Source organism: Bufo bufo, chromosome 1 (genome assembly GCF_905171765.1).
Source record: "Bufo bufo chromosome 1, aBufBuf1.1, whole genome shotgun sequence".
Lineage (NCBI taxonomy): Eukaryota > Metazoa > Chordata > Amphibia > Anura > Bufonidae > Bufo > Bufo bufo.
Window position 1 is genome coordinate 679,586,972 of NC_053389.1, and position 62,882 is coordinate 679,649,853.

The following is a 62,882-nucleotide window of genomic DNA, read 5'->3' on the forward strand; positions in this document are numbered from 1 at the left end:
GGAAAGTCACCTACCCAGAGTGCAGGCTGTAGTGGACTCCCTTCGGAAAGCTGGCCTAACCGCTAACCCAAAAAAATGTGCAATAGGATTAGAAGAGACTAAGTACCTGGGGTATGTCATTGGGCGCGGAGTCATCAAAACCCAAGTGAACAAAATAGAGGCGATATGGAATTGGCCCCGATCTGTCACCACTAGGCAAATAAAGTAATTCCTGGGAATGGTGGGCTATTACATGAGGTTTGTTCCCCACTTTGCTACTCTTGCCGCGCCCTTGACACGGCTCGTGAAGGGACAAAAATCAATAATCGTTCACTGATGATCGGGTGGAAGAGGCTTTTGCCGCTTTGAAGTCGGCCCTGTGTAGGTCACCCGTTTTGGTGATGCCCGAATTCAAGAGGGAGTTCGTGGTACAAACGGATGCCTCCGAAGTAGGCCTTGGTGCTGTACTGTCTCAGGCAGTCAAAGAGGAGACGCATCCCGTTGTCTTCCTAAGCCGCAAGCTCACCCCAGCCGAAACCAGGGACAGTATAGTGGAGAGAGAGTGCCTGGCTATCAAGTGGGCACTCGAGTCTCTCCATTACTATTTGTTGGGGAGAAAGTTCCACCTGGTGACCGACTACTCCCCTCTCAAGTGGATGAGCCAGGCCAAAGACAGGAATGCCGGGTCACCAGATGGTTTTTGTCTCTGCAGAACTTTAAGTTAAGTACATAACACGTGTTGAAAAGATATCACAAAATAGCAGTATGCATAAGATGGTGGTTCAACTGTTTAATCTTGCCATTCAACATAAAATGGTGGATATATTTCTCTCTTGAGTATCTGTAATCTCACATTAAGTTATTTAAGCACTTTATGATCACTCTGAGAGGTATATTTGAGGTCTAACTAATAGTTCACTTCCTGAATTTGGTCGCAATTTGCAATATGAAGTTAGCAGTAACTATTTGCAGATTGGTTGAATATGATCTGGTATGGTTGTATGCAATTTAGATTGCAATATGGAATTTCAATTTGAATTGTGAACTTTGTAGTTTGCAATTGAATTTGGTGGAACTGTAAGTAAACACACATATATCTGGTTCAGTATACAGTTCTAATCACTATATTAACAGTAGTAACATTATATAACTGTTTGTTTTAAATACCTATTTTGGCCTCTCTGCTTCCATAAAACACAGCCCTTAGTGAAGTTCAGCTTCTCTCTCAGGTGAATAATAATTTCTAGCAGCTACTGCTTTAGAATTTCCCACACAGGCTGTGTGTGAGGCTGGCTGTGATTGGCCAAGACTCCTGCTGTCTGTGAGGCTGGCTGCTATTGGTCTAGGCTCCTGCCCAGCAACAACAGTTTAACTCTATGCTTTCTGTTGTTTCTGCTGTGTCATTGAGCTTACCTCACATCCATATAATGAATCTTAAAAGGCATATTATCTTTTCTGCTTCTGTGAACACAATATATATAACAGTTATATGACATCCAAACATGAAGTCACTGTAAATAACTCTGCTTTCGTCTTTAACACACAAACATAGGAACTGTATTAAGGTTATTGGCAGGTCTAACTGTATAAGCTATGTTAGCAATCTGGGACAGGTTTTAGCTGGCCAGCTACACCACCCTCTCAGAGTTAAACAAAGGGGGGGGGGGGGGGGGTTCAGCCAGGTGAGGTCAAATACCGGATTGGAGTTTAAGTGCCGGTCCAGGTTTTGGCAGCACCTGGCTGTCCTTAAATAGGCAGCTGGGCTCAGCAGAGAGGTCTCTGTTTGGGGGATCTGAGGCTTTGTGCCTTGCTGGAGGGCTGAGAGACACACGCTGGGGAAACAGGCCCCCTAAAGCCTGCTGTGGACTACTGGAGGCAGAACTGACAGCAAGGTGACTTGTGTTATATGAACTTTCCATTGTGTGTGAATTAATACCAAGACTGCAAAGTTACATGCTGTTTTGTGCAATTGCCTCAAGTTTAGTTAAGAACTTGTATTTTGCCTCTGTACTGCACCCGCTTACCATATCTACCAGAGCGAAACCCCACACCACCTTGCTGTCATGGCACTGGCAAGTGAACAACAGGCACAATTTTCACCTCATAATAATTGTACGGAAAAACTAATCCCACACGTCCTGAGGCGATTACAGTGATAGTTTCGGTTTTGTTTTTCTTCAGCTCACACACCTTGGCTGCTCCCAGTGGGATCAACCCTGATTAAGACATGGGCTTTATGTTGCTGCTTTATTTTTACTGACCCCCTCTCCTCTTGTCAGTATAAACCGACCCCTTGCTTTATACAACCTACCTGAGTCCGTCTCCCGAAACAGGCAGCATCAGGACCAGCTCCACTTTGGAATCCCTTCAGTTGCTATGGAGAACAAGTATTCTTCTACTGATGGAAGGCTGTATTGCACTTACAGTACCTCCATCTCTCCCAGAGGAGTAATTATCAAGGGCTGGCAGGCTGCGAGTGGAAACAAACCATCAATTACATCACGAAGCCAGATCCATTTTAAAAAGCAGTTATTGAATTAAAAGGCGCACACATACAAACACACACAAAACTTCTTTCTTGCCTCTCTTTCCGCCGCTCCACAGAAAGTACCTATATCCATAGAAACTGGATGAGCTTAAAAATGAAAATAGAAGGCCCCGGGCTGAATTAAGGTCCCACAGTGACTCAATTTGTGCAAAACACTTTGCTGTTAAGCTCAGTACCCTAGGGAAACCAGAAAAGCAGCTGTACTCAGCTCATATGCAGATGCAAGGGAGGATTTCCTCCATAGTAATGGCTTTTTTTTCTAGACTTTGAGATAGATATATCGAAAACTGTGTCGTGTAATTTAGGTCAGGGCTTTGTTTTTTTTACTCCAAACTTGACGTGATTGAAGTAAAATCCCAGCTTCCGGGGGACAAGTTTTTGAACAGAAGTTCTTCACCAGGGAGGTAACCAGGAGCTTCATCAAGATGCGAAGAGACCATGCTGCTTCAGGGACGGTCCAATTCGTGAGGACGGGACACAGAAGGTATGTGCAAAAATGGTGTGTCTCCATGTTTCATAGATGCCCGACATAGTGCTAATGCATGCAGATGATTGTACTCTTGTTATAATTGTGTATTATATTATAATTATTGTTAAAGCACCATTCATTCCATGACATGTACATATGAATAGGGTATACATACATAATACTGGTACAGAAGGAGAGAGGACCCTGCCAGCGAGGGCTTACGATCTACAATTATAAATATTGCATACTATTATTATTATTATTTTCTTTTCTTTCCACATAGAAGTTTGGGGTTTATTATTAAAATTGAAAGGATTTGTCTAAAAAACATTGCCCCCAATTTTCATATTTCATGATGTTAAATATCACTGATAGTTGGTGTTGACTCTTTAACACTTTGAGGTATGAATCACCGGTGCCTCCTGTTATATTCTACTGATGGGAGACAAACATTGTCTGCCTCTTCTGTAAACGAGCCTTCTGCTGAAGGTATAATGCACAGAGATAAAGTGATCATCCAAAGGTCACCGAGACAGGTACTGTACTACGCCTCCACCCACACACCTGGACAGCCACTTACATACAGTAGGTCTCCGGGGAGGATCTGCACCAAAATTACCACAACCTGCCCGTCTGGAGATGAGAGAAAAGGCATGATTTCCATATCAATATTTTTTTGAAATATCTACTCTGCTTTTTCTTTTTCTTTTAAACTCTGTAAACTGTTGCCTGTGCCCAGAAGAGCTTACAATCTAATCAGAGTTCTCCCTGAGATCCCAGGGGGGCTGAGACTTTCAGCTAGCCGTGCCATTCTCTATGACCTGCTTCTTCAGTCCCTGCTAAACTAAAGCTTTTAGTTCTAGACCTTACATGAATACATTTTAATAAATTACCTTTCCGGGGGGGCTGAGAGACACAGACTTTTGATTTTGTGTGGGAGAAGAAAGGGGTAAAGGTCAGGACCAGACTGAACAGAACACCTCTCCTTATATTACACATTATACATTACACAAGTACCGGAGATCTATTCAAGGCTGTCTCTAGCAAGTTGCAGTCCAAACAGAAGAATGGATCTACAGCCATCCATCAGCGCTGCACGTAAGTCTCAAGCCTGATACGCCTTGTGCCTGTACAGTAATTACTGTTACTGCTACCTACTATTTGTAGAGAACTGTAAATACTGATTGCGGGGGGGGGGGGGGGGGGGGGGGGGGGGGGGGGGGGAGAAGGGGTTAATCACAATCTGCCCCTTGCTTTTTGTCTTTTCTATAGCTGTCGTATATCGTTCTGCCACTGAAAATTGGTGACTACTGCTAAGAATGTTAAAATTGATTAATAATGGTAATATTGATGAATACTACTAATGATAATGTAAATATTGATGAATACTTGTTTATATTGATTATAATAATAATCATGTTGATTAATAACAATAATAACGTTGGCCGATAATAATGTAAATGTTGATAAATATTAATAATGAGCTCACGTCACCTGCTTCCCCTCCTATACAGATTTCCAGCACCTAAAGATTAGATTCCGGAGATATTTTCATGATACATTCTGTAGTGTTCATGGACAGACAATCATATTACCGTATTTTTCGCCCTATAAGACACAACGGCCCATAAGACGCACCTAGGTTTTTGAGGAGGAAAATAGGAAAAAAATATTTTTAACCAAAAGGTGTGCTTTTGGTGGGTTTTGAACTAATGGTGGTCTGTGCATGACACTACTATGGGGGGATCTGTGAATTGCACTGTTATGGGGGGGATTTGTGGGTGGCACTGTTATGGGGGGATCTGTGCATGGCACTGTTATGGGGGGATCTGTGGATGGCACTGTTATGGGGGGATCTGTGGATGGCACTGTTATGGGGGATCTGAGGGGGGCACTGTTATGGGGGATCTGAGGGGGGCACTGTTATGGGGGGTGATCTGTGGATGGCACTGTTATGGGGGTGATCTGTGGATGGCACTGTTATGTGGGGGTGATCTGTGGATGGCACTGTTATGGGGGGGCAGATCTGTGGATGGCACTGTTATGGGGGGTGATCTGTGGATGGCACTGTTATGGGGGGTGATCTGTGGATGGCACTGTTATGGGGGGGGGGTGATCTGTGGATGGCACTGTTATGGAGGGGGATCTGTGGATGGCACTGTTATGGGGGGTGGATCTGTGGATGGCGCTGCTATATATGTGTCACCCACAGATCCCCCGCCCCATAATAGTGCCATCCACATATCCTCCACCCCATAATAGTGGCATCCATAGATTCCCTAATATACCAAAGCTAAACCAAATGCGGCGGGGCGGTGCGGTCACTGTACTCCGGCCCCGCCGCTCACTCACTGCTTTATTGCCTAAACCTTTTATAATAATAACTTTAATTGAAGTTCCGATCCCCAGCCCCATCTGTACTACTTACTAAATGTCCTGTAGCAGGCAGAGCAGGGCGGGCATAACTCACTGATGTCACGTGCCTGCGCTGCCTACTTTATGAATGAAGTGACGTCAGTGAGTTCCGTCCGGCCACCCGCCCTGCTCTGCCTGCTACAGGACATTTAGTATGTTATTATTATAAAAGGTTGTTTGTTTTTGCTTCTGGACAAAAATGATGGTACTCCTAAAAAAGATTGAAAATAATTTGACCATAGGAACATGTTAAAGAGGACCTTTCATCGGTCCAAACATTGTAAGAAAATTATCAGGCTACATAGATGGCGCCCAGGGATCTCACTGCACTTACTATTATCCCTGGGCGCCGCTCCGTTCGCCCACTGTGTCCTCCGGTATCTTCACTGAATTGGTTTTACTAGGCGGAGTCTGCCCTGTTTCACCCTGGGCGTGCCTTCTCCCTGGCTGTGAGATCTGTGCTGCGATTAGACAGCGCTACAGCGCTACAGGAACGCCCAGTTTGAAACAGGGCAGACTCGGCCTAGTAGAACCAATTCAGTGAAGATACCGGAGGACACAGCAGGCGAACGGAGCGGCGCCCAGGGATAATAGTAAGTGCAGTGAGATCCCTGGGCGCCGCTCTATGTAGCCTGATAATTATCTTACAATGTTTGGACCGATGAAAGGTCCTCTTTAAACTAAGGCTAATTTCACATTAGCGTTTTTTTGCGGATCCGTCATGGATCTGCAAAAATGCTTCCATTACCATAATACAACCGTATGCATCAGTCATGAACTGATCCAGTTGTATTATGTCTTCTGTAGCCATGACGGATCCGTCATGAACACCACTGAAAGTCAATGGGGGACGGATCCGTTTTCTATTGTGTCTTGCTCCGCACCACATTGTGGACAGAAAAACGCTGCTTGACAATGAATAGGGACAAAACTGAAGCGTTTTCTTCCGCTATCGAGATCCTATGATGGATCTCAATAGTGGAATTGAAAACACTTATTTGAAAGGGTGTGTCCTGTGATTAGCATCACAGGTGTCTTCCAACTTATAATGAGACAGTCTGCCTGTTTAACCACTTCGAGACCGGGCCATTTACTCCCTTCCTGACCAGGCCTAATTTTGCAAATCTGACATGTGTCACTTTATGTGGTAATAACTTTGAAACGCTTTTACTTATCCAAGCCATTCAGAGATTGTTTTCTCGTGACACATTGTACGTCATGTTAATGGTAAATTTGAGATAATATGTTTTACCTTTATTTATAAAAAAAAATCCAAAAGTGAATCTCTTTGCTTTTAAGACCTATAGTGATGCCTCATAAAATATTCAGTAATTAACATTCCCCATATGTCTACTTTATGTTGGCATAATTTTGGTAATGTAATTTTATTCTTTTAGGACGTTAGAAGGTTTAGAATTTTTGAAGCAATTTTTTAAATTTTTAGGAAAATTTCCAAAGTCAACTTTAAGGACCAGTTTAGTTCTGAAGTCACTTTGTGGAGCTTACATAATAGAACCAACCCATAAATGACCCCATTTTAGAAAATGACACCTCTCAAACTATTCAAAACTGGTTTTAGAAATGTTAATTATTAGGTATTCCATAGGAATTAAAGCAAAATAGAGATAAAATATCACTTTTTTTGCATATTTTCCATGTTAATCGATTTTTTCCTGGAATACAGCAAGTGTTAACAACAACAACAAAAAATAAAAATTATTACCCTGATTCTGCAGTTTGCAGAAACACCCCCTATGTGGTCGTATACAGCTGTTTGGGCACAGGACAGGGCACAGAAGGCAAGGAGCGCCATATGGTTTTTGGAGGGCAGATTTTGCTGGGATGGGCACCATGTTGCATTTGAAGAGACCCTGAGGTTCCCCCACAGTCAAAACCCCCAAAAAGTGACCACATTTTGTAAAGTAGACCACCTAAGGAATTTTTAAGGGTTGTAGCAAGCACTTCACTCAACAGGTGTTTCATAGAATTTTTAACACTTGGGTGTGAAAATTAATTTAAATTTTTTATTTTACAAGAAAATGGTGCTTTAGGCCCAAACATTCTTTTTCACAAAAGATGATAGGAGAATATCCCCCCACAATTTGGTACTAACTTTCTCCTGAATACAGTAACACCCCAACTGTGGTCATAAACTGTTATTTAGGGATACGCCAGGGCTCAGAAGGGAGGGAGCGGCGTCTGGATTTGGAACATGGAATTTTCTGCTTATAAGAGTGATAACTTTAAATTTTTTTGTTGAATGAGCTGCGTGAGGGCTTATATTGTGTGGGACAAGCTGTAGTTTTTATTGGCACCATTTTGGGGTACATTTGACTTTCTGGTTGCTTTTTTTCTCATTTTTTGGGAGGTGAAGTCACAAAAAAAACTGTTTGGTGTCATTTTTCAATATTTTTTTTATACTGTTTACTTTATGGGGTATATCATGTGATATTTTTATAGATATGGTCATTACGGGCGCAACGATACCAAATATGTCTAGGTTTTACACAATAAAAACATTTTTAGAAAAAAAATCACGTTTTTGTGTTGGCATTTTGTTAGAGCCATATTTTTTTCATTTTTCTGGCTATAGTCTCATGTGAGTGCTGTTTTTTTGCAGGACGAGGTGACGTTATTATTGCTACCATTTTGGGGTACATACGACTTTTTGATTGATTGATATTATGTTTTTTTGTGAGGTGATTAAAAAAAAGCTGTTTTGACATAATTTTTATTTGGGTTTTTTACACCGTTCACTTGATGGGGTAGATCATGTTATATTTTTGTAGAGCCAATTGTTACGGACGTGGCGATAGCAAATATGTCTATTTTTTATTTAAAAAAATGGGCGTAATGTTTTTATTTTTTTTACGGCGTTCATGTGATGGGTTAGATCATATGATATTATTATAGAGCTGGTTGTTGCGGATGCGGTGATACCAAATAAGTCTATTTTTTTTTCTAAACACTTAATTATTATTTTTTTTTATTATTTTACACTTTGTGTCCCCCAAAAAGTCAAACAAGACCTTTGGGGGATATTTAACTTCATTTATTTTTTTCTTTTACTATTAATTTCTCCTGTAACTGGGGCTGACATAGTAGCCCCAGTTACAATGGAAATGCACCCCCCCAGAGAGGCTGTACAGCATAATACAGCACTGTACACCCTCAATGCAGGGCTGATCGCGGTCTATGGAAGACCCGACAGCTCCTGCACTCCCCCGGCAGTCACATGACCAGCGGGCCGGTACAGGAAGCGGCATGGCGCTTACTGATCTGTATACACAGCGCTCGTTGAGCGCTGTGTATACAGCGATCTAGAAGGCAGGGACACCCAGGAACGGTCCCTGCTTTCTCTCTGTGGCACCCTGCTGTCACTGACAGCGGGCTCCCTGCTCGGCAGCTGCATGATTAGCGTGCAGCTGCCATCTCTGAAATGACATTCAGAAACGTCCGATCAGAGATAAACCCGACCGCCCAGGACGTTTATTTAATGGGCAGTCGGGAAGTGGTTAATGGGTGAAAATTAGTCACTGTACTGTTTGGTATCATGGTGGGTACCACACTGAACATGGACCAAAGAAAGCTAAGGAGATTAAAAAGAAAATTACAGAAAACATGTTTAAGGTAAAGGCTATAAGGCCATCTACAAACAGTTTGATGTTCCTATTACTACAGTTTCACATGTTATTCAGAAGTTTAAGGTGTATGAGACTGTAGACAACATCCCTGGTTGTGGTCACAAGAGGAAAATTGATGACTAGGGTTGAGCGAACCCGAACTGTAAAGTTCGGGTTCATACCGAACTTTAGGGTTTTTTGTACCCGGACTTGAACCCGAACATTTTTTTGATGTTCGGCGATTCAATGGCGCTTTTTGAAAGGCTGCAGGGCAGCCAGTCAAGAAGCGTTTAACTAGTGTGCCTTTAGAAGCCATCACAGCCATACCTACTAATGGCATTGCTGTGATTGGCTAAGTGCAGCATGTGATCCAGCCTCTATATAAGCTGGAGTCACGTAGCGCTGCACGTCACTTTGCTCTTACTAGTTGTAGGGATAGGATGCTGCTGCTGTGAGGGAGAGAATAGGAAAGACTCTGATATCTGCACTTGGTGTGAAGTCAGCAATCTACAGCGTTTTTTGTTTTGGGGGGGGCAATGCAACATTTTTGTACCCTGCCCTGAGCCCAGTGAGACTGAAAAGAAAAATTTCATCCGTCTGTTAGTTAGGTGGGCGTCTACCCAAAGTTAAACAAAAAATAATAATAAAATAAAATAAAAAACTAAAACCAGTGTTGGCTACCTCCTCCACCGCCGCTTCCACCTACACTGCCACATCCACCGTCTCCTCTACCTCCTACTTCATATGGACCTCCTCCTCCTAGTTCAAGATTACAATTTTTTATTTTTACGTATTATATGTTATTTTAAGTCACTTCCCTATCCACATTTGTTTGCAGAGCACTTGCCATGCTCTTAACCACATTTTGCAGCCCTCTAGCCCTTTCCATGACTTTTTTAGAGCCATTTTAGTGCTCCAAAGTTCGGGTCCCCATTGAATTCAATGGGGTTCGGGGTCAAGTTCGGGTCCCGAACTCGAACTATTTTGCAAAGTTCGGCCGAACCCGTCGAACCCGAACTTCCAGGTGTCCGCTCAACTCTATTGATGACAAATTGAAGAGACGGATAATGCTAATGGTAACCAAAGAGCCCAGAGCAACTTTCAAAGAGATTAGAGGTGAACACCAAGGTCAAGGTACATCAGTCAGATCACACCATCTGTTGCTATCTTAGCCAAAGTGGACTTATTGGAAGATGACCGAAGAGGAAACCACTGTTGAAAGCAAATAAAAAAGAGAGACTAGAATGTGCCTAAATTCATATTGACAAGCCACAAAGCTTCTGGGAGAATGTCCTTTAGACAGATGAGACAAAGCTGGAGAATTCTGGCAAGTCACATCAGCTCTCGGTTCACAGACGCAAAAATGAAGCATACAAAGAAAAGAACATTGGAGGAGATTTATCAAAACTAGTATAAAGGAAAACTGGCTGAGTTGTCCATAGCAACCAATCAGAATCCACCTTTCATTTTCCAAAAGAGCTCTGAAAAATGAAAGGTGGAATCTGATTGGTTGATATGGGAAACCAGTTTTCCTTTATACCAGTTATGATAAATCTCCCCCATTGTATCTAATGTGAAACACGGAGGAAGCTCGGTTATGTTTTGGGGCTGCTTTGCTGGGTGTCTTGAATCTGTGCAGGGTACAAAAAAATCTCAAGACTATTTCTGGCGCAGATTGCGATGCTAAGGTTTTGCGCCACAATCTGACACTATTCATCACTCACAGCAGGTCTAAAATTGTGGGGTGGGCGGGGAAGGGGACAAGTCGGCAGGTCCGCCTTATTCATCATTTTCTACCCCTGTTTTACATCTGTCTTACATTTAGAAGAGGCGGTGGATCTGCCAAAGTTATGTAGAGCCCAGTGGATCCACCACCAATGCAGAGCTTTATTAAGACCGTCGTCTAAAAGTCCGGTCTTAATAAATATGCCCCTAAATGTCTGCAATTGATTATTGCCAGTCGCAAACATTAGCTCGGGCCTCTACTGTTTGAAGCAGCAGATACCCCGTGGATATGGTGCCCCCTGGTGCCATATTTAAAACCTGTCCTTCTGCCATATATGTACGCTGCTGGGACGGAAGAGGTTAATTGACAAAGCCGTTTTGCCAAAATCTTGTATTGAACAGCCCCATAATGATAAGTCCTGAATATTCATGAGCTCCTGGTTTTCCCGCCCACATGCTACTGATTCAGCTAAAAAAAAACTGTCAGTCAGAGGCAGGTGGGCGGGGAGAGCCGTGAGCTCATGAATATCAGGACTCATTGGCATAAGATGGAGCTGTAAGAACCGAACAGCATTAAACTGCTGATAGGTTCCCTTTAATAACTAGCACTAGTTTTACTGATTCTTTTCCCCAAAACTATATGTCACCCTGCTAACCGCTATAAATATACCACTTGTAGCCTATCTGGACATTAGATTTGCTAAACGCTAAATGCTATTAAAATAAGTATGTATAAAGTACAAAGAGCAGATATAATGCAAAGATGATTGTTCATTGGGTAATCGTTGACATCTTTATACCGCCAGATAATCATAATATCCTATGAAATTATCTTGCGGAGTCTCAGCCCGTGTGAAGAAAGGGCCCTTTAGATATGACATAGATGATGATAGATAATAGAGAGATGATAGATTTGAGATAGATAATGGACAGCTGATAGATGGATAGACAGATAGATAGACAAATAGATAGATAGATAGATAGATAGATAGATAGATAGATAGATAGAAGAGAGAATACATTTTTCATTTTTTTATTCGTTTTGGAGTGTGCTGCCTATTTATCCTTTTTTGATACTTTGGACATTGGTCTAGCTCCATTGGGCTTTGCACTTCATCTTTCTGCTGATCTAATTGTTCCGGTGCTGCTGATAGATAGATAGATAGATAGATGATAGATAGATAGATAGATAGATAGATAGGTACAGTACATCTTTAAGTTGACTGCATGCTTCCCAGTGGTAGATCACTCATGTAGCGGGATGAAATGTACTGTAATCTGTGACTGGTGACCCGCCAGGTAACTAACGCCGCTGAAATAAAAGGCACCCAGAAGACTTCTAAGAGACTATTGCTTTTAAAAGAGGAACTAATTGGACTGGAACAATAAATGTATCTGCTCATGTGGCAAGCCTTAATGGCATTTCTTCTCTGTTTATTATCACAGGTAATGGATGCAAAAGATAATGTTGCTTGCGGTTTCTTTGTATCTTTCTTCCCCCCACCCCACTGCTCCGGCAAACAATGTCCACAGAAGGCAGGAACTCCTGAGAAGATGAAGAGGCTGAATCCGGCTAACCTGCTTCGCTTGACTGTGCTGCTCCTCAATTATCTCTGGAGAGGTAAATGCTGATTGCACTCCTCCTCTTTATCACAAGAGACCAACACCACTTCTGCCATTATGAGATCTGGTTTAGTACCGCCATGTATCTGATCCCAGACTTCATACCTATTTACAACAGGATAATTCTCTTTTCACATCCCTGACTGCAGCTTTCTATTGTATTGGCTGTGCTTGGTATTGCAGCCAGCCCCATTCACATTGTGACCGTATGTGATGTCAAACCGCTGATCGGCGGGGGTGCTGGGAGTCAGACCCTACCGATCTGATATTGATGACCTATCCTGAGGATAAGCCATCACAATTAAAATACGTATCCCCTATCACAGGATAACGTTAAAACCGGAATACCCCTTTAAGTAAGGAAGAATATGTTACCTCTCCTGATATGTTTGTTTTAGTGTCTACTTGCATTCCTTCTAGAAGTTATTAATGAATTACTAGCAGTGTGCAATGAAGGACCAGATGGGTGTTACCAAGGAAGGGGGGCTGACACTGGCAGCACAGATTGGATAGTGTGAGACTTTGCAGGGGCACACCCCCAACTGGTAATATCCTGATGGATGTTCATTGCAGGCTGATGGCAATTCATTCTTAACTTCTAGCAGGAATAATAAAGGAATGGCACAACATAGAGCCATAAGAATAGATGCTCCAGAATTTTTATTACATGGGAAATGCAAGAATTAAAACAGACATGTCAGGAGTGGTTGTCATTTTTATGAAAAATATACTTGGCTTTCATTTATCTAGAACACGTGCGTTCTCCTTTGTGCATGAGTTACCAAATTCATATTAAGTTCCTATTAACAAAGTGGGACGGAGGCCATTCCTGACTTTGCTATGGGACACTTGAAATATTAGTACTGCACCTGTATGTAAGGCTACTTTCACACTAGTGTTTCTCTTTTCCAGTATTGAGATCCAGCAGAGGATCTCAATACCGGAAAAAAAAACTTCAGTTCTGTCCCCATTCATTGTCAATAGGGACAAAACATAACTGAACAGAATGGAATGCACCAAAATGCATTCCGTTCCATTTGGTTGCATTCCCATACCGGAGAGCAAACCGCAACAAGCTGCGGTTTTCTTTCCGTCCTGGGATGCAAGTCAATGGGGATGGATCCGTTTTCTCTGACACAATAGAAAACTGATCCATCCCCCATTGACTTTCAATGGAGTTCATGATGGATCCGTCTTGGGTATGTTAAAGATAATACAACCGGATCCGTTCATAACGGATGCAGATGGTTGTATTATCTTAACGGAAGCGTTTTTGCTTATCACTGCTGGATCAGGCAAAAACGCTGGTGTGAAAGTAGCCTAAGGGCTTTTTCACACTTGCGTTGTTGGGATCCGGCATGCACTTCCGTTGCCGGAGGTGCCCGCCGGATCTGGAAAAACGCAAGTGTACTGAAAGCATTTGAAGACGGAACCGTCTTCCAAATGCTTTCAGTGTTACTGTGGCACCCAGGACGCTATTAAAGTCCTGGTTGCCATAGTAGGAGCGGGGAGCGGGGGAGCGGTATACTTACAGTCCGTGCGGCTCCCCGGGCACTCCAGAATGACGTCAGAGCGCCCCATGCGCTTGGGGCGCCCTGACGTCACTCTGGAGCGCCCGGGGAGCCGCACGGAAGGTAAGTACACTGCTCCCCCGCTCCCCGCTACACTTTACCATGGCTGCCAGGACTTTAGCGTCCCGGCAGCCATGGTAACCATTCAGAAAAAGCTAAATGTCGGGTCCGGCAATGCGCCGAAACGACGTTTAGCTTAAGGCCGGATCCGGATCAATGCCTTCCAATGGGCATTCATTCCGGATCCGGCCTTGCGGCAAGTGTTCCGGATTTTTGGCCGGAGCAAAAAGCGCAGCATGCTGCGGTATTTTCTCCGGCCAAAAAACGTTCCGTTCCGGAACTGAAGACATCCTGATGCATCCTGAACGGATTTCTCTCCATTCAGAATGCATGAGAATAATCCTGATCAGGATTCTTCCGGCATAGAGCCCCGACGACGGAACTCTATGCCGGAAGACAAGAACGCAGGTGTGAAAGAGCCCTAAGGTGGGCAGAAGGAGATTATGTTATAAATAAGTTTTGTTCTTTTAAAATGGATGATTTGTTGTAATGTTTGAGCTATTGGTAGAACAATAACAGGCTGTGGTGGCGAGGAGCTGGCAGTACCCCGTAGCTTTGTGAACATAGCAGTATTTAGTTGGCCCTTTAGTGCAGCTGAGACAATCGTGTTGGGGTAGGGACCACTCCTAGTTAATATGGTGCTGCAGAATAATGGCCTTCGCTGCCATGATTAATGGGAGTGGTTTATTTGTTAGTCCCAGTTATTAGCGTGGGAGAACTGAGCTGGGGGCACATGGGCCGGGGCAAGATATTGCCTACGGGCTGGGTTCTGTTCCCACCAGTCAGGCCATGCATCAGGGCAGCAGTGCATTACTGTTGTGACCTTGGGTGACTTATGTGTAAGAGAGCCTGCAGCAAAGGGTTCCTGGGCCACTTCGCAGAGCAGAGATAGAAATAGCCGCTGCAGTGTCTCAAGTCCCTAGAGAGACATCTTTGAAAAACTAGGCTGTGCAAGATTGTGGGCTGAGAGATCTGTGGGCACATCTGAACCCTGCTGCTGTGATGCCTGTCCCACTAAACGTTTGTCCCACTAAAATATTGTACATTTTTTGAATCAACATCTGGATCTGAATACTTTTGTAATTGCATTTAATAAAAAATGTAGTATAGTACTGAGGTATAGAGATGTCGCAAACATAAAATTTTCCGTTCGAAACGCGAATTTTCCCAAATGTTCGCGAACCGGTGAACCGCCATAGACTTTAATAGGCAGGCGAATTTTAAAACCCACAGGGACTCTTTCTGGCCACAATAGTGATGGAAAAGTTGTTTCAAGGGGACTAACACCTGGACTGTGGCATGCCGGAGGGGGATCCTTGGCAAAACTCCCATGGAAAATTACGTAGTTGACGCAGAGTCGGGTTTTAATCCATAAAGGGCATAAATCACCTAACATTCCTAAATTGTTTGGAATAACGTGCTTTAAAACATCAGGTATGATGTTGTATCGATCAGGTAGTGTAAGGGTTACGCACGCTTCACAGTGACAGACCAAACTCCCCGTTTAACGCACCGCAAACAACCGCAAACTGTCCATTTGCACAACCGCAAACTCCCCATTTGCACAATGTTGGATACCAAGCTAGCCATGTCCTGTTCCTTGTCCTCACTGATGTCATTGAAGGTCTCTTCCTCCACTCAGCCACGTACAACACCAAGGGTCCCCGAAAGGTGACAACAAGTTCCCTGGGACGCCTGCTGTGGTTGGTCTTCCACCTCCTCAAAGCCACCTTCCTCCTCTGACTCCTCTTCTTCAGACTCCTCTCTCTGCGTTATTATAAGGTGTGTTAAGTAGTACTATTCCTATCAGGTTAATCCCTGTTACGTCCCCTATCAGGGGACGTGTATATGGCATCGATTTTAGGAACGGCGAGATGGAAAAAGATGCTTGGTCGGTCCTCCTACTTCAAATTTGGGGCACTGCGCGTGCAATCTAATGTGCCGCCAGATAGTTGTGGTGTGTTATGTTGTTCTATTCTTATCAGTTTAATCCCTGTTTCGTCCACTAAGTATTATTATTATTATTATTATTATTATTATTATAATAATAAGGTGTGTTAAGTAGTACTATTCATATCAGTTTAATCCCTGTTACGTCCCCTAGTATTATTATTATTATAAGGTGTGTTAAGTAGTACTATTCCTATCAATTTAATCCCTGTTACGTCCCCTATCAGGGGACGTGTATGGAATAGATTTTAGGAACCGGGAGATGGAAAAAGATGCTTGGTTGGTCCTCCTAGTTCCAATTTGGGGCATAGCGCGTGCGCCGTGCAATGTACTGTAATATGAGTGGTGTGTTAAGTAGTACTATTCCTATCAGTTTAATCCCTGTTACGTCCCCTATCAGGGGACGTGTATGGAATAGATTTTAGACAACCGCAAAGAGTTGTCAATAGTTGACACACTCATGACATACATTTTATTGCTGTATGCGTCAATCTTGGTGTAGTGATGACTGTGCTCGTGCGCACGTTTGGGAGATTGCAGGCGATGGGGGTTTTTCAAAGCCTATGGTCGTGCTGAGGTAGTTCACTGACAGTTAAGTGACCCAGAAAACAATGATTCTGCAGTGTGGGCCCATTGTTGGCCTAGTAGGCTTTAATGATCACCTTAGATGATCACAAAGAAAATTAATGTTTTTTCTATGCAAAATTATCCAGCCGATCGCTTTTGGTCTGTTCACAATGAAGCAACGACCTTATCATCTGGGGTGTGCCAACATTGCCATTGCCAACACACTCATAGAGGTGGTCGCTTCATTGTGATACGCAAGCCCCTTCACCACAACAAGGTAATGATCACGAAGGGGAATTGACACATGTATGTGCCTTTTTTTTTGTTTTGTTTTTGCAGCCACAGTGCAGCACCAGAGGCCAGAAAAATTAGGCATGTAATTAGGCAAATTTATGTTTCCCAGGCAGAAAGTGCCCTAAAACATTGCGGCTTGAACCCTAATTGGTGGCGGATAAGTCACGCAAGTCATCCGGCATTCAGAGATAAAATACAGCAGCGTGTATACCATTTTTAGCCCAGTGCAGCTCATCTCATCAGGCCTTTTTTAGTCAAATGCATCCCCCACTGTCAGTCCCTTCGGGATCCATGCCTCATTCATCTTAATAAAGGTGAGGTAATCTAGACTTTTTTGACCAAGGCGACTTCTCTTCTCAGTGACAATACCTCCTGCTGCACTGAAGGTCCTTTCTGACAGGACACTTGAAGCGGGGCAGGCCAGAAGTTCTATCGCAAATTGGGATAGCTCAGTCCACAGGTCAAGCCTGCACACCCAGTAGTCAAGGGGTTCATCGGTCCTCAGAGTGTCGATATCTGCAGTTAAGGCAAGGTAGTCTGCTACCTGTCGGTCGAGTCGTTCTCTGAGGGTGGACCCCGAAGGGCTGTGGCGATGCGTAGGACTTAAAAAGCTCTGCATGTCCTCCATCAACAACACGTCTGTAAAGCGTCCTGTCCTTGTCGGCGTGGTCGTGTTAGGAGGAGGATTACTTTCACCTATTCCCCTGTTAGATTCCCGTTGTGCTGTGACATCACCCTTATACGCTGTGTAAAGCATACTTTAAAATTTATTTTGGAACTGCTGCATCCTTTCCGACTTGCGGTAATTCGGTAACATTTCAGGCACTTTCTGCTTATACCGGGGGTCTAGTAGCGTGGCCACCGAGTACAGGTTGTTCTCCTTCAGCCTTTTTATACGAGGGTCCCTCAACAGGCACGACAGCATGAAAGACCCCATTTGCACAAGGTTGGATGCCGAGCTACTCATGTCCCGTTCCTCGTCCTCAGTGATCTCACTGAAGGTATGTTCTTCCCCCCAGCCAACACCACGGGTACCAGATAGGTGACAACAAGCACCCTGGGATGCCTGCTGTGGTTGGTCTTCCTCCTCCTCCTCAAAGCCACATTCCTCCTCTGACTCCTCTTCCTCACACTCCTCTTCCAGCGTTGCCGCAGGTCCAGCAAGCGATGCTGATAAGGCTGTTTCTGGTGGTGATGGTGACCACAACTCTTCCTCTTCACGCTCATCTACGGCCTGATCCAGCACTCTTCACAGGGCACGCTTCAGGAAGAAAACAAATGGAATGATGTCGCTGATGGTGCCTTCGGTGCGACTGACTAGGTTTGTCACCTCCTCAAAAGGACGCATGAGCCTACAGGCATTGCGCATGAGCGTCCAGTAACGTGGCAAAAAAAATTCCCAGCTCCGCAGAGAGTAAATGTAATCTACTGTTACACCAGATATGAGTTGCGCTGGTGACACTATGCACTTGCAGCAGGGCCTTAAACACACAAACACGTGCAGGCAACTGACTGCTATTTATTCACAGTCAAAATTGTTGTTTTTTTCTTAATGTAATCTACTGTGACACCAGATATGAGTTGCGCTGGTGACACTATGCACTTGCAGCAGGGCCTTAACTCATTTCTTCCAACTGATGTGTAAATAACTCCTCTGACAGATCAAGTAAAGCGGCTGTGGTGCTAGTGTTGGTGGTGGCGGCAGGTGGGCGGTGCCCGAAACTGAGCTGGAGGAGGATGGTGCGTCAAGGTTCCGAGCGGAAGCTGTAGAAGATTGGGTGTCCTGTGTTAGCCAGTCAACTATGTCCTCAGAACTTTTCGAGTTCAGGGTACATGGCCTCTGAACACTGGGCATTATTCTAGGGCCGAAGGGAATCACAGCACCACGACGGCCCCTGCGGGGTGGCCTGCCTCTGCCTGTCATTTTTTTTAGATTAGTTTAGTTCTACTATGCGTGCAAGCTACTGTGACACCAGATATGAGTTGCGCTGGTGACACTATGCACTTGCAGCAGGGCCTTAAACACACAAACACGTGCAGGCAACTGACTGCTATTTATTCACAGTCAAAATTGTTGTTTTTCTTTAAATGTAATCTACTGTGACACCAGATATGAGTTGCACTGGTGACACTGTGCACTTGCAGGGCATGAAACACACGCGCGTGCAGGCAACTGACTGCTATTATACTACAGTCCAAAAAGTTTTTTTTTTTAGTTTTTTTTTTTAATGCAAGCTACTGTGACACCAGATATGAGTGGTGGCACTGGGCAAGTGGGCACAGTATACGCTATGAGCCAGACTCACACGCTGTCAGGAAACTGCAATTAGATTACATAGGAAAAAAAAAAAAAAAGCAGACTGATGTTCTAGCCCTAAAAAGGGCTTTTTGGGGTGCTGTCCTTACAGCAGAGATCAGATGAGTCCTTCAGGACTGTAGTGGACACTGAATACACTAGCCTAGCTATCGATTTCCCTATTAAATCAGCAGCAGCTACACTGTCCCTCCTCTCACTAAGAATGCAGCTTCCGAATGAATCTAAAATGGATGCTGTCCAGGAGGTGGGAGGGTCTGGGAGGGGTGGGTCTGCTGCTGATTGGCTGGAATGTGTCTGCTGACTGTGAGGTACAGGGTCAAAGTTTACACAATGATGATGAATAGGGGGCGGACCAAACATCGCATATGTTCGCCCACCGCGGCGAACGCGAACAAGCTATGTTCGCCGGGAACTGTTCGCCGGCGAATAGTTCGGGACATCTCTACTGAGGTATTCACTGAAATCCATCTGTATAGCGCCACCTGCTGTTTGCTCTTTTTTTTTTTTTTCTGTCCTGCTCACTGAGACGGAAGCACATGCTCAGTTCTATCCTTCAACTGCCACCAGCTGCAGTAGAAAGGACACGCTCCCTAAGCTGCTAGTTTGAAATAAATCAGCAATTGGAGTAATGAATGGGGAGGTCTCTGGATCCATGTGAGGTACAGGACTGGTTCTAGGTTTGTTAGAAAGAGTTTCTCGTACACCAGGCATGCTCAACCTGCGGCCCTCCAGCTGTTGCAAAACTACAACTCCCAGCATGCCTGAACAGCCTACAGCTATTAGCCTACAACAGGGCATTGTGGGCGTTGTAGTTTTACAACAGCTGGAGGGCCGCAGGTTGAGCATGCCTGTCGTACACTATACGATATCGGATTTTCATTTTTTACATTAATAATGAGATAACCCCTATAAGAGACTTGTGCCACTGCAAATTGTGGAGCTGCACTGTTATCTGATTCATGTTTGTGCCAAATTTTGATAGACAAGAGTTAAAGGGGTGTTCCAGCCTTTTAATATTGATGACCTATCCTCACATGCGCACGGCGTGTGCCTTCTCTTCATACAGCTGATCGTCGGGGGTGCCTGGAAAACCCCTTTAATTATTTCAAGGCAACCTCACCGTATTCCTCCAGCGCATGGTTTGAAGTCTCAGTGACTCACAAGCAGGCCTGCGGATTTGTGGCTTACATGTACACAGTTTTCATAGATGTGAAACCTCTCCTATAGACCTGACTGAGAACATCATCTTTGATGATTTGAAATTCCCTTACATCCTATGTACTTTTGCCTTTTTCTCTGAAAGCACTGCCCCTCAAGACGAATTTGCACTGGAATTTTGAGTGGTCATCTTAAAGACAAGGACACAGTAGGGAAAAACACATGTCCATTAAGATGAACCTTATTCCACGTTGACCCCCCCCCCCCCCCCCCTTAATAATAAAAATTACCCCTCCTTGTGCTTGCTGAATAGCCACTTTCTATACTGTTTTTGGAGGACTGCTTTGTTGATGGAGTTGGGAATGAAGTGAAATGACTTGTTTTATCACAGAGCAAAAGAAGGAGTAGTAAGTAATAATACAGTCCTGATCAAAAGTTTAAGGCCACTTGAAAAATGGCAAAAAATCATATTTAGCATGGCTGGATCTTAACAAGGTTCCAAGTAGAGCTTCAACATGCAACAAGAAGAAATGGGAGTGAGACAAAACATTTTAATGAAAAACAACAAATAAACTGAAACAGGCTGTTTTTCAGCTGATCAAAAGTTTAGGACTACACCTCCAAAAAAAAACGAACCCCCCCCAAAACAAAAATCCAACTTCCAAACATGAACTCAGTAATGAGTAGCTCCGCCGTTATTGTTTATCACTTCAAAAATTCATTTCAGCATGCTTGATGCAAGCGTTTCCATGAGGTGAGTGGGAACATTTCTCTAAGTGGTGAAGACGGCCGCACGAAGGCCATCTACTGTCTAGAACTGTTGTCCATTTTTGTAAACTTCCCTTGCCATCCATTCCCGAAAGGTTCTCAATTGGATTTAGATCAGGGGAACACGCAGGATGGGCCAAAAGAGTGATGTTATTCTCCTGGAAGAAGTCCCTTGTCCTGCGAGCATTGTGTACTGTAGCGTTGTCCTGTTGAAAAACCCAGTCGTTACCACACAGACGAGGGCCCTCAGTCATGAGGAATGCTCTCTGCAACATCTGGACATCCGTTTGACGCCCCTGCACTTCCTGAAGCTCCATTGTTCCACTGAAGGAAAAAGCACCCCAGACCATTATGGCGCCCCGTCCACTGTGGCGTGTAGAAAACATCTCAGGTGGGATCTGCTTGTCATGGAAACCATCAGGACCATCAAGGTTAAATTTTTTCTCATCAGAGAATAAAACTTTCTTCCACCTTTGAATGTCCCATGTTTGGTGCTCTCTTGCAAAGTCCAAACGAGCAGTTCTGTGGCGTTCAAGGAGACGTGGTCTTTGAAGACGTTTTTTGTTTTTGAAGCCCTTTAGTCTCAGATGCCGTCTGATGGTTATGGGGCTATAATCAGCACCAGTAAGGGCCTTAATTTGGGTCGAGGATCGTCCAGTGTCTTGACGGACAGCCAATTGGATCCTCCGGCTCAGTGCTGATGAAGTTTTTTTGGGTCTTCCACTTGACTTTTTTGTTCCATAACCCTCAAGATCATTTAAGAAATTCCAAATGATTGTCTTACTGCGTCCCACCTCAGCAGCGATGGCACGCTGTGAGAGACCCTGCTTATGCAGTTCAACAACCCGACCACGTTCAAAAAGGGAGAGTTTTTTTGCCTATGCCATCACAACGTGTGACTACCTGACAGAAAATGTCAATAAATCCACATCTTTGCACAGATTTGGCCTTTTAAAGGCATGTGCTTCTAAAATTTGGATCAGCTGAAAAACAGCCTGTTTCAGTTTAATCGTTATTTTCAATTAATTGAATGCTCAAAAAATGTTTTGTCTCACTCTCATTTCTTCTTCTTGCATGTTGAAGATCTACTTGCAACCTTGTTAAGATTTAACAATGTAAAATAAGATTTTTTGCCATTTTTCAAGTGGTCTTAAACTTTTGATCAGGACTGTACAATACAATAACATTCAGAAGAGGACATCAATAACCTATATAATATACCTATATTACCTATATCAATATCCCTGAATATTAATGATTTCACTTCTGTAAAAGACAGGAAACACTACGGTAATGACTACTGAGGTGGACAAACCATCAGTCAGAACCCTTGGGCGCAGCACAGAAAATGTTTCTGGTCCATGCTGTCTATACAGGGGCGTGGCTATAGGGGGTACAGAGATAGCAGTTGCTACCGGGCCCAGGAGCCCGAGGGGGCCCAAAGACCCTTGTGCCACCTAAGAAGACACTGGTATTATAGAAAGTGCATGCTGGTCAAGTTACACCTCTGGCTGGAAGGAAGCGGTAAGGTCAAGAATTTGGCATGGAGGGAGGAGGTGTTGTTTCAATTTTTGCCTTAGGCAGCACAAAGGCTATGTGCTCCCCTGCCCCTGGCCACAAGGCACTGAGGGAAGAGGGGCCCAAGCTGAACTCTTACAGGGCCCATGAGCCTTTAGCTACTCCCCTGTGTCCCACACTAGCAGTGACTAACTTTGGCTCTACTTTTAGATGGATTGTCCTCTCTGGACAGTCCTGTTAAAGGTGGGTTTTGTCAATGTCTGAAAAACTGGTCAGAATGGAGCATCCTCTGGTCCTCCAATGGATCATTTCATCTGAGACATGGCTGAACATGTGGAAATACAAATTAGCCTCAGACACATATGCCTAGATATAGTATACAACAAGGCAGATCAAGTATGGTAAAATTGGGTGAATTTGATCCTGGATTTAGATCAAGGTTCATCTTATATAGTGGACAAATAATACCAGCAAGCAGTGCACAAACATTACTCAAATTTGCCTGAAAAGGTGGCAATATACCTTAGAAAGCTGCCAGCTGAACGAGCAGCCGTTATTCCTCTAGCTCCAGCGTACACATGTTCAGCTCTGCAAGTGGATGCTTTGTAAAATATGCAACAAGAGAGGAATAAAATCCCATGTGTGACAAAAAACATTTTACACAAAATGTGATAATACAGGCATGGCACAAATCGACCACAAAAAAACCCTTCCCTCCACTTATACTGCAAGACAGATTATAAAGCTGCCCATGCATATTAGCTAAATGATGGATGAACCTGCCAATTTTGGTGATACTGGACGACCGTCCAATGTGTATGGCAGCCTCCTGACTCTCCCTTCGCTGACGGCAGATGTCATGGGAGAGAATGATTGGGCAGTTGGATTTCAACATGCCTGATTCTTTTGGTGAGGTAAGCTGCTGCCAGAGGTGTTTGGGAACATCTTAGTTCTCTCACCCCATTCAGAACACATGCATGCCCTGCTGAGTCAAGTGGGCATGCATATGGGGGAATCGGGAGAGAAAGCTTTCTACTATTCAACTTCCAGATGAAAGATATCTCGTGTATAGCTGAGGTCCGTATACACAATGTATGTATTGACTGAGAACGGTTGGGTTCGGCTGGTAGTCTATTGCGTATGGGGAGCTCCCGACTATTCCCTGACAGATGATGTCGGGGGGAAGAGAAGGATTGGGCAAAGTGAATATTTTCACCAGATCCTTTTGTTCTCCAAGGATATACGCTATCATCAGAAATGTCTGGCAGCAGCTTTCTCCTTTCTCCAGATTGAATACACATACACGTTAAGCCCATAACGGGAAATATATGTGTATGGGGGAGTTGGGAGAGGTAGCTGATTCGGCCATCGACTGTTAAATGTGTATGGCTGCCTTAAAGAGGACCTTTCACCGGTTCTGACTGTTAGCCTAGCTCCCCGTACCTGCGATTCCGCCCCCACACGCAGGTGCGGGCGCCGGGCTTCTTCACTCCTCCCATTGCTGCACGCCATTCTGACAGGCGCGGGCAGCAGGGTTCTTAGCTGTGGTCTGCACTCCTGCCAGCAGCATCTCCCTCCTAGCTCTGAGCAGAGCTTGCACTCTGGCAAAGAGTTCCTTGTGTGTACTGTATTTAGGGTGTGTGTGAGCGTGTCTCTCCCCCATTTGTGAGGCAGCCTGCTCACGCCTTCTATCTTCCCCAGCCTATGACTGGTCTGCAGGAGGTATTTAAAGGCGCCTCCTTCTGCAGGATGGCGCCTGAGCAACTCGGGTTCCTAGCTAGTCTAGTTTCCTGTTTGAGCTAAGGTGTTCTGTTGGTTCTTGTCATTCTGTGTACCGGACTTTGGATTACGCATTACAGACTTTTCCTGATTGCTGCCTGCCCTGACCCTGATCTACGTTTACGGACTTTGCCTGACTGCCGCCTGACCTGACTTCTGCCTTCGTACCCTGAATACGCCTTTGTCTGAGCAGCCTCTGGAAACACAGAATCCACTGGGTGTATTGTGTCACCTCTGGTCCCGATTCCCTCATGTTCTAATTCCCCTATGAGGTAGCACCTGGTACTCCCCACGGGAAAGTCTCTCCTCACAATCAGAGGTACCACGTGAAGAACGAGGGGTGTACTCAGACATAGTCCTCAGAGGGAGTTGGTCACGTGCGGTAGCAGTTTCCCACCCGCTGGTCATAACACTGACATTACAATATCAATATCTGGCACTGTAGGCCAGGATTAGGATATGTCATCATGAAAAAAAAAATCTGATCTTCTGCTCTGTTGTGCTGCTGTGCCCCCCGAGCCATTGAGACAAAACAGCTCACCTTCTCCCTGATGGTGACACAGTCCGCTGCGATTGGACAACGCCAGGGAGAAAGAGACGCCCCCTAAGAAACATGGCTGTCTCCTCCTTCCTGTACCAATGCTATTGATTAGCATACAGGGTGCCAAAACAGAACGGGGGCACAGCAGCGCAACAGAGCAGCTGATCAGAAAAAAATGATCACAATGATATCTCCTAAAGATGCCCTACAGTGCCAGGTATTGATATTGTAATGTCAGAACTCATGAAAGGTCCTCTTTAAAGCTTAGTTTACACAACATAATTTTGTCAAGTTCCAACTTATTATAATGAGGACCAGGATTGCACATTATGTATGTATGTATCATGTACTGATTTTTCTATAAAATGCAGACGATTCTGGCAATAAAGGGGTTGTCTAATCAGGGACAATTGGGGCATATCGCTAGAATATGCTCCCATTGTCTTATAGGTGCGGGTCCCACCGCTATAGGTGCAGGACCCGAACCTATATCGAAAACGGAGACCAGCAAGTGAAGGAGGGCGCACTGCGCATGCACAGCCGACCTCCATTAATTTTCTATGGGGCCGGCAAAAATAGCGAGCACTGGCTCGGCTATTTCCATTGGCCCCATAGAAATGATTAGGAGCGGGGGCCGCGCATGCGCGGTATGCTCCCATTTAATTCTATGGGGAGCCGGCTTGGTGGTGGCCGGACCTGAGTCCTCAGGCCACCACCTTGTGGGGCTCCGTTCTCGATATAGGTTCGGTTCCCAGCAGTGGGACCCGCACCTATAAGACAATGAGGGCATATCCTAGCGATATGCCCCCATTGTCCATGATGAGACAACCACTTTAATTGGAGGGACCATTCATGTCAGATTCATCTTCAACTACAATTGCCAACTGAAAACAATCACTACAGGTCACTGACTGAAGCAATTATCTCCGGATGTAATCCAAATGAGTCCAATCACACTCTAATTATTGGCATGTAAACCCTCCCTGCGGTGAATGATAAGTATGATATCTGTAATGAATACTAGACAATATAAATGTATCAATATTGCCTCTTTTCATGCCTCTATTGTATCTTTATATCTTATGATCATTTTTCACCTTATAACTATGCTAGGAATCTGCATATATTTGATATTCAGCTTATAAATGAGAATATAATTTTCTCCACTACCCCATGCCGTTTAGGTTTGCCAGTCACATTCATTTAACGATGATGAGAAAAATGCCCTGCTCTTGATCTCAAATTAGCTTAAATCTAATACTTGAGATGAGCAGAGCAATGACTGATATTCATGAATCTGTCTGTAGAGCACAGTTCAGGCACGGCGATTATCTACATGGTCAAGCCGGGTGGGAGGTTGTACTGGAAGTCACTGGCATACAGTGGGGATTAATGGGGCCACACTTCATGATAGCAAAGCTCTAATTAATTGAGAAAGAATATTTCCCAACTGCTTCAGAAACTCTTACGTGTACTGGTAATGGTCTGCTGTAAGGATCTGTTGGCCTCCTTGCTATGCTCAATAACTGGAAGGAAATTCACATACACACAGATATGGCATCACGTATCTCTATGTGTATCCTTGCGTCTGATTGAAATGTACAGATCTTAGATTTTTCTCCAGATCTCTGATCTGTATGCATGTGTCCACATACAGTAGAATATCACCTGTAAGGGCATCTTCACACATAGTAGATTTGCTGCAACGCTCCCATTCATCTGAATGCAGCTTGCAGAAATGCATGTGGTTGCAAACAAAACAAGCCCATTCAGAGTTGCAGAAATTTCTGCCAAAAATATGCCATGTGTAAAATATACCCACATGAATATTAGCATTATTCTCAGTCCAGCACTCACTTTGACATCATTAATCCATCCATTTAGGAAGAATTTTGGAATATGCAGTACTATGCAAAAGTTTTAGGCAGGTGTGGAAAAAATGCTGCAAAGAAAGAATGTTTTCAACAATAGAAGTGTTAATAATTTATTTTTATAATTTAATAAAATGCTAAGTGAATAAACAAAAGAGAAATCTAAATCAAATCAATATTTGCTTTGACCTTACTTTGCCTTTAAAACAGCATCTTCTAGGACCGGTAGACATGCACACAGTTTTTGAAATAACTCAGCAGGGAGGTTGTTAGAGAGCTTAGAGAGCTAATCACAGATCTTATGTGGATGTAGGCTTGCTCAGATCCTTCTGTCTCCTCATGTAATCCCAGGCAGACTTGATGATGATGTTGAGATTAGGGCCCGGGTTTGGGGGGAAGGGGTATATCATCACTTCTAGGACTCCTTGTCCTTCTTCATGCTGGAGATCATGAAATCGTTCTTAAACACTATGTACACCTTCAGGGGCAATTTTTTGCATTTTACTCACTTGGGGCTAGAAATCATTTTTTAAATTGGTCTTTATTAAAAATATTGAGCCGTTCTGTCACAAAGGATTAACTGTTTTTCTAGCTGTGTGCATCCTACTTTTACTTTGTAACAGTCATCTAATAACCCATATCTCTAAATTACTAAGAGGTCATAAACACTTATTTAAGCCACATTCTTATCAGTAAGATAAGGATTGAGCTTCGATGAGTGTTTATAAGGTCAGGGATCAGAGATAAGGAGCCCCTAAGCTCCCTGCCTGACGGAGCAGAGAGAAATCAGATCCTGCTAGTAGAGCAACTCAGCTCTGTATAGAGAAAATGACTCCATATTTTTAAAAAGACCAATTGAAAAAATAAGTTTTAGCTCGTAATGAATACAATGTAATAGTAATAAAAAAAATGACCCTAAAAGGTATACATAGCCTTTAATGACATTGGCTTTATGTTTGGGGTCATTGTCCTGCTGCAGAATAAAATGTGGAGCCATTTAGATGCCTCCCTGATGGCACTGCATGATGGGTAAGTATCTGCCTACATTTCTCAGCATAAAGGACACATTTAATCCTGACCCAATCCCCAACTTCATTTGTTGAAAACTTATTGCAGCAAATAAAAGACACCTTACTTCCCTTCAAAATCGGAAGATCAGATCAGAACTGGCAGAAACCAGTGGGATCCAGGTACACCCACCTACTGTTCAGAGAAGAGTCTGGCCAGAAGTGGTCTTTATTGAAGAATTGCCGCAAAAAAGCCATACCTTCAACATGAACACAAAGCCAGGCAACTCAACTATGCACAAAAACGTAGTAACTGGGATGCAGAAAAATGGTAGCAGGTGCTCTGGACTGATGAGGCAGAATTAGAAATATTTGGATGTGACAAGAGGCAGGTTGTTCAGTGAAGGGCTGAAGAACGGTACAATAATGAGTGTCTGCAGGCAACAGTGAAGCATGGTGGAGGTATCTTGCAAGACTGAGGTTGCATTTCAGCAAATTGAGTTGGGGATGTGGTCAGGATAATGGTGTCCTCAATGCTGAGAAATACAGGCAGATACTTATCCATCAGGCAATACCAACATAGAGCCAATATCATTAGGAACTATATTTAGTGTAAAGAAGAACAAGGAGTCCTGGAAGTGATGCCATAGCCCCCACAGAGCCCTGATCACAACATCATCGAGTCTGTCTGGGACTACATGAACAGGCAAGAAGGATTTGAGCAAGCCTACATCTACAGAAGATTTGAGGTTAGTTCTCCAAAATGTCTGTAACAACCTCCCGGCCGAGTTCCTTCACAGACTGTGTGCAAGTGTACCTAGAAGAACTGATGCTGTTTTGAAGGCACAAGTATTGATTTCATTTAGATTTCTGTTTTGTGCATTCATGTTGCATTCTGTTAACTGATAAAAAATAAAGTAATAACACTTCTAATTTTTAAAGCATTCTTACTTTGCAGCATTTTTTCCACACCTGCCTAAAACTTTCACACTGTACTGTATGCTGTAGTCCATGTAACAGAATTATCAAAGAAAAAAAAGAAAACATTTAAGACACTGTAAGCAGGGGCGGATTAAGTGCATCAAAGTCCCAGGGCTGTTTACCCAACTTGGGCCCCCCTCCTTCCATTTTCCCCTGACCAGCCCCACCCCCCTTCCCTATTCTGCCCCCAAAGTTTTTTTTTCATACAGCCACACCACAAACGTACCCTAATGGTATCCTATGTAACATCACAGATAACACAATGATAACTCCCTGAGTACAAATCATGTAGTACACTTTACCTGCAGTCCTATGTAACACCACCTCACTGACCACACCCCCCAAACTGCTAAACCACGCCCTGGCCCAGTGAAGCCACGCCCCATTTTGTGAAGCCATGCCCCCATCGCCGACCAAAAAAAGGTGGGGGAGAGAACGTTCAGACGGGAAGGTGAGCTGGGGGCAGCCCGGCATGCTTCTCTCCCCCTCAGTCAGCCACAACGAGCCATGTCTGAGGCTCTAGTGACTGACTGGGGGTGAGAGAAGCCTCAGTCAGTCATTTGCTGCAGCTCACGCTCAGATAGCACAGTGCTACTGTCTGAGCGTGAGCTACTAATAAGGAGGATATCCCTGCGTCCGTCCAGGCCCTGCGCCGGACGGAGGACAGGGAGTCTGAAAGCTGGACTGTCCGGCCTAAAACCAGACGTCTGGCCACCCTAGTAACACCAAAGATAACACAATGATAACTCTCTACAGATAATGTAGTAGATGTCACCTGCAGTCCTATGTAACACCACAGATAACCCAGTGATAACTCTCTGAGTGCAGATAACGTAGTAGATGTTACCTGCAGTCCTATGTAACACCACAGATAACCCAGTGATAACTCTCTGAGTGCAGATAACGTAGTAGATGTTACCTGCAGTCCTATGTAACACCACAGATAATATAGTGATAGCTCTCTGAGTGCAGATAACGTAGTAGATGTTACCTGCAGTCCTATGTAACACCACAGATAACCCAGTGATAGCTATCTGAGTACAGATATTGTAGTAGATGTTACCTGCAGTCCTATGTAACACCACAGATAACCCAGTGATAGCTCTCTGAGTGCAGATAACGTAGTAGATGTTACCTGCAGTCCTATGTAACACCACAGATAACCCAGTGATAGCTCTCTGAGTACAGATAACGTAGCAGATGTTACCTGCAGTCCTATGTAACACCACAGATAACCCAGTGATAGCTCTCTGAGTGCAGATAACGTAGTAGATGTTACCTGCAGTCCTATGTAACACCACAGATAATACAGTGATAGCTCTCTGAGTGCAGATAACGTAGACACTACCCCAGAATGGCCTGTGTCTTGTGGCCCAGTTCTAGGTACGGTAATCATGGGGACATTCTTTGCAGAGCTCAAGTCTAGAGCAGCCTCCATCTTATTGCAGCGCTGTGACCCCCGACGGAACAGGAGGAGGACACATCAGCAGCGCAGCAAGAGGGAGGAGGCGGCTCTAACCTTAAGCCCCACACAGAAAGTCCTGACGGACGTTATATGACATTTGGGCAGAATGGAAGTCAGGCCTGTGATTGTGAGAGAGGGACACAAGAGAAGATGCTGCTGAGCCTGTGCATTCTGTAATGTGGGCATTTGGAGCTGCAATGCGCCCCACAGACACGTCCGGCCCAGTGCTGCCGACCCAAACAACCTAGTTATGATCCACCATTGATTGTATGCTTATTCTTTTGTTTAATTGTTTAAAGGGGTTGTCTTCTTTAGAATACCCATTTCCAAATCCAGTCTATTATGGAATTATGAGTCAGTAGAAGGGGTCCGCTGTTCAGCATCCTCATCTACTGGCCATATCTTTCATGCCTGTACATTAGTTTGCTGCATCATGGATTTCAGTTTGCCCCTGTAGTGTTATGGTAGATATGGAACATGTGCTGTTGGGTTTCTCCACACCTTGTGATCAATGCAGGACCCCAATTAACAAAATTCAATTGCAAGAGAAGTCATGGTGCAGTAATCTATTCTATACAGTATAAGATCTGGCACTTGAAACAACCAACATATGATGGTTATGGGCAGAATCAGTAAGGACAGGGTAAATGAGATTGTTAACCATGAGTGTTGGTTTAAAGAGAACCTGTAACCTCTACTGACATGTCAGTTGCAGTAACTACATCCCGCTTGTAATAACAATTCTGGAGCATCTATTTTTTATGACTTTTTGTTGTGACATCCCTCTATTATTCCTGCTAGAAGTTATTAGCAGTTTGCAATGAAGGTCCAGATGGGTGTTACCAGTTGGTGGGGGGGGGTGGGGGTCCCCTCACAGTCTGACATTATTCAATGAGTGCTGCCAGTGTCAGACTGTGCTGGAACACCACTGATCAGATATTGATGACCTATCTTGAGTATACGCCATCAATATGTACTGGCTGTACAACTAATTTAAAGGGGACCTGTCACCATTAAATGCAATGCAATCTTCAGGCAGCAAATTATAGAGCAGGATGGGATGAACAGACTGATATATAGTTTTGTGGGAAAAGATTCAGTAAAACCTCCTCCCGTGTACAGCTATCAGTGCCTGACAGCTATGTATACACACTTACACACAGAATGCTATCAATCACTGATAACACCTTCTCCGTGTACAACTATCAGTGACTGACAGCTATCTATATATACACACTTACACAGAGAATGCAATCAATCACTGATAACATCTCCCTATGTACAACTATCAGTAACTGACAGCTATCTATGTATACACACTTACACAGAGAATGCTATCAATCACTGATACCAACTCCCTGTGTACAACTATCGGTGACTGACAGCTATCTATGTATACACACTTACACAGAAAATGCTATCAATCACTGATAACATCTCCCTGTGTACAGTTATCAGTGACTGACAGCTATCTATGTATACACACTAACACAGAGAATGTTATCAATCACTGATAACATCTCCCTGTGTACAACTATCAGTAACTGACAGCTATGTATATACACTTACACAGAGAATGCTATCAATCACTGATACCATCTCCCTGTGTACAACTATCGGTGACTGACAGTTATCTATGTATACACACTAACACAGAGAATGTTATCAATCACTGATGACATCTGCCTGTGTACAACTATCAGTAACTGACAGCTATGTATACACACTTAAGCCTGTTTTACACCAACAGATTGGGGATCACATGAGCACCACATCTCAGAATACTGATCCCACTTCTCCACATTGAGAGCTCCATAAAATGCTTTCTCTACAATTAGCATATTCTGACCTTTACTAAAGGCAGGATCAATGAAGGATGACCAATATAATGACAAAGAAAGTTGATTAAGTACCTTTGAGTAATAAGCAATCTTCATCTGTCTTACAGCTTCAACTGTTAATGTGCGCACATGTGAGGGTTACCCAGGACAGGGTGATGTGTATCACTCAGGCTTCCACTGTCCACGATTAACTGACTCTCAAGAACATATGTACTGCTGCTGGCCTGGAAATGACTCCTTAAAATACTGCTGTATGCACGAAGAGTTTGAATCTGTGATGAAAGTCAATCTATCAGAGAAGCTCGCCACATACATTTATAGGTATGTCTATAATAAATGTGCAGTTGTGGTGGCTCACTTCCAGTAGTAGAATTATGGCTGTGCTCAGTCCGAGGAAGCTAACCCAAAGCCTCAAAGTAGTAGGATAAAAAATGAAATGAATGGACGGCACTCGCAACAAATGAGATATGTGGATGTAGTTTATTAGATTAGATTATAAGGGAACTTAAAAAGTGTCAAATGGTAATTGCCATATATCAGATCGTGATTAACATATAGTAATATGGCTTATCTGTATATTTTAATAAAACTTGGGATGTGTGTGCTCTTTAAAAATAGATATTAAATGAATGACTAAATAAATAAATACATAAATAAATAAATAAATAAATAGTTGATAGGTGGCAAAATGCTGGTTCCTATAAAGAATTATTATTAGTCAGGATTTGATATCCGTGAAGTTGTAAGTTGATGTCCGTATGTAAAAAATATATATATAAAAAAATATATAGATGAATAAATAGGTGTCAAATCGTATTAGAGTCCATCTGTGATTAGAAATTCATATCCACTATATTTTTATGAGATACATCTAACAAGACTACTATACATACAATAATGAATATGCAGATTCCCATTATCCCAAATAACTGATACATACACATGTTTGAACTTAATATATATATTTTTGGAATATCGCTTAATATATATATATATATATATATATTTTTAATATTCATATATATTTTTTCATATATTATTTTTATTTCTATTCCTATTTTTATTCTCATTTTTAACATTTTTATGTTTTGAATATTTATCCATATGTTCTTAACATATCAACTAATATATTTTTTGTATATTTTTCGTATACTTTTTGTGGATTCTGTATCATGGATCATGGCATCCATCTAACTATTCGTCCAGGTATTAGAAAGAACAGAGGAGGAGCTTACAATCCCCTCCTCCCAATCAATTAATGAATCAATTAAACAATAAAGACAAGAGTATATATGGGCAAAAAGGTCTATGGCTACTCATACCCACTGAAGAAGGAGCTGAAGGCTCTGAAACGCGTATGGGGAGAGAGCAGCCATAAGTCCCATAATTCTATTCATACTGGCCAGTATAAGGAAAAGACTGCGGATTATACAAAGAAGAAAACCCGGCATTTCAAAAAATCCCGCTCAATAGAACACGTGGCACGCCGACCGCTTGAAAACCCTCACTACCCGGAAGTGACGTCACCGGAGGTGAAGAAAGAGCGCGACGGCAACACTCCTGTAATCCACGTGCACAGCGAGGACGCCGCCTACTACCTGGACGGCTGGAGAAGCACAGAAGAGTGGTAACGTACCCCTGTGTTATTTTTCCTTCCAGGTGGAGATCCGGCACTAATGCTAATGTACATGCAAACACAAACATAGAAGCAGATATAGGAAAGATCTATTTGTAAAGATCTATCTGCAAACACTACCACCTCGATTCTAATCTTTCATTATAAGTGATCACCAACAATTTTTTACCATTAGGATATGAACTGCCTTTAATAATTTATATGAACTTTTTGAACTATAACTTTTTGAACTATATGAATTTTGTGATCTATAGATAACCCCTTGATCTATAGGCATCTTATGAACTTTTTTTATGGAGTTTTTCTTCACTTTTTTGCTGACTATATGAACTTATTTGTGGACTATATGAATTTCTAATCACAGGTGGACTCTAATACGATTTGACACCTATTTATTCATCTATATATTTTTTTATATATATATTTTTTACATACGGACATCAACTTACAACTTTACGGATATCAAATCCTGACTAATAATAATTCTTTATAGGAACCAGCATTTTGCCACCTATCAACTATTTATTTATTTATTTATTTATTTATTTAGTCATTCATTTAATATCTATTTTTAAAGAGCACACACATCCCAAGTTTTATTAAAATATACAGATAAGCCATATTACTATATGTTAATCAGGATCTGATATATGTCAATTACCATTTGACACTTTTTAAGTTCCCTTATAATCTAATCTAATAAACTACATCCACATATCCCATTTGTTGCGAGTGCCGTCCATTCATTTCATTTTTTATGTCTATAATACAGCCATGAAATCCTGGAGTGACTGTAAAGTATGTATGGTATATAAGGTGTGGGGGACGGGGCGGGTGAACCTTTTCAAGTCAGTTTTGATTTGAGTTGCCTTTGCCAAATCAAAGGTTACATATTGTTTGATGAATTTGGCACATCTTTAAACCTAAGGAAGCTGCAACACGTTCAGGTTTTTTATGCAGATTTTGAAGCCAAAATCAGGAGTGGATTCAAAAAAAGAGGAAAATAATATCTGTCCATAAAGCCCCTTTCACATGAGCGTGACGGATTGTGTCCGGATGCGCTCAGGGTGCATTCAGTGAAACTCGCACCATTTCGCAAGCAAGTTCAGTCAGTTTTGTCTCAGATTGCGTTCACGGTTTCAGTTTTTCCGTGCAAGTGCAATCAGTTCTGATGCGTTTTTCACACGAGTGAAAAAAAAAACTTAAGGTTTACAAGCAACATCTCCTAGCAACCATCAATGAAAAACGCATTGCATTCGGGCTGCAATTACATCCCGATGATGCGTTTTTCACTGAATCCCCATTCACTTCTATGGGGCCAGGGCTGCATGAAAAACACAGAATATAGAACATGCTGCAATTCTCATGCAACGCAGAACTGATGCGTGAAAAAAATGTACACAGGCCCATTGAAATAAATGGGTCAGGATTCAGTGCGGGTGCTATGCCTTCACTTCACTCGCTAGTGTGAAAGTTGCCTAATACTTTCTTCCCTTTTAGGATCCACTCCTGACTTTGGCTTAAAACCAGCATGTGTGGCCGTACCCTAACATTTTTGTCTCAAAATGCTGTTTCGGTTTCTTGACACCACCCACCCCCACTGGAGTGATTATGCAACTTTTTAAAAATGTACATATGACGTGAAACTAACTAACATTATTAACCATGGCCACTTTCCCACCCACTTTTTAAAAGTGGCGCGTGAAGCGTAAAATGGCAAAGAGGCAGAATGGGACTTGTGCCAAAATTTTTGACTTTTCTAAGCCATAAAACTGGAGTATCAGTTTGATACATTTCACCCATAAGGGTTTGTTTGCACTCTGCAACCACAGAGCCATATAGGTCTTTTTTCAGGTCTTCCCTTTCAGTGTGTAGGCAGCGGCTCATCAAGCACCTGCAACCCCAGAAGTGCATACCTCATTTGAAATGCCCTATTCATTGCACAGTAGTAGTTTTTGTGGGATAACCTCTTTAATAAACTGCAATGTTAGTAGCCTCAGTCACATCTAGTTTTTTCATCCCCCTATAGAATAGCCGTCTCACTGCACCCATGTTTTAGATGGAAATATCCTCTAAACCAAATCAACCTCCATGATTCTCAAATAAAATGGTCTAATTCTGTAATGTAATCTTTTTTAAAGCAATAAGTGAGAGGTAGCAGTTAGACTTTGGAGATCGTGGCTTTTCCACTGCACTGTACTGGCTCTACCCTACTCTCCACTGTTTTGGTACCAGATGGTAAGTTTTTCACTGTGGATATGGTATTCCCTCAGTGTAGCTGATAGCAGTGTAGAGAAGAATCTCTCAGACCAATCCCTAGTCAGCAGTGTGCTCGCATGACTTGGTTCGCTTGGACCCCCTCCAGATCGGGTATGAAAAAACGTGCCGGGAACTGTTTTCAACTTTGGCCTAGTGGAAAAAAATAAAATAAAACAGGGTAGAGTCAGTAAAGTTGAGCCAGTTCCATGCAGTGGAAAAGTGTGTTACCTTCTAGACCGTTACATCTTTATTGAAGCATCTCATGGATGTCCTAACTTAAAGGGAACCTGTTACCGAGATTTTATGTATAAAGCTGAGGACATGGGTTGCTAGATGGCCGCTAGCACATCCGCAATACCCACTCCCCATAGCTCTGTGTGCTTTTATTGTGTAAAAAAACCGATTTGATACATATGCAAATTAACCTGAGATGAGTCCTGTCCCTGACTCATCTCACGGACAGGACTCATCTCAGGTTAATTTGCATATGTATCAAATTTGTTTTTTTACACAATAAAAGCACACAGAGCTATGGGGACTGGGTATTGCGGATGTGCTAGCGGTCCTCTAGCAACCTATGTCCTCAGCTCTATAGCCAAAATCGCGGTGACAGGTTCCCTTTAAAGTGATCTGTGCTAGTCGGAGATTGCACTAAACATCAGAATTACTTTATATTTGGTTATTTTCATACTCCCTTATGTCGGTACTGTTTAAGATAAAGATATTTAATAACATTTATATGGACTTGTGACTATAAATCTATACAGAAGATAACTACTCGTTATTTGAAAAGCTATATTATGTGATATATTTATTTAGTCAGAATACTTGAAAAGGAATAGCAAAGGAATACTGTCTCATTCTCCTGGAATACATTAAAATGCAGTAGGCTCTGTAGAAGCAGCACTTGTCTCGCCAGCTTCTTCTCTAGTGCACTCCAAGTCAGTGCAGACATAAACAAAGTTTCTGCATAAACAAAGTTTCATTTTAAAATCTTGTGGGAATGTTTAGGGAAGTAGAAGTATTGAGGTGCCACTGTTCACACTCTTATGAAAGGCTCCATTGGCAGTCCCTGTATATTTTACATGGAACATCTCTCTGTGTGGCCATTGGGTGCTGTTGGTATCCGTCATGCAGTGGATCTGGCGATGTGTTGTCTTTTCTGTTGAACACGGAAACCATGACATACCCATTTTGAGTTCTTGCACTATGTAGATGACACAGAACTGTAACCAGTCATATTTGAGATCAACGGGTTTTCTTGTCCTTTTCTTAGGAGCCCTCTCCCTCTGCTTGGCATTGGCTTCTACGGACTCTTGATCCTTTCACTGATGGTTGTAGATTTCATCTATTACTACAGACTCAATAAGACTTCTTTCTACAACACGTTGAGTCACACGTGGATTGGGAAGCATCTTATCCTTCCTCTTTTCCAGAGAAACCTGGAAGACGGCATTCAACAAAGGAACAAAGGTGTTACGGCAAGGATGACAGCAGATGCCAGACATGACGAGCACAGACCTTTAGAAGCCAATGTGTGAGGATGCTGCGGGGGTTGATTCACAATGGATTGCTGATAAACATTACCCTGCTCGCCACAGACAAAGGACATATTTATTTCACAATATGACAATCAGAAGCTTTACGAAGACACTTCCTTTTATTCTGTTTGTACAAGCATTACAATGGATGGTTGCTTTAAACAATGTACTACTCTCACACTATGCGATTGGATGTATATGCCTTTCTGATGAATGTAGAGACTGACAGGAAAATCTTCTGTAAGAATCTAACACAGATGTGTTTAGCTAATAGTGCTGGGGTGAAGAGCCTTCTAAAGACCTTCCGCTTACACTAGAATACTATTCCATAGTGCAAAGAAATGGTAGCATTGATATTTAGGTTTTGCATTAGTTATGCATTACATCCTCTATACTACAATGTTAACAAACCAATACTACTATCTGCAGGTCAGATGCTGGCTTAGTTATTATCCGAGTCATGTCTCAAGGCCTGTTTAAAAGGTCAGACATCGACTTATAAGATACCTACCTTAGATCTAGTGGCATTAGAGGCCGAGCTTGCTAAGAGCTTATTTGCATACCCTCTTTCCAGAATTCCAGCAGAACATCGCCTGGCCTAGAAAACTCTTCACCCCGATTGAGCACTCGACATAAGCAGATATAGTATCCCCTGGAACTGCAGAATGAAACAGGTAATGCGCTATTCTTCTCTATAACGACATACATTCTTAACGAATATATAGAAGGAGGATCAGCTCACCAGTTATCAGATGCAATACCAGGGTCAGCATGATCAGTGATCATCCGGATAGAAGGATGGAAGATCCAGCACTTGCTTTACTCATAAAACTTAAAGTGATCTTCCAGCATAAGAAAAAAAAATATCACATTTACTGGAGAACTAACAGAACACTTACACGGCTCCCTCCGTTTCATCTTTTTAGCTGCAGATCCACCTTGGCTCTACTTCTGCCATCCAAGATGGCTGCACCACCTCTCAAACTACCTGATGCACACTGTGCATTTGGTAGTCTGAGACACATCCTGTTTGCCCAGCCCTGCTCTTGGATTGGTCAGTACTGCTCACTGTGACCAATCCGAGGGCTGCAATTGCAGTTTGCATCAGGTAGATTGAGAAGTGGCGCAGCCATCTTGGATGGCATAAGTGGAGCCTAGAAATTATCAGATCTGTGTCTGAAAAGATGTGAATTTATTTTGTGAACCTGATAGCTCTCCTGATATGTATGTTTTCGTAAAAAAATGTTTTTCCCCATGCTATAAAACAATTCCAGAGCACTTAAAGAGGACCTTTCACCGAGGTCCACTTAAGAGGACCTTATTACACTATGAACTAACTATACAGACATGTAGAGCGGCGCCCAGGGATCTCACTGCACTTACTATTATCCCCGGGCGCCGCTCCGTTCTCCTGCTATGCCCTCCGGTATGTCCGCTCACTAAGTTATAGTAGCAGAGATTCCAGTCACTAAGTTATGGTAGGCGGAGTCTGCCCTTGTTCTGCTGTAGTGCTGGCCAATCGCATTGCAGAGCTCACAGCCTGGGAGAAAAAAACCTCCCAGGCTGTGAGCTGTGCGCTGCGATTGGCCAGCGCTGCAGCCTAGGAGAAGGAGACGCCCACAGGACAAGGGAAGACCCGCCTACTATAACTTACAGAGCAAAGGTACCGGAGGGCATAACGGGAGAACAGAGCGGCGCCCAGGGATAATAGTAAGTGCAGCGAGATCCCCGGGCGCCGCTCTACATGTCTGTATAGTTAGTTCACATTGTTTTTACAAGTGAAAGGTCCTCTTTAACTCTGTGTTGTGCTGCTCCACAGTTATTCCTACTAGAAATTTATGAATAAACTGGAAACTGGGTGTTGGGGACCTATACCGTCTGACACTGTGCAATGAGTTCTGACCATGGCAGATCCTGTAGGGACACAGCCCTTTTAACAAGGAGTATGTGATACCAAGTTGTTAATTTTTTGCTTACATTGCCAAGAGGAATAACCAAAGAACTGCACAATGCAGAGTTATAAGAAAAAATACTAATGGCGAATGTAAGTATTCACTTAGACATTTTAGGCAGCTGACAGGTCTTCTTTAAAACACATCCATCTGTAAGTTGCTTTATGTGTTTTTGACTATGCAGTCCTTAGGGCATGTTCACATGCTAGATATACATGTCAGAGACGCCAACAGCAGAAATCTGAGGCTGACCCTAATGTGTATGGGGGTGTCCCAACTCTCCCCTCACATTGTATCAAGGCTGCATGATATGTATATGACAAGAAAAATACTATTCCCAAAAAATGCCCTTAAGCCAAACTAATGACGTCATTTGATAATAATGCACCTAATTCTTTTTGCTACAGGTTGTTGGGCTGAGCAGTCTTTATATTACTACCATGTCATATGATATCTGATTCTACCAAAGGGCTATCTTATTTAAAGGGGTTGTTCCATCTCACTGTTTCCATGCCAAGCTAGGACAAAGTGACAACCCCAGGTGGCCATGCTTATGGAAGCAGCTGATCAGGCCGGTGCTCCTCTGTTTCTGGTTTCCATTATAGTGAATGGGAGCTAGCCAAGCAGCATAGCAGAATAAGCTACGCTACTTCCTAAACTCCCAGAGTTATGGCGAGATAGTGCAGCCTGCCAGAACCGCAGGGGCAACACGTGAGGTGCACGGTGGGCCGATGAGGGGCCAAATAATAACACAGTTCATCGGTTTACTCACGGTTAGCAGGAAGCCTCCCTGGGCTGGCAGCACAGTGTTCAGGAAGACAGCACAAAATCCTCCGGGGCACGCTCTGTGGTAGGGAAGCATCAGCCAAGATGGTGGTCGAGGTGCCCTTGATGGCAGTGGTGTTTAGGGTGCTTGTGGCGGTTGGGTCCCTTGGTGTTATTTGTCGTGACGCCAGTACCGTTAATGGTGGTACAACCAGTTGTAAGAATGAAGTATACAGTGGTAGGATACAACTCACAACTTTTACTGATGTTGGTTCCAGTTGCGGCATATACATCCAGACAGAATACAGTCCTTTGCAATTTAGAGGAATTCTGTTGATCCACTGTTAATAGGTTTGGCTGGGTTTAGGCTTAGCTTGTGGTTCTGTATAAGTATTTCTGGTAGGTGACTTTGCTTCAGGTCCCTTGTAAACCAGAGTAATTTGGTGAGGTTGCCTGTAATGCTTATTGGTATGCTCAGTCCTATTACTTTCTGTATCTTCCAAGCCCTTAAAACAGGTAGCTAATCTGTATTCTTCAATATATGGTGAGGCTGCCTGTAGCTAGATTGTCCTCCACCATGCGCAAAGGTGCCCATTAAGCCTTAAGTAATGGCTGTTATCACCGATGTCTCTCTTTAGCTTGGTCTTCTTCCAGGGACGAAAACACTATCCTCTGGTTGTAGGATGTAGGAACTAAGAGGATCACAGAAGGAAAACGCTCTCCTGCGCCTCATACCTTGGCTCTACCTCATTTCTGCAGCTGGCTTCACCCACTATTCTGTGGTGCGTAGCCTCAGCTTAACAAACTGCTCTGCTCCTCTCATCTCCTCACTTTTTTCTACCTCTACTAAACTATCCCACTAGGCCTGACCTAAGTATTTATATGACCTAAGTGCTATCCCCATCTAGTGGTGGGATGTATAAATTACACCAGACCAGCCTATGAACAGGGATACAACAGGTGTTGTAATACAAAATGACATGCAATGTGATAATCCCGTTTTACAGTAATTTTGCAGTTCCCATGTGTCCTGAATGGGACGCTGCAATAGGACAACCCTTTAACACATTAATGCTACATCACTAGGATATACCATCAATGTTCGATTAGTGTCTGATCACTGGGACTCATGCCGATTGCTAGAAAAAAGTGGTAGCAGTGCTAGAAAATTGCTGTGCCATTTTTGGCTCCCAGTGGCTCCGTTCAACTTCTCTCAGAGCGTATGTAGTTAAGCATCAACTAAGGCAATTCATAGAGCGGGTGTTGCTTCATTCAAGTGATCGAGGGAGTCACGGATATCAGAGCCCACCAATATGCCTCAATTGAAGACATATCCTAGTGAGATAATCACTTCAATCACACCTAGCCATAACTCATGTGTGTAACGGTGTCTAAAAATGTTCAATAGTTGTTGGCTGAACATCTTCACTCCACCCAGAATGCACGTGGTCCCAGTGGGGGAGGGGAAGAAGAGCTGTCTGGCAGGGACTTATCTCCCGCCAGAACAAAAGTATCAGATGTTGAAATTCAACTTGGCCGTTTCTTCTTCCCTCCAACATCATCGGTCTGTCATCATTAGGGTTGCCACCTTTCCCAACAAAAAATACCGGCTAGGTTAAGCCACACCCCAAAGGGGGTGTTAAGTCGCTATTATACTGTGGCTCCCAATAATATTAATTAACCCATTAGTGCTGCCCAGAATTAATAATGCCCCCAGTAATAATAATGCCCCCATTAGCACCCCCAGAATTAATACTGTCCACATTAGTGCCCCCAGTATTATTAATCCCCCATTAGTGCCCCCAGTAATAGTAATGCCCCATCAGTGTACCCCATAATATTAATGCCCCCCATAATATTAATGCCCCCAATAATATTAGTGCCCCCCCGTAAGAGTTATGCCCCCATTAGTGCCCCCAGTTAGAATAATGCCCCTCATTAGTGCCCCCTTTTCTGCTTCTGTAAAAAAAAAAAAAGCACTCACCTCCTCCATTTGCTCGCACTGCGGTGAAGGCCCCCTGCTGACTGGAAGCTCAGGACAGGACCTGCGCTCCAGCGTGATGACGTTTCTCACTGGTCCTGTCCTGCACATCCAGTCAGCAGCGCGATCAAATGGAGGGGGTGATTTATTTATTTTTTATTAACAAGGGGTGGGGGGTCGGGTAAAGGCTGCACTAATTAGCGACCAGCAATGGTAGTGCTCATTAGTAGCAGTCCTTGTAACAAAATACCAGCAATTAATATCGCCGGTAGAAAAAAATAGCTGGGTTAAAATCACGTTTTTCCCATCTGTTTAATACAAAAACGTATATGTTAAACGGATACCTCAGACATTGGCATTCGTTCACCATAGAGTTCCATTGTAAAAATGAAAAAAATGTATACATTTTGTTTTACAATGGTAAAAAATAAATATATATGTTCTTTTTACCAGACTCAGGATACAAGAACGGGTATGCTGCACCCCTCTAACATATACGTCAAACGGATGCATAAAACGTAATACAAACCCACCCTTTTTCCCCATTTAGGCCTCTGCTCACGAAAAAATTCCCCCTCTGTGCGCCTTAAAGGGGTTCTCCAAGAATTAATAAAATGAATGAATACTAAAATATTACTTTATTATAAATATATTCTCGAATACCTTTCATTATTTATAATGGCTTGTTTTTTCTGGGGAGCAATTATCCCCAGAAAAAACATCATTTCACACAAAACCTGTCCTGATTACACATGAGGATAAGTTGCTTCACAACACTGAGGTAAAGCGCTGCCTTAGGCTCCATTCACACGTCCGCAACGTGTTTTGCAGATACACGGAGCCCCGGATCCGCAAAACACAGAAAGCGGCAATGTGTGTTCCGCATTTTGCGGACCGCACATTGCCGGCACTAATAGAATATGCCTGTTCTTGCCCACAATTGCGGACAAGAATAGGACATGTTCTATTTTTTTGCGGAACGGAAGTGCGGATCCGCAATTCCGTGTCCGGGCAGCACATCATACTGCCCCATAGGAACGAATGGGTCCGCAATTCCGTTCCGCAAAATGCAGAACAAAATTGCGGACGTGTGAATGGAGCCTTATCCTCCTCTCTACTTGTCAGGAATTATGATCCTGAATACAGAGGATAAGAACTTTAGCTGAATGTCTGGGGAATTTAGTTCATGAGAAGACATGAGGTACAGAGATGACGGACAGGACAGACTGTGGTAATGGAGACTGTAAACAAGTGCTGCTGCTTACCTCACCCTCCTCTCATGTCTCCTCATCATCTCCATTCCCCCAGAGATTCACCTGTATTCAGGCTAATGATTCCTGACAAGCAGAGCAGAGGAGGATGAGGCAGCACTATGGCTCATTGTGGTGAAGTAACTTGTCCTCCTGTGTGATTAGGACAGGTTTTGTGTATACTGATAGGACGGCGGCCATTTTATTTCTCCTAATGATTGCTCCCTAGACAAAACAAGCCATTCTAAGTAATGAAAGGTATTTGTGAATATATTTATTATAAAATAATATTTAAGTATTTTAATTTTTTTTAATTCCTGGAGAACCCCTTTAGATTAAAAAAAAAATAAAACAGAAAAAAACAAGAACTTGTCCTTTCTCTGTATTCCTCCTATGCATGCTCTATCTGCAGCTGGGTGTGTGCGCCCTGATGATGCCTCTTTTGTAGGCCACAGGCTGGTGTAGGCGAGAGTGAATGGTGGGCAGGGAGGCTATGGTTCTCTGATCTGCCAATATATTGTTGGAAACAGTCACTGTTTAACAGTGTCAGGCCAGGCCTCGCTACATCGGGCTGACACTAGGTGCCTCCTTGCAATTTGGAGCCCGGGGCAACCACCCATCCAGGTACCTCACAAAGTACACCACTGGTGTATGGGCACCTTCATAGTAGATGCTATTATAATTAGTCTAATAGGTTAAAGAAATAAAAGACAAACTATATTGTGGCGATTGTCATGATTCTCATGACTGACCTCCCACCATCAGGATTATGAAGGAATTAATTGCATCCTATCCAAAAACTCTTGCATTGTACAATCATTTGCAATAATAAGTGAATCACCAGTCAGATCTTTGAAAAGGAGCAGGTCATACAAGGGTGATTTCACTAATGGATTGGTATTATAAAGAAGGTGACACACAGCAGTGACAGGTATTGTTGTAGAGACAATACTCCTAATTATAACAGCAAGAGTTCATTACAAAGAAGTGATGAGGGGAGGCGGGAACTGCCTCCAATTTTCTATTTTATTAGCTAGATTGTGTACCCTGGTGGTCACCTAAAATATTGATGAGGAGACGAAAATGATTCACATAAATTGTTTGAAAGAGTTTTGTGCAGCCATTTTCCACCATTAGAAGTATAACCTTTTACATTCCTATCATTTTCAGCTCTATGGTGATAACCCATCATGAAATAACTGTATTTTTACATTGACTTGACGTTTTTAAATGTAACTTTTTTCTTTTACCATAATTTGACATCAAACAATAATTCAACAATGAACAAACTTTGAATATTAAGTAAAAGGAAATTAAGATTTCCATGCTACCCATCTGTCGTATATACAGATTAATGAGGAACCCCGTTTGAAAGCAATCTGTCGCCATGGTCTTGGACTATTATCTGCAGTAATACATGAGTAATACTACAGATAAGGAATCCAGATTGCTATGTTTTATTTTCCTATTTCCCCGCTGTCAGCATTTAATGCTGTGCTGAAACACATTGTCAGGACTGCTGTGCATGCGGAGTCCTCTCTATTATGTTAGCACTGCACAGCAGTCCTGACAGTGTATTTCAGTGCAGCTTCGAGAGATCATAGCGGGGAAATGGGAAGCAGCGGGGAAATAAAAAATAGTGATCTGGGCTTTTTACGTGCAGTACTACTCATGTATTACTGCAGATAATAGTCCAAAATCGTGGTGACCGATTCCCTTTTAAGTAAGGCTTAACTTTTGTGGATATTTTGGACTATATAATTTTGTCCTTCTGCATTGGAGGATTACAACAAATAATACTAGTATGGATGTGGATCAGTGGCATAGCTAGAAATGACTCGGCCTCACAGCATATTTTTGAATGGGGCCCCCCTTCCCCAGTAATTTTTTCGCAACCCCTTCCTTTCATGCTGCCCCCATTCCTGTGGCTAGTAAAGATCGCTCTCTCAGACCAGGCCCGGCAGCTGTTCCATCCGTTTTCTACACTGTCTATACTGTCACTGTATATAATTTCATTGTGTAATAGTGTTGAGGGGGCCCTGACAAAATCTTTTAGTCCTCCTCCTCCTGGATGGGCCCCTTTGAGGTCAGGGCCCCAAAGCAGCCACTTCCCCTGATTCCCCTATAGTTACGCCCCTGATGTGGATACAAATATCAAGTATGGTACCTTCCGCTAATTTTTAGGATAAGGGATCAATCAGTGACTGATCGATCGCTCCCCTGTGCCTTATTTCAGAAGATACACTCAGAAGGCACCAATCGCTGGGTCATTTTGTGAAGATAGATGTTCTCATAGTTCAATAGTGCACAACTAAGTGCAAAGCCGGCACAGAGATAACCGCAAGACTGTAATGTGATGCCTATTGCCTAATATCTTATTTATCCGGAGGTATTGAAATGTGTCCTAAGCAACCTTTAGTTTTTATGCCTGTTGGTAACTGTAGATCTCTCAGAAGAGGGGGCTCATTACAAAATGAATATTACTAATTAATAGAAGAATATTTAATAATGATGTTAGCTAATGATAAGGCACAGCAGGAGAGCTGCGGGAAGAGGAGCTTTAAAGGAAGCCAGCTTAGCATGTGAGCAATATAACACGCTGCTAAATCATTTACTAATTCTCATTCCATGTAAACATAGGCCTGGCGCCTTGTTCCCGGGAAAATGAGGCAGAAGTAGAATAAATACTGCAGAATGTGTAATTTTGTGTTTTCTAGCAATAACCAATGTAAAGTCATTTAGAAGAATTTCAATCTTAATATGTATTATAATAAAATAAACCAAACTTGTATGAATTGGCTGTTGGGGATTGTTACATTTGGGGATTGTTACATACTGGTGTTTTCAACATAAGGTTCTGTGGTATTTCAATGGGTCGCAGAAATCACCCATAGGGTGGTGCCATAGCTCATTCCACTCTCTGGCACACAAGGGAGCAACAGAAATGTTACTGGCTGGTGTGCAGCAGGGGTGGCATGGGCACTTAAAGTGGCCCTGGAAAAGCTAAAAGTCGCCCCATGTTGTAGGTGGGTCCAAACTGACACAAGTAGGTGGGCTCAATACAAGTAGCCGAGGTCAGCAATACCACATTGCAACTCAACATATCATCCCAGCAGAAACAAATACCAATGTGCAGCAAAAATACTCTCCCAGAAGCTGCTCCTCTGTGGTGCCATCAATAGCTGTCAGGTTCTGTCCTCTTCCTTCAATTGTCTGCAATTAAGATATGGAGCAGGGGGCTTAGGAGGTGGAGGTGGGGGCCATAGTACCAAGCCAGCCTTACCTTCGCCAGCCTGCCTGGACTACCCCTAGTAATGATCCTTATAGTGTAGTGTGCTCCCCACATGGCCAAGGAAAGAATAAAAAAGTCTCATACCAAGCTTCCATCTCAAATGAAGGTCAAAGGCCTCCTACAGCCTGTGTCCCTGCGCCATTTGTACACTGTCCCATATACAGCAGGGCAGGGGGTCATCAGATCATTATATATCCTGCCAGCGACAGTGAGGAGGGCTTGGGCAACCCCATGGGCATCGGCCTACTGGGAAATTTTCCTGTAGGGTTTGAGGCCAGTCCTCCCTGGTGTGGAGACATCCTAATATATAATATATTTCTAGTTTACAACAAAATAATCACTGTAGATAGTGATATCTTGTTATACAAATCAATGCACATTTCATAACATTCGCTATTTATGGCACTTTAAGTGGTTAAGAGGCTGTACTTTTCTTTTGTGTGCCATCTGCAATTTGTGTGGACAGCACACTGACCCATACATTTCTATTGGGCCCATGCATGCATCTGTATTTTTTCTGGATCCATGTGGCCATTCTGCAAATTATAGAACACATCCTATTCTGGTCCATTTGTGGAAAGAATAAACCTTACTGTGGCGAAAATAACCTCGCCACTGGGTTTTGGAGGGGCCTGGTTGCTAGCTTCTTGCCCCAGGATTATGGGCCCTCTCATCAGCCCATGCAAAACTTAAACCCCATGGCGATTTGACTGTGTTTGTGGCATTTGAGCGCTCAGATCCAAGCCATATGGGGACCTGTGGGGTTTTGAGGTGTGTGACAGAACCATCTGTCTGTGTAATTGTATTGTATGTTATGTGAGGGTACCCAGATAGCTCATTTTATTGTATTCATGTTGTCTGAGTGCCATTCACCTAATAATATGCACTCAGACTTGAGCTATCTGGGAATATGTTAAATGTCTGTGCTTGCTGTGAGGGTGTGACATTGTGTGTTTGGGTGGTGATTCCTGTCCTGTTGTTCCCACATGTGTATTGGTGATTTCCCTTTGTCCTGAGAGATAATTGAATTACTCCTCGGGTGTCTCCAGGGCAGAGAGGAGGAAACCATGATGCATTGTGGGGATGTCTTGTGTCTGTGTATCCTGAATTGCTGCATATCTGTCCTGTGTCACAGTCTTCCATCTGGTCCCCTAGGGGTGTGTCCACCAGATGGGGACCTGCATAAATACGGGCGGGTAGCCCTCAATAAAGAGTTCCTGTTTTACACTCAACATCGTCTCATGTGTGTGGGGATTGCTATATGTGTATACTCCCCTGGCTATTACTCCTAGCTCTTGTAAGAGCTGTTCCTGTTCCTGGTTCCTGTGGTGGTATCGGTGTCGAGTGGAGTGCTTGGAGTCCCTGGGAGGCACTGGGAGCATTTATCAACGGAGGTACCCGGTCGGGGTGCTAGGAGATCCGTTACACTTACTATTGTTGGGAGTAAGGCTCCATTCAGACGTCCGTAGTGCATTGCGGATCCGCAATACACCCGGCTGACACCCCCATAAAAATGCCTATTCTTGTCCACAATTGCGGACAAGAATAGGACATGCTCTATTTTTTTGTCCGGAGCTGCGGACCGGAAGATCAGGGGCACGCTCCGGAAATGCGGATGCGGACAGCACACTGTGTGCTGTCCGCATCTCTTCTGGCCCCATAGAGAATGAATGTATCCGCACCTGTTCCGCATAATTGCAGACGTGTGAATGGACCCTAAAAAAAATGCGGAATGCACATGGAAGGTGTTCGTATGTTGCGCATCCCTTGTTTGCAGACCTAAATACGGACACGGTTGTGTCTGTGAAGTCTTAGACATGGGGTCAACATGTAATGTCTGCACTGTGGGCCAGACGCTCCAGTCTGTACCTCTGCTATGTTCAATCCCAACATCCTCACTATACATTCTTCATGTACAATTAATCTGGTTTTAAACAGCAAAAAAAACACATTATGGTCACTGTGGGTGATATTTACCAAAGGTTTTATGTGACTATTGTGACGTAAAACCCCCCCACAAATCATGGCGAATCATCTATCTTTATTTTGTGAAGATAGATGTTCTCATAGTTCAACAGTGCACAACCAAGTGCAAAGCCGACACAGAGATAACAGCAAGACTGTAATGTGATGCCTATTGCCTAATATCTTATTTATCCGGAGGTATTGAAATGTGTCCTAAGCAACCTTTAGTTTTTATGCCTGTTGGTAACTGTAGATCTCTCAGAAGAGGGGGCTCATTACAAAATGAATATTACTAATTAATAGAAGAATATTTAATAATGATGTTAGCTAATGATAAGGCACAGCAGGAGAGCTGCAGGAAGGAGAGCTTTAAAGGAAGCAAGCGTAGCATGTGAGCAATATAACACGCTGCTAAATCATTTACTAATTCTCATTCCATGTAAACATAGGCCTGGCGCCTTGTTGCCGGTAAAATGAGGCAGAAGTAGAATAAGTACTTCAGAATGTGTAGGAATCTGGCCCTTTTTCAGTAAGGCCTCCTGCACATGACCGTAGGCGTCCCGTTGCCTTATTGCGGAGCGCATTTGCGGATTCGCAATACACAGGCACCGTTCCATGTGCATTCCGCATCATGGATGCGGACCGATTCACTTCAATGGGTCCACAAATCCGGAGATGCGGAATGGTGCAGAACAGAAGTACGGAACGGAACCCTGTGGAAGCACTACCGAGTGCTACCGTGGTGTTTCATCCCGTACTTCCGTTCTGCAAAAAGATAGCACATGTCCTATCTTTGTGAGGAACAGCCGGATCGCGGACACATTAAAGTGAATGGGTCCGCTATCCGCTGCCCCACGGTCGGTGTTCGTGCATTTTGCGGCCCACTGCACGGCTAAGGGGCGCACACGTTTGTGTGCAGGAGGCCTAAAACTCATCTATTCTCTTATTTTAGTAACCGAACAGTTTGGGACTTTTGGGAAGGGAACTCATTGGGGGGAATGTGTCATGAGGGTAATAATTGTGTGACGGTCACGTACACTACACACAGGGGGGAGGATAGTGACCACTGCGCTCCACCTTCACCCCTAGCCCTGCCTACTTGCCTCGCAAGTCCTAATGACAGGGGACAACTAGACGGCAGTCCCTAACTTAGGATACGTGCTGGGAAGACAGACAAGACAAATAACGGAACGTGAACGGACCGGGTCAATACCTAGAGAGCTACGCAGTACTAAGGAATGAGCAGAGAATAGTCAGGAAAAGCCGAGGTCAAATACCAGGAGAGAAACGAAGTACAACAGGAGTCCGCAAAGAATCGTCAGGTGGAAGCCGGGGTCAGGATACCAGGAGAGATGCGCAGTACAGGAGGAGCAGGCAGAGAATCGTCAGGGAACAGGATCAGGTGAGTATTCAGTAGTCCAACAAATAGCCAGGAACCTAGAATTAACAGGCAACCTGTGGCCAGCAGGCTGCCTGTATTTATAGTGGGGTCTGAGGGTCATGTGACGTGGCCAGCGTCACATGACCGACAGACAGACAAGTCGAGCACCGAGTGATCAGCTGGCGCTCAAGGCAGACTTAGGAGCAGGGAGCCTCCCAGCTAGCAAAGCCGCCGTGGGAACAAGGCCAAACACAGATCCTCGCTCCCGAAGCTAAGCAACAGGTCTGCGGCTGATGGGAGACCGAGTGCGCCTTTGGCGCCCCGTGACAATTTGAAGTCAGTTTTGCTTGAGTCTGCTTTGGCGTACCTTGCAACAAATTTATCAAACCGTTTAACCTAACACTTTGGGAGAGATTTAATGCTTTTATACCAAAAAGTGGTGTTAAAAGTATGACACACACCATATTTGCACCATAATCTGCAACTTTTAGCTCTTCTCACCACTTAAGAAGTCAATAAATGGGACAGGACTTTGCATGAGGGGGGAGGACCTCCACAGCCCACAGGATTTGTAACACCACAGAGTTGTGTTACTAAACTCTTTTACCCCGCTACAATCTCCTAAGAGCTTTCACTTTGTCATTTGATGTGATTTTACATTATATCCTCACAACTGTGCATTATAAACCATGTTAAATGTATATTGCTGTAATTTCCATGTTCACCAGCAGGTGGCAGCAATGTTCTGGCAAGGACTTAAGTTCAGTTTATTATATCTAGGCTGGAATAATTCATTCCAGCTTATCTCCCCCCTCTGTGAGCAGAGTGGGCTGCCCCCACATCCTGCCTCATGGGAGAGAAGGATGTTAGTAGTAGTGTAGCCCACCCCCTGCTAGGGGTAGGGTGTGCATGTTAGGAGCTCCCAGATATAGGGAACCAAACCAGGATCTTGTCTCGGCTGAGACATTGATCATCATCCCCAGCCTGAGCCCTGCAGCCTTGGCTGGATGAAGCAAGCAGACAACTCCAGAATTCCAGGAAGAAAGCATACCCTGTGAAGATAACTGTGAGTAAAGTCCAGAGACCCAGGAGAAGCCATATTCCTCCTCAGCTAGTCAGTCCCCAGACAGCAGAAGATAGAGAGTGCAGAAGCCAAATTCCTGCCACAGTATAGAGCTACAAAGCAGACGTCCTTTCCTGCAAGATCCAGGTACATGAGAGAGCAGAAGATAAATTACTGCCAAATATTGCCAATACCTGCTGGGACCTAAGACTAAAGCTGTATCTTGCTTGGATGAAAGTTACCATCAGTAAAGACAAGTTTGAACTTCACCCAGGGTCTGGATCTCAATTTCTGCTGCAAATTCCTCTATTACTCCTACTAGCACCACACTCAATTTATTGCAAGTGAGCCAGGATCCAGGAGTCCAGCCGTACCCAGGTAGGAGACACCGTTCCATTCCATTCCTAACCTGGGGCGTGAGTTATAACACATTGGAGGGCCCTGTGACTGTACCCTGCGCACGCTGCAATTGGCGTCACGAAAAAAACTATAGACTATAACCTAGAAGAAAAAAGTGGGTTACTGGTGGCTCACCTGGCCAGTACAATGCCTAGGTGCTCTAGGTTTGACTGATTCACCCAATCAGAGGAGGAAAGTGTGCAATAAAAATGTATAATGAAAACCGTCACTCTACACCTGGTGATAACGCTTAAAGAGCAATGTAGACAGATTGATGGATAAAAATATGCATTTATTAATTAGGCAAGGGTTGGGTTTAGAGGGTAAAATTCAGCAATGATTGGTAATAATAACCACTTTCGTAAAAAATTGAAGAAAAAAATGGGAAATAATGAAAAGGAAATATTATAAAAGAGTAATAATAATAATAATAATAATAATATAATGTACAATGCAAGAGTGGGAGTGCAAATGAAGCAATGCGGTGGTCATATAGCGGTAATTACCACCTTCAATAGTTTGTTGGCACTCTGGTGGTAGATGTCCCTTGTGAACCGTTCATAGATGGGTGGAGACGCAGTAAAAAATGTCTGATGAAGAAGGCAGCTTAGACCTTAGAAACGCGTATGGTGACGCCCCCACAAACCCGCTAAACATACCATCCTGGAAGCGCTTCCATTTAATCGACTCTACCCGAATATTGGATCGAAGAGACCGCTTTACAACGTTCATGAACTGAACAGATTGAAGACACGTGAGACGCCATACAAGTGACGTCACACCCACGTGGGACGCCGAAGAACCTGAACGGCCATCACAGAGCGCAGTAAGGACGCTCTAGTAGCCGGGACACCCGTACCTTACAAAGAAGGTAAACCACAGTCAGGGTGCAGCCCTTCTTACTGTGTGGGACGCCAACCCAGGTGCAGCACCCGACTGGTACATCACCCCCTCTTTTTTCTTTTGCATTTTTTTATTATTACCACCAACAGTGACCGGCCAGCAGTCCCTGACAGGGAAGCACTGCAAATATTTTGCCTTACCTATATTTTATATTTTGTATATTTTATATATTTGAACATTTTTAACTGCGTCTCCACCCATCTATGAACTGTTCACAAGGGACATCTACCCACCAGAGTGCCAACGAACTATTGAAGGTGGTAATTACCGCTATATGACCATCGCATTGCTCCATTTGTACTCCTACTCTTGCATTGTACATTATATTATTATTATTACTCTTTTATAATATTTCCTTTTTCATTATTTCCCATTTTTTCCTTAAATTTTTTTACGAAAGTGGTTATTATTACCAATCATTGCTGAATTACCCTCTAAACCCAACCCTTAATAAATGCATATTTTTATCCATCAATCTGTCTACATTGCTCTTTAAGCGTTATCACCAGGTGTAGAGTGCCGCTTTTCATTATACATTTTTATAGACTATAACCTACACCTGACCCAGTCATTGCATTTTTGGCGTCAGAGTGCATACCCCGGTCCAGCTCACTGCAGATTTCCTCTAAATTACTCCTGAAACTGGCGTATATTCCAGCTGGCGTAGATTTCATTGCCCCGGGTGCCAAATTGTATGGGGCGCCAGGCAGAAGGCAGTAAAATGAGGGTGATGGAAGCCTATGGCTCCCATCCTCTCCGATCCGCCTGGCCTGAAGCTTTAAGAAGTAGCAGAGCGGCGCAGGAGTCCAGGAGATCGCGATTATATCTCCGAGACCTCCTGCGCCGGGTCTCGCGAGATGACGCAATGACGTGATGACGCGGCGCAGGAGGGCAGTGTGATGTGTTCCTAACCGCCTGCGCCGGGACGCCCAAGCAAAGATTACAAGAAGTGATGAAGAGATGTGAGTATTATTATATTTTTTTTTTTTTATGTAAGTACTGGGGGCCATACTGGGGGCACTATGGAGGTGGGCAAAAGAGATACAAAGGAGGCCAGTATATTTAGAAAGAATGGGCACTATTTTATATTATTTAGGGGGCCATTATATATTATACAGGGGGCCATTATATATTATATTATATATTATAGTTATACAGTGGGGCCATAATATACACTGCTCAAAAAAATAAAGGGAACACAAAAATAACACATCCTAGATCTGAATTAATTAAATATTCTTTTGAAATACTTTGTTCTTTACATAGTTGAATGTGCTGACAACAAAATCACACAAAAACTTAAAAATGGAAATCAAATTCTTTAACCCTTGGAGGTCTGGATTTGGAGTCACACTCAAAATTAAAGTGGAAAAACACACTACAGGCTGATCCAACTTTGATGTAATGTCCTTAAAACAAGTCAAAATGAGGCTCAGTAGTGTGTGTGGCCTCCACGTGCCTGTATGACCTCCATACAACGCCTGTGCATGCTCCTGATGAGGTGGTGGACGGTCTCCTGAGGGATCTCCTCCCAGACCTGGACTAAAGCATCTGCCAACTCCTGGACAGTCTGTGGTGCAACGTGACGTTGGTGGATAGAGCGAGACATGATGTCCCAGATGTGCTCAATTGGATTCAGGTCTGGGGAATGGGCGGGCCAGTCCATAGCATCAATGCCTTCGTCTTGCAGGAACTGCTGACACACTCCAGCCACATGAGGTCTAGCATTGTCTTGCATTAGGAGGAACCCGGGGCCAACCGCACCAGCATATGGTCTCACAAGGGGTCTGAGGATCTCATCTCGGTACCTAATGGCAGTCAGGCTACCTCTGGCGAGCACATGGAGGGCTGTGCGGCCCTCCAAAGAAATGCCACCCCACACCATTACTGACCCAATGCCAAACAGGTCATGCTGGAGGATGTTGCAGGCAGCAGAACGTTCTGCACGGCGTCTCCAGACGTCTGTCACATGTGCTCAGTGTGAACCTGCTTTCATCTGTGAAGAGCACAGGGCGCCAGTGGCGAATTTGCCAATCTTGGTGTTCTCTGGCAAATGCCAAACGTCCTGCACGGTGTTGGGCTGTAAGCACAACCCCCACCTGTGGACGTCGGGCCCTCATATCACCCTCATGGAGTCTGTTTCTGACCGTTTGAGCAGACACATGCACATTTGTGGCCTGCTGGAGGTCATTTTGCAGGGCTCTGGCAGTGCTCCTCCTGTTCCTCCTTGCACAAAGGCGGAGGTAGTGGTCCTGCTGCTTGGTTGTTGCCCTCCTACGGCCTCCTCCACGTCTCCTGATGTACTGGCCTGTCTCCTGGTAGCGCCTCCATGCTCTGGACACTACGCTGACAGACACAGCAAACCTTCTTGCCACAGCTCGCATTGATGTGCCATCCTGGATAAGCTGCACTACCTGAGCCACTTGTGTGGGTTGTAGACTCCGTCTCATGCTACCACTAGAGTGAAAGCACCGCCAGCATTCAAAAGTGACCAAAACATGAGCCAGGAAGCATAGGAACTGAGAAATGGTCTGTGGTCACCACCTGCAGAACCACTTCTTTATTGGGGGTGTCTTGCTAATTGCCTATAATTTCCACCTGTTGTCTATCCCATTTGCACAACAGCATGTGAAATTGATTGTCACTCAGTGTTGCTTCCTAAGTGGACAGTTTGATTTCACAGAAGTGTGATTGACTTGGAGTTACATTGTGTTGTTTAAGTGTTCCCTTTATTTTTTTTGAGCAGTGTATAATAATTATACAAGGGGGCCATCATATATTATACATAGGGGCCATTATATATTATAATTATACAGAGAGGCTATTAATAATGGGCCCTCTGTCTCTGTATAATTCTAATATGTAATGCCCCCCCTGTATAATTATTATATATTATGGCCCCCCTGTATAATTATTATATATTATGGCCCCCCTGTATAATTATTATATATTATGGCCCCACTGTATAACTATAATTTATAGTTATACAGTGGGGCCATAATATATAATAATTATACAGGGGGGGCATTATATATAATAATTATACAGGGGGGCCATTATATATTAGAATTATACAGAGGGCCCATTATTAATAGCCTCTCTGTATAATTATTATATATAATGGCCCCTCTGTATAACTATAATATATAATGGCCTTCTGTATAATATATAATGGCCCCTTTGTATAATTATTATTTATTATGGCCCCTCTGTATAACTATAATATATAATGGCCCCTCTGTATAATATATAATGGCCCCCTTGTATAATTATTATTTATTATGGCCCCTCTGTATAACTATAATATATAATGGCCCCTCTGTATAATATATAATGGCCCCCTTGTATAATTATTATTTATTATGGCCCCTCTGTATAACTATAATATATAATGGCCCCCTTGTATAATTATTATTTATTATGGCCCCTCTGTATAACTATAATATATAATGCCCCCCCTGTATATTATATATAGTGGCCCCTCTGTAATATTAGGATATATATTGGCCCCCTCTGTATTATTGTTATATATATAATGGCCCCTCTGTATAATTAATATATATAATGACCCCTCTGTAATATTAGGATATATAATGGACTCTTTGTATAATTACTATATATAATGACCCCCCTGTATTATTATAATATATAATGCCCCCCTCTGTATTATTAGGATATATAATGGCCCATTATATATCCTAATATTACAGAGGGGCCATTATATATTATACAGAGGGGGCCATTATATATAATAATAACTAATAATAATAAAACTCTGCATAGATGAGACGCGGCTGAAGGAAGGTGTGATGGCGGTCTTATCTCCGAATGAAGACGCTGAGGAAAGTCTACATCACAGGAGATGTCACTGGATGGATGAGGTATGTGGTGTTATATTATACAGTATATTTTGTAGTGATGTATGTAATGTCCAAACACACATTTGTTATACGGTAGGGTTGGGGGGTGGATTGAGAATTTGGCCCACCCTGCCGCATCCTGGCCCCAGACTTAAGGTCACACTGTGTGTGTTCTGAATGCTGGGGCCGTACACCCATCTACTATATCATCTGTACTTAGAGAGTTATCACTGTATTATCTGTGGTGTTATATAGGACTGCTACATTATCTGTAAAAGGGGCGTGTCCACAGGTTGGGAGGGGGGGGCACGCAATACATGGCTCGCCCCGGGTGCTGGCAACCCACGCTACGCCACTGCTCCCCGGTGTAGATCTTGGCGTAGATTTACTAAGACTGACGTTTTCTATGCCAGTCTTAGTAAGAAGTGCACTGGAGTAAGGTGCACTAAATTTATTCAGGCCTCTTAAGAAATTTGGCGCATCTTCTGGCATTCAGTGTGCCACAAACTGAAATCTACACCACCTAGGAGTTGGTGTACATTTAAACTATAATTTCTGTCAGTTTCTGGCATATGGTAACTCTGGTGGACCATGGGAGACCACACCCCCTCCTGCTAAACCCTGCCCCTTTTATTTCCACTTTTAAAAAGTGTAGAGGAGCTCAAAAAGTCGCAAATTATGGTGCAACTATAGCATGCACCATAATCTGTGACTTTTTTTTACCGTGACGTAAACTTATTGATAAATCTAAGTTGTGTAGAAATGCTACTCCAGTTTTTTTATGCCACCCCCTACCAGAGTGATTTTGCGGGTTTTAAAAAAAATTACAGTGATAAATCTGGAGTGAGAGTAATTAACATATTTAACCACGCCCACTTCCCAGCCCACTTTTCAAAACTGCAGTGAATGGTATAACAATTCAAAAAGTCACAACATTTTTGTACATATCTTGCAACTTTTGAAAGCCAGAATTCCTGTGTGCAGGGTGTGATAAATTACCCTCTTTACATTTTCCTGATCTGCTGTTATGATTGTTATGGAGATCCTGATGTTAGTGTTCTATAACGGTGATTTTAGGTGAAAGACTCCCTTTAAGTTCTGATATGTCCTCCCTGACTTCCTTAATTAGCTTCCAGAATCACCCTCATCATTTATGCAGTCGGTGAGATTGCTATGGGCCTTTCACTGCTGACATGCAGGCTTCATCCTAAACTACAAGAAAAAAGGGGGCGAATAAGGCTTTCATGCTACAACTATGACTTGTATGAGACACGATGTAGTAGAGATGAATCTGTCATTTGTTTTTATCTGCTTACAAATAAAGTTGGGTATTTTTCATGGTTTACTAGGTCTTTGAATGCAGTGGGTGCTTGTATTCAGGTTGCCATGGTGACACCCAGAGCATGCATCTAAAAACAACAAAAAATACATAATATACCAAATACTGTTTTGAGTTTAACCCCCTTAGGACCCATTTTTCAAATTTATTTTTTAATTTGACGTGTCACTTTATGTGGTAATAACTTTGGAAAGCTTTTAGGCCTCTTTCAGACGGGCGTTGCGGGAAAATGTGCGGGTGCGTTGCGGGAACACCTGCGATTTTTCCGCGCGAGTGCAAAACATTATAATGCGTTTTGCACTCGCGTGAGAAAAATCGCACATGTTTGGTACCCAAACCCGAACTTCTTCACAGAAGTTCGGGCTTGGGATCGGTGTTCTGTAGATTGTATTATTTCCCCTTATAACATGGTTATAAGGGAAAATAATAGCATTCTGAATACAGAATGCATAGTAAAACAGCGCTGGAGGGGTTAAAAAAATAAAATAAAATCATTTAACTCACCTTAATCCACTTGATCGCGTAGCCCGGCATCTGCTTCTGTCCCTTTACTGAATAGGACCTGTGGTGAGCATTAATTATAGTTCAAGGACCTGTGATGACGTCACTCCGGTCATCACATGGTACGTCACATGATCTTTTACCATGGTGAATCACCATGGTAAAAGATCATGTGACGTACCATGTGATAACCGGAGTGACGTCATCACAGGTCCTTGAACTATAATTAATGCTCACCACAGGTCCTATTCAGTAAAGGGACAGAAGCAAGCAGATGCCGGGCTACGCGATCAAGTGGATTAAGGTGAGTTAAATGATTTATTTATTTTTTAACCCCTCCAGCGCTGTTTTACTATGCATTCTGTATTCAGAATGCTATTATTTTCCCTTATAACCATGTTATAAGGGAAAATAATAATGATCGGGTCTCCATCCCGATCGTCTCCTAGCAACCATGCGTGAAAATCGCACCGCATCCGCACTTGCTTGCGGATGCTTGCGATTTTCACGCAACCCCATTTATTTCTATGGGGCTTGCGTTACGTGAAAAACGCACAAAGAGGAGCATGCTGCGATTTTCACACAACGCACAAGTGATGCGTGAAAATCACCGCTCATGTGAACAGCCCCATAGAAATGAATGGGTCAGGATTCCGTGCGGATGCAATGCGTTCAACTCCCGCGACGCATCCGAGCGGAAAACTCGCTCGTGTGAAAGGGGCCTTACTTATCCAAGCCATTCTGAGATTGTTTTCTCGTGACACATTGTACTTCATGATAGTGGTAAATTTCAGTCAATATTTTTCATTTAAAAAAAATACCAATTTACCAAAAAATTAAAAAAAATTTCAACTTTGCATTTCTCATATGTCTACTTTATTTTTTTCAGACGTTAGAAGGCTTAGAAGTTTAGAAGCAAAAAAAGTTCAGGTCTGAAGACACTTTGTGGGGCTTACTTAATAGAAACCACCCATAAATGACCCAATTTTAGAAACTACACCCCTCAAGGTATTCAAAACTAATTTTACAAACTTTGTTAACCCCTTAGGTGTTCCACAAGAATTAAAGGAAAATGTAGATGGAATTTCTGAATTTCACTTTTTTGGCAGATTTTTCATTTGAATCAATTTTTTTCCGGTAACAAAGCAAGGGTTAACAGCCAAACAAAACCTAATATTTATTAGCCTGATTCTGTAGTTTACAGAAACACCCCATTTGTGATCGTAAACTGCTGTACGGCACATGGCAGGGCGCAGAAGTAAAGGAGTGCCATATGGTTTATGGAGGGCAGATTTCACTGGGATAATTTTAAGTTGCCCTGTCACATTTGAAGACCCCTTGATGCACCCCTATAGTGGAAACTCCCAAAAAGTGATCCCATTTTGGAAAGTTCAAGATAAGGTGGAAGTTTTGTTGGTACTATTTTAGGGTACTTATGAATTTTGGTTGCTCTATATTACACTTTTTGTGAGGCAAGGTAACAAAAAAAATTGTTTTGGCACCGTTTTTATTTTTTGTTATTTACAATGTTCATCTGACAGGTTAGATCATGTGCTATTTTTATAGAGCAGCATTTTTTGCGGGATGAAATGATGGTTTGATTGGTACTATTTTTGGGTGCGTGTGACTTTTTGATCACTTTTTGTGATGTAAGGTGACAAAAAATAGCTTTTTTGACACCATTTTTTTTTTTACGGTGTTCACCTGAGGGGTTAGATCATGTAAAATGTTTGCAAGGAGGTTGTTATGGACGCGGCAATACCTAATATGTATACTTTTTTTTATTTATTTAAGTTTTACACAATAACAGCATTTTTGAAAGAAAAAAATATTCTGAGAGCCATAGTTTTTTTATTTTTTGGGCGATTGTCTCATTTTTTGCAGGATGAGATGACGGTTTGATTGGTACTATTTGGGGGGCCATACGCCTTTTTGATTGCTTGGTGTTGCACTTTTTCTGATGTAAGGTGACCAAAAATTGCTTTTTTGACCCAGTTTTTATTTTTTTACAGTGTTCACCAGAGGGGTTAGATCAAGTGATATTTTAATAGACCTGATTGTTACAGACATGGCGATACCTAATATGTTTACTTTTTTCTTTTTTTCACTTTTAACACAATAAAAGCATTTTTGAAACAAAAAAGTTATGTTTTAGTGTCTGCATATTTTGAGAGCCATAGTTTTTTTTATTTTTTGCCCGATTGTTTTATGTAGGGGCTCATTTTTTGCGGGATGAGGAGACGTTTGATTGGTGCAATTTTGGGGGGCATAAGCCTTTTTGATTGCAACGTGTTGAACTATAAATGATGTAAGGTGACAAAAAAATGATTGCTTTAGCACAGTTTTTATTTTTATTTTTTCGACGGCATTCGGGTGAGGGGGTGGATCATGTGATATTTTCATAGAGCCGGTCGTTACAGATGCGGCAATACCCAATATGTCGGCGGCACATTTGCTTGAGGCAATTATCGGGAACCATTGTTTGTAATATCCATCCCCAATAATTGCCCAGTAGTGTAAACGGGGGTAAGCAGTGTGTAGCGGCCTGGGGTGGTCTCTGCCTCTAAGAATAAGCCTTTTTTATTCCCCCCATGCCGATTTAACGGGAGGCTTATGCTTAACAAGGGGTTTACATCAAGGCGTAGAAAAAAGTCTGTGGCGTAAACTGCTGGGTTACCAGTTGTGCAGCCATGTGATATTTTCATAGAGCCGGTCGTTACGGATGCGGCAATACCCAATATGTCTGGTTTTCTTTTTTTTTGACAACTTTATGTGTTTTATTTAGAAATTTTTTATTATGAAAAACACTTTTTTTTTGTCCCACTCTGGGACTTCAACTTCTGGGGTCTGATCCCCTCTGCAATGCATTACAATACAATTTGTATTGTAATGTATTGGCTGTCATCTTTTATGCTGACAGCCTGCCTTTGAGGCCTTCTCTGCCATCGGGTCCCCGCCACTGCAGCACGGGGACCTGATGGAGATGCGGAGGGCACCTGTACCCTCCGAAAACCCTCTGCTTGCCGCGGTCAGCTTTTCACCGATGCCGGCATATGCAGCAGGGGCCCGGCTGTCAGTGACTGCTAAGTCCGTGCCGCTGATCAGGCAGGCACAGCTCCTGCAACCGCCCGATCAGCCCGCGCTGGTCCTTAAGTGAGGTCCACCAGCGCCATACATGTACGGCGAGGGTCCTCTACTTGTTAAGATAAATGGCATCAGCACAAGAAAACCAAGTCTGGTGCTCTGGCTGCGATCCCCCCATGACCACATCCCACAACTACCAATTACATGACCTCATATAATTAATAGCAGTAGGCAGGGCTTTTTTTCTGGCGGAACGCGCCGTGACAGCGTTCCGCCACCTATTTTCGCCAACTTGCCCCGCCCCCCTTTAGTTACTGGGCCCAGCCGGCCCGCTGCTAGTGGCGTCGCTAGAGGGGGGCGAGGGGGGGCAATCGCCCCCCCCCTATGTTGTTCTTTGCCCCCAATCGCTGTCGGCTGTGCAGGGCTGCGCACAGTGTGAGGGCGCTCTGTGACCTCACGCTGTGCGCGCCAGTTCAGAGCACAGTCGACTGAGGAGAAAGAAAATTGCAGGCGGCGTCCGTCCAGGAGCAGGAGAGGTAAGTGTTTTTTTATTTTATAAAAAATTTGGCTGCTCAGGGCATAATGGGGGCTAATTGGAGGCATATGGGGGCTAATTGGAGGCATATGTGGGCTAATTGGAGGCATATGGGGGCTAATTGGAGGCATATGGGGGCTATGGGGGCTAATTGGAGGCATATGGGGCTAATTGGAGGCATATGGGGCTATTTGGAGGCATATGGGGGCTAATTGGAGGCATATGGGGGCTATGGGGGCTAATTGGAGGCATATGGGGGCTAATTGGAGGCATATGGGGGCTATGGGGGCTAATTGGAGGCATATGGGGGCTAATTGGAGGCATATGGGGGCTATTTGGAGGCATATGGGGGCTATTTGGAGGCATATGGGGGCTAATTGGAGGCATATGGGGCTAATTGGAGGCATATGGGGGCTAATTGGAGGCACATGGGGGCTATGGGGGCTAATTGGAGGCATATGGGGGCTAATTGGAGGCATATGGGGGCTATGGGGGCTAATTGGAGGCATATGGGGGCTAATTGGAGGCATATGGGGCTAATTGGAGGCATATGGGGGCTAATTGGAGGCATATGGGGGCTATTTGGAGGCATATGGGGGCAAATTGGAGGCATATGGGGGCTAATTGGAGGCATATGGGGGCTATGGGGGCTAATTGGAGGCATATGGGGGCTAATTGGAGGCATATGGGGGCTATTTGGAGGCATATGGGGGCTAATTGGAGGCATATGGGGGCTAATTGGAGGCATATGGGGCTAATTGTAGGCATATGGGGGCTAATTGTAGGCATATGGGGGCTAATTGGAGGCATATGGGGGCTAATAAGGCAGATGGGGCTAATGATGCATAATGGGGGCTAATGAGAGGCATCATGGGGGCTAATTAGAGACACAATGGGGGCTAATTAGACTATTAGAGGCATATGGGGGCTAATGAGGCATATGGGGGCTAATGAGGCATATGGGGGCTAATGAGGCATAATGGGGGCTAATTAGAGACATAATGGGGCTAATTAGGCATATGGGGGCTAATGAGGCATAATTGCTTATAATGGGGGCAAATGAGGCATAAGGGCTGATATGGGGGCTAATGAGAGGCATGGGGGCT

The 62,882-nt window shown here is 43.4% G+C and overlaps 1 protein-coding gene across 1 annotated transcript; it reads left to right on the plus strand.

The window, feature by feature from the left end:
* The first annotated feature begins 12,208 nt into the window (after window positions 1–12,208).
* Window positions 12,209–37,506, plus strand: LOC120986704 (protein shisa-like-1a). Its single transcript, XM_040415407.1, has 3 exons — window positions 12,209–12,380; window positions 32,178–32,391; window positions 37,242–37,506. Exons 1-3 carry the CDS (start codon window positions 12,209–12,211, stop codon window positions 37,504–37,506), a joined length of 651 nt encoding a protein of 216 aa, XP_040271341.1.
* Window positions 37,507–62,882: the final 25,376 nt, after the last annotated feature.

Excerpts from the sequence above, each read along its gene's own strand:
- LOC120986704 (XM_040415407.1), top strand. The coding sequence starts at position 12,209 with ATGGATGCAAAAGATAATGTTGCTTGCGGTTTCTTTGTATCTTTCTTC. Across the intron at positions 12,381-32,177 it reads CCTCAATTATCTCTGGAGAG|CTTCAACTGTTAATGTGCGC; the intron begins GTAAATGCTGAT and ends TCTGTCTTACAG. Across the intron at positions 32,392-37,241 it reads CTCGCCACATACATTTATAG|GAGCCCTCTCCCTCTGCTTG; the intron begins GTATGTCTATAA and ends TCCTTTTCTTAG.